The 71,313-nt window shown below is 44.9% G+C and overlaps 1 protein-coding gene and 2 long non-coding RNA genes across 3 annotated transcripts in view; all 3 read left to right on the top strand.

Moving 5' to 3' along the window:
* LOC116535290 overlaps positions 1 to 2,184 on the top strand; it is a 3,316-nt gene extending 1,132 nt beyond the window's left edge. Inside the window, exon 3 of the long non-coding RNA XR_004262141.1 lies at positions 1 to 2,184. This exon is cut by the window's left edge and continues 145 nt beyond it. This is a non-coding gene — a long non-coding RNA (uncharacterized LOC116535290).
* Positions 2,185 to 23,724: 21,540 nt separating this feature from the next.
* Positions 23,725 to 28,379, top strand: LOC116535291. Its single transcript, XR_004262142.1, has 2 exons — positions 23,725 to 26,005; positions 27,162 to 28,379. It is a non-coding gene; the product is annotated as an uncharacterized LOC116535291 (long non-coding RNA).
* Positions 28,380 to 31,688: 3,309 nt separating this feature from the next.
* IDS (iduronate 2-sulfatase) lies at positions 31,689 to 52,527 on the top strand. Its single transcript, XM_032256132.1, has 9 exons — positions 31,689 to 32,241; positions 32,896 to 33,032; positions 33,777 to 33,954; positions 36,256 to 36,344; positions 38,374 to 38,574; positions 40,168 to 40,338; positions 44,743 to 44,869; positions 48,072 to 48,245; positions 50,674 to 52,527. The coding sequence occupies exons 1-9, from the start codon at positions 32,139 to 32,141 to the stop codon at positions 51,144 to 51,146; spliced, it is 1,653 nt and encodes a 550-aa protein (XP_032112023.1). The 5' UTR covers positions 31,689 to 32,138; the 3' UTR covers positions 51,147 to 52,527.
* The last annotated feature ends 18,786 nt before the right edge of the window (positions 52,528 to 71,313 follow it).

Raw genomic sequence — 71,313 nt, 5'->3', positions numbered from 1 at the left:
AGGACGACTCCAGTGCTTCTGCTTAATTTTTAGACGTTTGTTGATTGCCCTTGGCCTCTCATTAACCCCGTGTGCGTCATCCGGGCAACGTAGTCACCACCATCCACTCCCTGAGTTTCCATTTCCAGACGTCCGTCCTGCCTGGGTCTCCTCACCTGCCAGGAACTTCCTCTTCACAAGCTACCCGTCCCATCAAAAGCTCTAACACCAAAGATCTAGCAACTAGGCTGCCATTTTGTGCCTGGAGCCACCTGCATGCCACCTATGCCCAAAGATGGGAACCTCGTTGCCTCCTGGGCAGTTGCAGGGTGATCCTGTACCAAGACTCCATCTTACAACTTGCTGTCTTGGACCACTCTGGAACCCACTGTCTCAGATTGGGTCCTTTAGGAAGCAGACCGTGAGAGGGAGTTGGCAGGGCCAGAGGTTTACCAGGGCTAACTTGCACTCAGGAAAGGGACAGGAAGGAAGCAGGGCTGGAGAGCAGGTTGGGCCAGACCTGACAGTCTCGAGCAGCCCAAGAGGGAGGTGTGGAGCAAGGGTTGCCCATTAGAGGGACCTGCATTGGGCATGGGTGGTGGGGTCCACATGGTACCTGGCACACAGCAGGCCGTGCAATCCATCTTAACTGACTGGATGAATTAATGCCAAGGAAAGGTGCTCTGGATAGCGGGTATATGCTGAGCAGCACAGGGAAGGGCCCAGCATCTGTCTTTGCACAGCCAGAACTGTGCTGTGCCCTGCAACAGGCCACCCGAGAGCTGCTTTGAGCTTGCGTGTGCATTAGACAACTCTCAGGGGCACGAAGCTTTGCTGGCAGGGCGCCTCGTGACCTGTTGGTATTGGTGTGAGCACAGCCTGGCAGGAGAGGGCAGATCTCGGCACAAAGTATCATGTCAAAAAGCAGATCAGAGCCCGGCCCCCTCCTGGAAGAGGCTCCTTGAGGGTAGGTGCACGCTCATGCCTTTGTTACTTATAAGGGGGCATCTGACAGGCAGAAGGAATTAGGTGAATGGGAAGAGGGAGGGACTGCTCACTCTGGGCAAGGGACTGGGGGAGGCTTCTCAGAGGAGGGGGTGTTCGAGTGGCGTCTTGAAGGCCGAAAGGGTTTTGTTAGGTGGAAAATGGGGGAGTGACAGCCTGTAAGAGTTAGGTACATTCAGGGAGCCCAGAGAAGGTTTGTGGCTGGACCAGATCCATTTGTAGAGTGAAGTCGTGGGAGAAGAGGCTGGGAAACTAGGTTGGGTCCAACTCCTAAAGGCCCACTGAAGGAATGTGGGCTGCATGCTGGGTGCAGCAGCTGAGTGTCCTCACTTGTGTTGCACTGTCAGCATTTTAAAAAGGCAAACCGTGGTTCTCTTACAGAGAAGAATTCATTGATTCACTCATGAGGCCAGCAAGTCATCTGACAAACCTTCCTGTACTTCTGATGGGGCAGGAGTGTTTCTAGACAACAGGCACACAAATATAAGATCCAGCCCAGTGCAGCTCAGGAGCAGCCTTCCACGGATCAGTGGCTGGTACCTCCGGCATGCTCCTGTCCTTGCCTATCTGAACATATGGGTAGTAACCTTAAGCAGTCTCCTGACTTGTCTCAGTCTCCTGACTTGTGATAATGTTTCCAATTCTTGTTCTTGACTGTAGAATGAAGTTTGGAGAGATGTCGTTAGGTCTCTAGGTTCTGAGGATTACTATGGGGTAGGCAGAGGGAGAGAAGCGTGTTGGGGCCAGATGTTCCCGTGCTTCTACCAGAAACTTGATTTGCCCAGTGTACCACCCTCACTTGGTGGGTGTAAGCAGAATGGCCTGCCACTGACAACCCAGAGAAAGAAGGTACAGCGCGGGCTTGCCCTGGTGGGCTCTTGAATGCCCTGAGCTGCAGCAGCATCCAGGGCCAGGTGGTACTTGGTAGGGCCAGCCCCCCACCCACTGTGTCTGATCATACTGCCTTTGAAAGAGGAGGGTAGGTGATGAAGACAAGATGATGAGATAGGGTGGCCTCACACCCAACTGGAACATTTGCAAATGATACTTGGCGAAAGCTTTAGGAAAGAGGCCGCTTCATTTATGAAATGATACTAGCTAATGTTTGACCTTAGTCATATGTTGCTTGATTCCTCGGTTTGCCATCTGCTGGCTGACCCATACAACTTCACTTTTAATTAAAGGTGGGTTGTGATCAGAGTCATGATCTCTGAGTGGCTTCCACAGCAGAAAGTTCTGTGCACTTCTTGGGGGATGTAAGTAGGAGGCGCTAAAACTAATATGTCCATATATTATAAACTATTTCCTCTCTTCTTTCCCTTCTCTAACCATTCCTGCCTTCTTCGTCTTTCTAACTTTCCTGAGGCATTTTACATCAGATTCCAGATACAGAACAACGGATGTTAAAACAAACCCAAATTCCTAATGCTTGTTATCATGAAAACATGGCAACACAGTTCACATGTTCTTTTGAAATGGCCTATATGGTTCAGTCCAGGCATTAACATAGGAGCTCATTGTTTGCATCCTCTGGGTCCTTGTAGTTCATATGATGGGCCAATGTATAGAGGCACACAGAAGGGCTGAGAATGTGGCCATGAGGTAGGTAACAACAAGGCCCAAAGCCTGGGCTTTGGTGTCTAGCAGACCTGGGTTTGAATGGCAACTCTTTGTCTTCCTGTGTGACCTTGTCAGTTACTCGTCTCTCTGTGTCTCCCTCTCCTCTCCTATAAACCAGGAGGCACAAATGCCACTCATTTCACAGGGCTGTTGCTGGCACACACCCTTGCACCTTGTGTTCTCTCTCTGGGATTCAGGCTCTCAAGTTTGCTTCTACATTTACAGGTTGGAGATTATTCCAGAAACACAGATGAAAGATTTTTTTAATTTTGGGTTTCTCAGCTTTGCAAATTTCAGAGATTTCCAACAGTGTTCAAGGGACTGCGATATGATCTTGGCAAAATCTCGTATACTCTTTGAAGGATCTCAGTTATGCTATCTCGGAAATGAATTGGTTACCCTGGAACATGGTTTGCGAACCTATGTGGGCAGACAATGTCATTTTGGAGGGATACTTTTACAGGATATAAGAGTATGAGTTGAAAGTTGGCTTTTTTATTTGTTTGTTTGTTTGTTTGAGACAGAGTCTCACTCTGTGGCCCAGGCTTGAGTTCAGTAGGGCAATCTCGGCTTACTGCAACCTTCACCTCCTGTTTTCAAGCATTTCTTCTGCCTCAGCCTCCCAAGTAGCTAGGTTTACAGATGCGTGCCACCATGCATGGCTAATTTTTGTGTTTTTAGTAGAGATGGGGTTTCACCATGTTGGTCAGGCTGCTCTTGAACTCCTGACATCAGGTGATCTGCCTCCCAAAGTGCTGGGATTATAGGTATGAGCCACCACACCCGGCTGAAAGCTATTTTCTTTAAGCCCTTGAAAAAAAATTGTGCCGCTTCCTTTTGGTATCCATGGTTTCTGATGAGTAATCCCCTTTTTGGAATCATTTTGTCCATATAGGTAAGGTGTCACTTCTCTCTCATTGCTTCCAAAATTTTATTATTATTATTATTATTATTATTATTGTCATTATCTTTTAAAGACAAGATCTCACTTCATTGCTCAGGCTACAGAGCAGTGTTGCAATTATAGCTCACCATAACCTTGAACTTCTGGGCTCAAGCAATCCCCCTGCCTCAGTTTCCCAGGTAGCTAGGACTACAGGTATGAGCTGCCATGCCTAGCTATTTTTGTTTGTTTGTTTTTATTTAATAGTTCTCAAAACTTTAACTCAAATGTTTTAATGTAGATTTCTTTGGATTTATTCTGTTTGGGGTTTGTTCAAGTTCTGAAGTCTGTAGGCTATGTCTTTTGTTAAATTTGGGAAATTTTCAGCCATTATTTCTTTGAATGATTTTTCAGTCTCATGCTTTTTTTCATCTCCTCTGGAACCCTCATGACACAGATGTGAGATCTTTGTTCATAGTCACACAGGTCCCCAAATCTCGGTCCATTTTGTTTTCCCGTGTATTTTCTATTCATTTTTCAGACTGGGAAATATCTGTTCTGTCTTCAAGTTGACTGGTTCTTTGTTCTGTCTATTCTGGCAGTGATTCCTTTATAGCATTTTAAAAATTTTAGTTATGGTATTTTTCAGTTCCAAAATTTCCATTTGGTTCTTCATTATGTCTTCTATTTTTTTTCTTTTTTGGCTGAGACTTTCTATTTTTAATTTGTTTCAAAGTGTTCTTCATTGCTCAATGAAGTATTTATATAATGGTTGTTTTCAATTTGTTTTGCAGAGAATTCTGACATGTTTATCATCAGTGTTGATATCTATTGATTGTATGGTGTTATACCATTTGAGATCTTCCTGGTTCTGGGTATGATGTGTGACTTTAGATTAAAATCTAGACATTTTCATTTTATGTTACTAGGCTTGAGGTATGATTTAAACTTTGTTTTAGCTGGCATTGTCTGACATCACTCCAGCAGAAGAAAGGGGAGGATTGCGCTACATTACTGCATGGTGAGTGTAGCAGTCTACCTTTCCCACATGGCCTCCATTGATCCCTGAAATGGGTGGTGGGGGGACCTTGTTTCTTCTGGGCAGGAGTGGACTTTTTAGATCTGGTCTTGGGCCATACTAATACCTCTGTGGCTGGGATGGTTCGATATTTTTCAGCACTGTATCCACCATTACCTACACAGACACCTTGGGGGATGGGGACTTGCTATTGCCTGGCAGGGATGAAAGTGCCAGCTCCCTAATTGGCCACCTCCAACAGCACCAAGGTAGACAGGAGGGATGTTACAGGTTAGCAAGGATGTTACACTGAGCCCCCTAGTTGGCCTTTACTGGCATGTATAGAAGTGGGGATCAAACTATATTTCTGTGGTGTAGAGTAAAGCAGCTTACTGTCTAAACGTTTCTTATCTTGCTAAATTACAACGTTCCTGGTCCTCTGGCTTTGGTCCTTCTTTCTTCCCTGCCTTCCTGCCTCCATTTCCTCCCTATTTTCCTTCATTCCTTCTTTCTTCTTTTTTCTGTGACTGCTGACATTTCTGGATCCCAACATCTTCAGTTCCATGCCTGGTATATATGGGCAAAGAAAGAAAAAAGAAAGAGAGGGAGACAGAAAGAGAGAAAGGGAAGAAGAGAAAAGGAGAGGAGAGAAGGGGGAAAGAGACAGAAAGAGAGAAGAAAAGAGAGGGAGGGAGGAAGGGAAAAGGAGAGGATAGGGAAAGAGACAAAGAAGGGAAGGGAGGAAGGGGAAAAGAGGAGAGGGAAAGAGACAGGGAGAGAGGGAAAGGGAAGAACAGAGGAAGGGCAGAAGGAGAGCAGCCCAGAGGGAAAGAGTGAGAGAGGGGGGAAGGGAGGAAGGGGAAAGGAGAGGAGAGGAAAGGGAAACAGAGAGTGTGTGTGTATGTCCCCCAATCTGATACAATGGCAGAATACAACAGCCCATGTAGTACACGTGTGAAAAACGTTTACCATGAATGCAGTCATGTGGAAACAATCAGACAAATCCAGGCTGTGGGACGCTGTATAAGACACCTGGCTTGGATACTTATAAAAAGATGAGGTCAGGGAGATAATGGAGCCAGAACATATAAGGCCACTGTGACGACTTCTACTCAGACCAAGAAGGAAACATAAGAGACTCCTGTGCCGGGCTGTGACATGACTTGACTTGGGTTTTAATGGGATCACTGTGGCCGCTCTGAGGAGGAAAGCCTAAAGGGGATCGAGGGCACAAGCAAGGAGACCATTTAGCAAGCTGTTACAGTACTTCAGCACAAGATAGTGGCAGTCTGGACCAGGGTGGTGGCAGAGGAAGTGGTGGGAAGTGGTACACACAGAGTCTGAATGGAGTGACAGGCTTGCTCACAGACTGACTATTGCGTACGGAGTAAGAGAAAAACGGGTTGAGATGATTCCAGGATATTTTTGGCATGAGTCACGAGTCCCATTTCTTGAGGACAAGAAGAGTGTTGAAGGAAAGGCTGAAGATGCAAGATGTGAAGTGTAGCTCTGGACATGTTAGACCGGCCAAGCGGGAAAGGGTGTTGGAAACAAAAGTCTGAAGTTCAGGGAAAAGATAACAGGCTAGAGATAAAATCTGGAAATAAACTGAAAGGCAGTACAGTTACACGAATTTCTAAATTGCTGAACACTTCCCAACAAAAGTTGTGGGAAAGATCCTCAACCAGTCAGAAGAACTTTCCCAGCAAACAAAGGGCTAACATCACACCTTGCAACTGTTAACCTTTCTATCAGTGACATGAAAGAAGACAGCGGCACGCAGTGCACACAAATCAACTGTGCAGAAAGTAAAATTGGGTAGTATAAAGCAAGTTCAGAAAGATCCAGAAGGCCAGAATGATGGTCCAGAACCAAGACAAATTTAAATAGGAATCAATACACAGTACAGGATTTAGATGTTAAGGATGGACTAAATGCATAAGTCCAGAAAGGGGGCAACCTGGTTTAGTGTGGTTCATAGAAGAGGCACTCCAAAAAGAGCAAACGTCATACATCACTTCAGAGATAGTACACAGCTTGTCTCTGAAATGCACTGGGAAGATCGAGTCAGGATAGAACTCACAAGAACCCACACAGGTTGCCCACACATCCAGGAAGGGTGTCTGGTCCAAGTGATATTCTGGAAGTGCTTTCTCAAACTGAAACTTTTTGGGAGACAGAGACCAGGACAACCATGGGTCTAAATACTACCTTGTGACGAATAGGTGAAGCACTGGGGATTTCAGCCTGGAGAAGAGAAGGTATTGGTGGAGGGATGGGGTAGGGGTTATCACTGCTGTTTTCAAAGCTTTGAAGGACTGGCACATGGAAGTCAAAGTAAACTTGTCCTTCACTGCTGGGGAGGGCAGAGTAGAATCACCTAGTAGATTTCACAGATCTAGTGGTTCACCGTATTGATGAGCTGTCGAAATGGAAAATGTACCCCCCCCCCCCACAAAGAAGGCTGAGTCCCTACCAAAAGGATGTAGCCAGGAAAAGGATTCTATTCATCTGTTATGGGGGCAGCCCCTTCCTCTAAGCTCTGGAGCAGACTCCTGTAGACTGTACCACAGCTCTCCCCATCTTGGGGATGCACCTGATCCTTTGTCCATCATCACCCCACAAGGCTCCTTGTGGACAGGGGCCATACTTGTCAGTTCTAGTTCTGTCAGTCTTTCCTCACCCAGAGCATGAGAGATGCTCAGGAAGCATGTGCTGACCACAAAATATTGAGAAGAAATTCCAACACAAGGCAGGAAGGAGGGGTCTGTGTAACCCCTCAGCCTGTGAGTCGATAAAGTGGTTCACATAGAAAGCAAAGGCACTCTTGCTGTCAAGCGCAATCATTTCAGCATATTTGATACCTGGCTCCATCAAGTCTGAGGCGGAATGAAAAGGGTCGACATAAGGGAAAAGCTTCTCGCCTGCCTCCGGAAGTGAAGCCGTCCTTCCAGGAACGTAGAACATCAGCGGAACACGGGTAGCAACATCAAAATTGCTGTATTTGGCCCATTCTCCGTGTTCACCTAGAGCCCACCCTAGTTCATAAAAAGCACAGAATCATAGAAAAGGAATAGTCATCATACCACAGCTTGTTTATTTTAGAAACCATTTCACTTCCTGTTGTAAAAACCAGATGAAGTAGACACTCATCACCTAGATGAAAAAAAATTCACTTGGAATTACCACAGAAAGGGTGATTTCAACTGAATGCTGCTTTACTCAAAATCAGCTATTTGTCCTCAATGAGGAAACTTTTAAAAAAGAAAACATAATTAAATTCCCAAACCCAAATATCTGAACACACTACTAGCAACAAATGCATAACGCTGGTCTCCGAGGTGGTCCCCACACAGATATGCCCCCGCTGCTGAGACATACTCATTCTTTACCGGGTGGGAACCCTGAAACCTGTAGTGTCACCACTGCCCTGTCCTGTACCTACCGATCTTTTGGCTCCTGCCCTATGAGGTCAGGTTTTCAGTTTTGGGTATGTGCCACCTAAAACTGAGCTGCGGAACTGCAACACAATCATCAAATTCAAAACAGCCAAGGACATCTTGGTTGATTTTTGAGACATACCATAGATAAAGTAAACCAAAACCTCTGATTCCAGATCCTTAACCCCGATTGAAAACAGCCCTTCCGGCCTATTTAAAACATCCCTTGCAAAAGATGGTTTGAATACTCCAAGTTGGAAATGCCCAGTCTTTTCAAGTTACAGCACCCTTTTTGATACAAAAAATGTGCATGACAGAAATTGGACACTGGGTAGCGTTATAAAAATAACCAAACACACCAATGGCTGCCACGGGTAAATTAGAGAAAGTGTTGAAATCTACCGTACAGCAGGAGACCTTGCTGGTTCTGAGTAACAAGATGACGCTGGGGCTGCAAATGGTGTCCCAGCCTCCCAGGGTCTGTGGTCTCCAGAACAGCATTAAAACCTGTTCTGAGTTGACAGTGCTCTCCTAAGAAGACCCCAAGTCGAGAGGAAGCTCCTACCTACCAATCAATAATCAAAGCAGACTTGATACCCGTCAGAGATGCCCAGTGATTGTGGTGAACGCTTCCTCTCTCTGGCTGTCAGTACTGGGGAGTGCAGTGGGAACTTTCAGATAGCTCAGTGGAGCTCAGGGAGAGAGGGGGATCCCCCCACCCCAGTCAGTCAGCCCTGTGGGCCTAGGAGTAGCCCCACTGCTTGACCTCTCCACTCTCTCCGGGAGGATGACGCAGCCTTGACCCACGAGGGCTGATGAATGGGTAGGTTTTCGGCAGGCTCCTAGGGCACCAGCTTGGAGGTCACGTTGTCCCTTTTAGATTCAGTGTGGCGGGAATCTAAAAGGTCAAGGATTGAGGAGCCTGCAGGGTGGCAAAGTGAGGGACCCCAGCTGTGGGACCTCAGGAATCCATCCCCAGAAATCTGACTGGGGTACCCGTGGAGGCTCTAAAGTTACAGCAGTCAGGCACTCTTTGGCACTCTGAATACCGGCACGCAGACCTCGGCCTCTGCCAGCTATTGTGAGCTGTCCTGCGCCAGGCAGAGGTGGCCCCCAGGCCCGGCACAGAGCCTAGCACATGGCACGTGCTACAGAAATAGTTGTGAACTGCCTGACTACAAGATCGCATTGACCTATCTCGTGCCGGGCCTCAGCCTGTGCTGCTGCAGCCAGGAGCAAATACAGGGAAAAGTCTGGCTAAGGAGAACATGTGCCTGTGTGGGCCCCAAAGATCCATCTTGAGATCAGGAGGAACAAGAGCCCAATGACCTTGACAGGCAGCTCAGGAGGTTTCTGGCTCCTGCCACAGAAGCCCGAGATGAGGATGTGGCAACACAGGGAGGCCCAGGGAATGGTGAGCTTGAGGAGAGGTGGCCAGACCACCTGAGACACTTGTTAAAATTCATTTTCCCATGCCCAGACCTGTGAACTTCTGGAAGCAGGTGCAGAAAGCAGATTACACTCACCATTCTGACCTAATTCACAGAGTGGGCAGCAGCCCCCACCTGAGCAACAAGTCAGCAACAGCAATGCTGGCCATATGGGAGGCCCTCAGGTATCCTCACCTTACCCCTAGGTTTGCTGACAGGTACCCTGCAGAAAGGAGGGTGAGGCCCCGAGCTGGACTCCACCCAACACTGCCGCCTCCCAACTCTGTGTCCTCCCTACCACCCCAGGAGCTGTAGGACAGAACAGCACACCCTCAGTGGTTTATGAAAGGAAGTAAAGCTCTTTTTTTTTCTTTTTTTTGAGATGGAGTCTTGCTCTGTTACCAGGCTGGAGTGCAGTGGTGTGATCTCAGCTCACTGCAACCTCTGCCTCCTGGGTTCAAGCAATTCTCCTGCCTCAGCCTCCCGAGTATCTGGGATTACAGGCATCTGCCACCACACTCAGCTAATTTTTTTATTTTTAGTAGAGACAGAATTTCACCGTGTTGGCCAGGATGGTCTCGATCTCGTGATCTGTCCACTTCTGCCTCCCAAAGTGCTGGGATTACAGGTGTGAGCCAGCACACCCAGCCAGAGGAAAAGCTGTTTGTACTATTTTTCACTTTGGGTGAGAACATGTGGCTGAATTGACAAGTCTGTTTTTCAGAAAGGAAGCACTGAATAACAAGGAGCTTCCAAAGCCAGAACAGGGTTCTGCAAAGACAACTCGCATCCCCAGGAAGATTCAGGCACCACGAAACAAGAGAAACCAGACTCTGGACGTGGAGCAGTGCCAGGATGAAATACTTTTCCCACCGACATGGTCACATACCCATTGTTTTTGAAGTACTGGGGCATGGTAGAGAAGTTTCCAGTGTGTACCCTCCAGTAGGAGTTGAAGTCGTACAGGCAGGCAGTGTCTGGTCTCCTGCTGGTGAGAAAGGACACGTGGCTCGGGAGCACACTGCTTGCTGTTAGGGAGCAGAAGCAGAGGTAAACGTCGTCACAACAAAATAAGTCTGCCACCTCTTAGGTAACCAAGCAACCGCCCTCCTGAGGCCCCTGGCAAACAGCTTGGTAGCTGAGTCATGCAGCTCTCAAACCAGCCACTGGGATTTGGGTGTTACCTGGCAACAGAGTCTTCCCAGAGAGAGAAAGGGAAGCAATCAGCCCCTCAGCCCAGCAGATGCTTGTATCCTCCTACGCAATGACCTCCCCAGGCTTTTATCGTCCTACACAATGACCTCCCCAGGCTTTCATCCTCCTACGCGATGGCCTCCGCAGGAACACAGAGTGGCCAGTGTTGCTGGGGGCAGACTCATGAGGAGGTTTAGGGAGCAGAGCCACCGTGTCTGGCTCTCACCTGAGGCTGGGTCAGTAGACCTGTGGTGGCCTTCAGCAGAACTCCTTCCATCTGAGCACCAGGCAAGCCCCTGTTCTGGAAGAAAGCTGGCCAGGGCTGCTGTGAACACATTAGGGCCAGGGCACCCTTGTAGGTCAAGCTTTCCCATGAGTGGACAATCAGATGTTCTCGACCACCATTTTCCAGACTATGCTTCCCTCTAACAAGATGTCCCACACAATCCTCGCCATCTAACAATAGCTGAACCTCCCCAACTGTCAGCACATGAAGAGGCACACTCCCACACCTAGAGGTTCTCAGACATACCTGCACAAAGGCATTCTGGAAGAGGAGGTTGTGGGATTCCTTCACTAGTTTTTCCCTGCAACTTGAAAGGATAGGACATGTGCTCTTGAAAATAACACTTGTAAGAGAGTGAGGTAAGTAGAGTTGGGAATAAAGCGGAGTTGTGGAAGTTCTATGACGGTTGAATCAGAAGTCTCAGTCAATTCCTCAGGGAGCTCTGTGGTTGGGAAGATGCTATAGAGATATTGTGAGTAGAGGCTGGAGTCCAGGTGATGGTACTCCACACCTTTCATTGACCCGTTGACTGATATTTGGAGAGAGACTTAGCTGTGTACCATCATCAAGCAACACCTTTGGCATCCAGGAGAATGATTACCTCAGCCATCAGGCAGGGCTGTGGGATGATCGCAGCATCTACTGCAGCCCATGCCTTGCAGGCCTCAGATGGACTTTCTTCACACAGGATGCTCCCCTCATTTGGGAATAACTTCTCCAGGATTTGGCTTGGCCCCTCTCTAGGGAAGTGGTTATGAGGCAGGGTAGTGGGAGGGTGTATGGCCTGCATAACTGCAACTGGCTTTGAAGCCACAACTGATGCTCATGGCATTCCTCATCTATGCATCCTAGAGTACCCTCAGTCTCAGCCACCATGTCTGCTGTTCTCAGTGACTTGGCTGGTTGAGTAACACAGATCTTTATCCCTGAGGGTTGATTCTGAGCCTGTGGTCCCCATTCCCTTCTGAGACTGTGGAAACTGCATGTGTTCATTTACCATAAAAATTGGGCAAGGAATTATTAAGAAACATTCAAATGAATCACCTGGGTGCCAAATATATCCTACTCTGTTCACAGTGTATAAGAACCACCCTGCCTCCTCCTGACGATCAGAGCCAATACCCCTGACAGGATGGCTACTCTTCTTTATGCCTGCTAGTCCCATAGCATGAGGAACCCAAGGTTCCCATGACTTGTAATTCAGTTATCAGCCATGGCTCATAGTTCAATGGGACTCTTACTGTGTCTACTGGTGGAAGCATTCCCATTTGAATAGCTAGGATGCACTGTTGAATAAGGTAGCCACTAGCTACATGTGGCTACTGAGTACTTGAAATGTACCTGATGTGTCTGAGGAATTGAATTTTCATTATCTAAACTTCAGATAATATATAAACTAGTTTTATCTGAATTTAAACCTAAATAGATGAATTTGGCTAGTGGTGACTGTATTGCAGGGATAGGAATTACAAATTCCCATGTGGATCACTAGGAGAGATAATAAGTGGGGTCATTCACCCCTTGGTCCCCGGCTTCCAGACCCAAAGAGGTATACATGGCATTGTGCTTCCTTAAGTGTGACATACAATCATTTGCCTCTGACTTTGGAGGGGTAGTCCTACCATGCTCCTGACCAGTAGCCCCTTAAATACGTCATTGATGGCAGTCCTCTGAATCTTTGCAGGCTTAATCTACCACCCTCTGAAGTGCTCATGTCTTTCAAAGGCCTCTAACATCCCTACTGTGTCTTGCTTATCCAGTCGTTAACATGATGTCATTGATACAGTGGACTTTGGAACCTAAGTACGGAAACACTTGTAAGTGACCAATTGCTTCACCTGTAGTATGCAGGCCAGATCAGGAAGGCTCTACCATTGCTTCTGTGTACTGGGAAAGCTATTTTCAGTGCAGACTTCATGACAGATTTGCCCAGATCAGGGGTGGGATGCCCAGGCTCCTGGTTGTTGGAAGGGCTCTACCTTGAGTACAGAAATCCACACCAAGTCACTCCCTTCTCCAAGGGGACCTTCACCCTGAGGAATTTAACTGGGCCTTGTTAACATGCTGGGAGATTGTCCCTGAGAAAAAGAGCAGTGAAGGCACACATGAATTTCGTGTTGCATACCTACAGTGTGCTGCAAACAAGACCATTGGATTTTTACCTCGTACTTTTGATGTTTGGCTGCCGTTGATTCTAGTTTGGGGGTGAAAGAGGTGACACATGTATTGCAACATTTCTTGGGGACTGCTAGTGTCAGGGACAAACTGCCAAAATCAAGCTAGGCAATGATGGCCAGAGCTATGGGATGGAGAGCGAGGGACAGGACATAGAAGCTGACAGCAGGAGGCCCAGGCAGTACCCATATTAGAGTGGTTGGGGACAAAATAAGGAACCAGAGTACATGTAACAGGAGCAGGTCAGAGAGTCTGCAGAAAGAACCTATGGCTCCTAGGAAAGCTTACAGGGGGAGTGTTCCTTGAGTACTCAGATGCCAAAGAGATTGGCAGAGGCAGGAAGAACATCTTCCCAAGCAAAAGATAATAGCAGCTAATTTTGATTTCATGGAAGGTGCAAGTCCAGCTGTGAGTCAGAATAGGGACACAGGCAGTGAACAGAGTACAGAATGATGATGTGCAGTGCTGGGAAACAGGCCTACCCGTGACTTGGTCCTCAGTCCCTGCAGGGAGGGTCAAAAGAGCTGAGTACCCAATTTCTGCAAAAGGGCCCCTGCCCCAGGCCAGGCCTGGGAGAAGGAATATAGACAATCCCTACCCCTAGTTCTGTAACAAACGCATCTGCCTCAAAACTGACATATTCTCACCTGGTGGAAGCATCCAGGAAAGATAACACATGGCCCCATGTGCAGCTGCAGAGCACTGGGGGTGCCACTCTGGAGACACAGAACTTGGACAATGTTCCCCAGCTTCTATTCTTTTTAAAACTGTGGTAAAATATATATCATATAAAAGTCACCATCTTAACTATTTTTAAGTGTCCAGTTCGGTGGCATTCAGTATCTGCACATCGATGTACAATCATTGCCCGACTAGCCCCTATTATTTTTAAAAAACATTAAACTTTTATTCGTATTTTAGATTTAGAGGGTACATTTGTGGGTTTGTTATAGGGTATATTGCATGATACTGAGGTTTGGGGTTTGATTGAACCTATCACCGAGGTAGTGGGCATAGTACCTAACAGGTAGCTTTTTAACCCACATCCTCCTTCCCTCTCCTCTCTTGCAGTTCCCAGTGTCTGTTTTTCCCTTCTTCATGTCCATGTGTACCCAGTGATTAGCTCCCACTTATAAGCAAGCATATGTGGTATCTGATCTTGTGTTAGTTTGTTTAGGATAATGGCTTCCAGCTCCATCAATGTTGCTGCAAAGGACATGGTATCATCCTTTTTATGGCTGTGTAGTACTGATGTTATAGATGCACCACATTTCTTTATCCAGTCCATCGCAGATGGAACCTTAGTTTGATTCCATGTCTTTGCTATTGTGAATAGTGCTACAGTGAACATACCAGTGCATGTGTCTTTTTGGTAGAACAATTTATTTTCTTTTGGATATATACCCAGTAATGGGATTGCTGAGTTAAATGGTAGTTCTCTTTTGCATTCTTTGAGAAATCTCCAAAGTGCTTTCCACAGTGGCTGAACTAATTTACACTCCCACCAACTGTGTGTAAGTGTTTTCTTTTCTCCATAGCCTCACCAGCATCTGTTGTTCTTTTGACTTTTTAATAATAGCCATTCTAACTGGTGTGAGATAGCATCTCATTGTGGTTTTGATTTGCATTTTTCTCATGTGATATTGAGCATTTTATCATGGTTGCTGGCTGCTTGTATGTTTTCTTTTGAGAAGTTTCTGTTCGTGTCCTTTGCTCGATTTTTAATGGGGTTATTTGTTTTTAGCTTGTTGATTTAAGTTCCTTGTAGATTCTGGATATTAGATCTTTGTTGGATGCACAGTTTGCAAATATTTTCTCTTGTTCTGTAGATTGTCTATTTACTCTGTTGATAGTTTATTTTGCTGTGCAGAAGCTCGTTAGTTTAACTAGCTTCCTACTCATCAGTTTTTGTGTTGCAATTGTTTTTGAGGACTTAGTCATGAATTCTTTGCAAAAGCTAATGTCCAGAAGAGTATTTACTAGGTTTTCTTCTAGGATTTTTGTAGTTTTAGGTCTTACATTTAAATCTTTAGCCCATCTTGAGTTAATTTTTGTATATGGTGTTAGGTAAGGATCCAATTTCATTCTTCTGTGTATGGTTAGCCACTTTTCCCAGAACCATTTATTGAATAGTAATTCCTTTCACTATTATTTATTTTTCTTGACATTGTCAAAGACTTTGTTGTAGGTGTGCTTCATTATTCCTGGGCTCTTTCTTGTGTTCCATTGATGTGTGTGTCTGTTTTTGTTCTAGTACTATGCTGTTTTGGTTACTATAGCCTTGCAGTATAGCATAAAGTTGGATAATGTGTTGCTTCTGGCTTTATTCTTTTTGTTTAGGATTCTTTTGGCATTCTGTCTTTTCTTCTTCTTCCACCACTACTACTACTACTACTACTACTTCTTCTTCTTCTTCTTTTATTATTTTGTTCCATACAAATTTTAGGATAGTTTTATCTAATTCTGTGAAAAATGATATTGGTAGTTGGATAGGAATAATTTTGAATCTATAAATTGTACATATATGCACATTTTAATGATACGGATTCTTTTGATCTGTGACCATGGAATGATTTTTCATTTGTTTAAGTTATCTGATCTACAGTTTCTTTCATCACTGTCTGCAGTTTTCCTTGGAGATATCTTTCACTTCCTTGGTTAGATATGTTCCTAGGTATTTTAAATTTTTGTGGCTATGATAAATGGGATTGTGTTCTTGATTTGGCTCCCAGCTTGAACATTTTTGGTGTATAAAAATGCTACTGATCTTTGTACATTGATTTTGTGTGCTGAAACTTTACTGAATTCATTTATCAAGTCTAGGTGCCTTTTGGCTGAGTCTTTAAGATTTTCTAGGCATAGAATTATCTCATCAACAAAGAGAGATAATTTGACTTCTTCTTTTCCTTTTTTTTTTTTTTTGAGATAGAGTCTTGCTCTGTCACCCAGGCTGGAGTGCAGTGGCACGATCTCGGCTCTTTGCAACCTCTGCCTCCCAGGTTCAAGCAATTCTCCTGCCTCAGCCTCCTGAGTAGCTGGAATTACAGTTGCCCACCACCATGCCCAGCTAATTTTTTGTATTTTTAGTAGAGACAGAGTTTCACCATGTTGGCCAGGCTGGTCATGAACTCCTGACCTCAGGTGATCCACCTGCCTCGGCCTCCCAAACTGCTGGGATTACAGACATGAGCCACCTCGCTCAGCCCTTCTGTTCCTAATTAGACACCTTTTATTTCTTTATCTTGCCTGATTGCTGGCTAGGACTACCAGTACTATGTTGAATAGGACTGGTGAGAGTGGGCGTCCTTGTCTTGTTCCAGTTCTTAAGAGGAGTGCTTCCAGCTTTTGCTCATCATGAAGAGATGTTAGATTTTTATCGAAAGCTTTTTCTGCATCTGATGAGATGACATGGTTTTTGCTTTTACTTCTGTTTATGTGGCGAATCGCATTTATTGATTAGTGTATGTTGAACCAATCTCGCATCCCAGGAATAAAGCCTACTTGATTATGGGCAATTAACTTTTTGATGTACTGCTGGATTCAGTTTGCTAATATTTTTTCCAGGATATTTGTGTCTATGTTCATCAGGGATATGATGAACATATATCTTTCTTTCTTTCTTTTTTTTTTGAGACAGAGTCTCACTCTGTCACTCAGGCTGGAATGCAGTGGCACAAGGCACAATTTTGGCCCACTGCAACGTCTGCATCCCGGGTTCAAGCGATTCTCATGCCTCAGCCTCCCAAGTAGCTGGGATTACAAGAGTGAGCCACAGTGCTTGGCCTTCTTTTTTTTTTTTTTTTCTTCTTGTCATGACTTTGCCAGATGTTCGTATCAGGATGATGCTGGTTTTGTCAAATGAGTTAAAGAGGAGTCTCTCTCAATTTTTTGGAGTAGTTTTAGTAGGATGAATACCAGCTCTTTTTTATATATGTCTGGTAGAATTTGGCTGTGAATCCATTTGGTGCAGGGCTTTTTTTGTTGGAAGATTGTTGTTTTTTCTTTTAAGACAGGATCTCGCTTTGTCATGCAGGCTGGAGTGCAGTGGCATGAACTCAGCTTACTGCAACCTCTGCCCCACAGGCTCAAGTGATCCTCCCACTCAGCCTCCCAAGTAGCTGGAACCACAGGTGCACACCACCATGCCTGGCTAATTTTTTGGGGGGTCTTTTTAGTAGAGAGAGGGTCTCACTATGTTGCCCAGGCTGGTCTTGAACTCCTGAGCTCAAGTGATCCGCCTGTCTCGGCCTCCCAAAGTGCTGGGATTACATGCATAATCCCCTGTCTCTGTTGAAAAAAAAAAAAAAAAAAAAAAAAGAATAGTTTCTGAGGATCTTTTGTATTTCTGTGGGATCAGTTATAGTGTCATCTTTGTTATGTCTGATTTTATTTATTTGAATCTTTTCTTTTTTTTTGTTTGTTAATCTAGCTGGCAGACTATTGATCTTGTTTATCTTTTCAAATAATAAACTTTTTGTTTCATTAGTTCTTTGTCTGGATTTTGAGCCTCAATTTCACTTAGTTCTGCTATGATTTTATTTCTTTTCTTCTAGTTGTGGGGTTAGTTTGTTCTTGTTTTTCTAGTTCCTCTAGCTGCAAGGTTAGATTGTTAATTTGAGATCTTTCTGTTTTCTCAATGCAAGCATTTAGTGCTATAAATGTTCCTCTTAACACTGCTTTTGTTGCAGCCCAGAGATTTGGGTATGTTGTGTCTCTGTTTTCACACTTCGACATATCTGCCTGCCCCTAGCTCTGTCATGCCCTGTGGGCACCTGCTGTTTGGACATTTACAAGGCCACCTAAGAAAGTGGTGGAGGACTGGAATATCACCCCCTGCTTGAGGAATACATGGAAAAAACAGAATTAGCAGGGTAGTTTACCTATGAGTGGGGAAGAAGTGTCCTAGTGTCATTGTTACAGTTCTCTGTTTCTCCATTCTTGGCTTCCTACCACTACTTCTCACCTCAGAACCCATAAGCCCAATTCTCGTAGTCAAATGATTATTTGCTTCTACAACTTTTTGCAAAGGGTAAGGCCAGAACCTGGTGAAAGGATGTATTTGCTTCATGCTGTGTCTTGCCAAATATCTCTTTTATCACCACAGCCTTTATGTGGCTACAAGAAGAATTCGGCTCCTATGACTGAGCCTGTCCTGGAGTTGAGAGACATGGGCTCTCTGCACAGCTCTTCCAGAAACTGCCTGGGAGATGTAGGCTCCCAATCTGTTGGAGGTGTGTGTGAGTAGAGGTGTGTGTTTGTGAGTCTATGTGGAGGTAAAGGAGGGATCATCCCTGAGACTGAGTTTCTAGGCTTCTCTAAGTCTTTGTCAGGTTCTTTAGCAATTCGCCTCCTGCTATTTTGATGAAAGGCAGTGGTCACTCTGACAGATGAGATAAAAATCACCTCATGATGGAAAGGAAGAAGGTGAAAGAGGGGCTCTGCTTTGATGGAGGTGCCTGCTTTTCTGCTACCCTGTGCCACAAACCTGGCACCATCAGTTCAAGTTCACTATGGGATTACTGGCAAGGAAGCTTTAGAGATTTTGGTAAACTATGAGATTTCATCCATTATCTATAAAGGAGTGTGTGTGTGTGTGTGTGAGAGAGAGAGAGAGAGAGAGAAAGAAAGAAAGAAAGAAGAAAGAAAGAAAGAAAGAAAAAGAAAGAAAGAAAGAAAGAAAGAAAGAAGGAAGGAAGGAAGGAAGGAAAGAAAGAAAGAAAAGAAAAGAAAGAAACCCACTGAGATAAAGGTAGTCAGGCTCCTGTCCTCTACAAGGGAAGCAGGACAGGAAGCACAAGCTTTGTCTATAGTTATAAACCTGGAATTGACCCCTGGCTCCATCACTTAATGGTTGTGTGACTCTGAGAAAGTCACTATACCTCTCTGAACTACAATTGCCTCATCTGGAAGATGGGTACGATATTAACCACCCACCTGCAGGAGTAATGAAACTTCTCAGGTTATCTCCTAGGGGTGATGAGATTCCTGTGGGAGTGATCTGTAAACTATAAAGCACAGTATTACTAATAGTGGTGAAGATACATTTCTATTTTCCCAGGAACGACCTCTTGAGTAAGTGTATGGGGGTGCTGGCCTGAACCTTGAAGTCTGTAGATGGGAGATGGGCAGATAGTGAAAAGCCTCCAGCTTGGGACGAAGGAAGAAGAGCCGTGAGACCATAGGTTTGTAGTCCTGAAGGTCCTATAGGATATGGCCTGATTGGGGACTTAGATTCCATCCATAGATTTTGACCAAACATGTGTAGTGGCTCCTGGGGCCAATAGGAAGGCAGTGAGAACCGACTTGGGTAAACTGATAGGTTTGAAAATTGAGGGCTGTTTCAGTATCAGGAATCTGTAAGGCTGGAAGCCTCTTTTTTGATCTGTGTGGAAGTTGATGCCTAGGGTAATACAGACCCATGGCCTGTTATCCACAAAACCCTAATCCGTAAAGCTCTGGCAAGCAAAAGGTTTTCCATAAGCCTGTCCTAAATTCTCTTGGTAGTAAAACCTAAAATGGATGATACCAAACTGTTTATAGAATACTGAATTTTCCTCATTTATCATATTTTTAATGAATATTCATACATCTCACTGCTTAAATGTCAATGTGTTTGCTAGACTGTGAGGGTGTTACTGATCTGCACACCTCATCCTCTTTCTGAATTCTGAAAATTATCTGTGCATTTGTGATACTAACATCAGTAAGAGCCAACATTTGTTGAGGGCTGGAGTTCCTGGGTATGTGTTTTTTTTCTCCAGCCTTTATCTCATGAGGATGCCCTTCCCAGGACAGGTAAGAATGAGGCCCTGCCCCAGATCAACCTGGATCGCTGGATACTCCACCCTCTGGCTAAATTGCACCAAGTGGGTAAAATTTCATTTAGTTCCATCCACAGCTTTTCTTAGAGGAAATAGACTGAACATAGGGCTAAAAAAAATAGAAAGAGCCCTTGGCGAGCATGTGTGTACATGTACAGCAGTCATTTCAGATAACTGAAATCTGCCCGCGAAGTCTTCTGTCAGGGAATCTTGTACTCTGTGTGATCTCCCAGTGCAACCACACAGAGCCTGGGTCCACCCACACAATTCTGGGGTGTTACTTGCTTTAAAAGTCTGATTTTGAAATGTGATCATGACACACAGTTGGTACTGTCATAAAATGTTATTCACAGGTGCCGAGTGGGAGACACAATTAATTGCAGGAGATGAAGTCACAGAGTACCGTGTGGCAGGCTTCTCAATATTATTCTGCTGGCAGCTCTTCCTGTCCTTAGGAAGCTTCTGGTTAATTTTTGGCAGGTTGGAAAGATGCCTGAAAGCAGCTTTTCAAGGGAAGTCTTGCTTACCTTATTTTTGTGATCTCCATTTTTTTCCCTGAGAGGAGTCCGAATGGAGACCTTACCATGACCAGCAACTGACTTGTGTGAACATTAAGGAGGCAAGGTGGCTAGGTGACACCAGTTGGCCTCAAAGCTGAAACAGTTAGCACAGGGCCTGGCTTGTAGCAAGTGCATGGCCCGGGGTCTCTTCATGGTGCTTAATGTGGTGACACATTCTATTCTTTCTTTCTTTACCAAATCTGTGTAGAGCACAGGGGATAAGTGAGGTGGCTTTTCACTAGCTGGGACTGCGTTTGAGTCCTGCTTTTGTCACTTACTAGCTGTGTGACCTTATACAACTACGTTCACTTTCTCATCATGTAACATGAGGATGGTAGAACCCACATCCCAGCATCGTGGGGCCATAAAGTCCTTTAGACAGTGGTGCTCGGGGCTTACTCACTCAGACTTGGTAGCTAACAGTGATAACTTAGAACTAATCTGGACCCTGAATTACAAAATGCACTTTTCTCCTGTGTAAAATTGGGGTTTTCTGACAGAGTATGATCTGGAAATTCTCTTGCCTGTCCACCCCTGCTCTCGGCCTTGTGACCTTCCACGTCCCCTGGTTGCCTACGAGAACATATCATGGTTACCCTTACAGCACAGGGAGTAGTAGCCCAGACCGGTGCCCTGGCTTGTGGTAGTGTTGCATAGTGGTTAAGTGAGATGTTGATTATTACTTGTGGAGGTCTGTCTTGCAGACTTAACTTAGCGGTGGATGAATAAATACACTCAAACACACAGAGTACGATGATTGAGTGGGTTAGGGAGGTCATCAGCTGCTCTGAGAGGGCGATTGCAGCTAACTGACTTTTTTTTTTTTTTTTTTTTTTTTTTTTTTTTTTTTAGAATTTATTAAATTAAGCAGTAATCTCAATGTTTATCTTTACAATGTTCTGCCCCACAGCAGATTCTACATACGTCTGAATTTTCAGTTGATTTCAACTTGCAATAGGAAAACGTTCCATTTAAAAATTGTAACTAACTAGGGAGGCTGAGGTAGATGGCTTGAGCCCGGGAAACTGAGGCTGCAGTGAGCTTAGATTATGCCACTGCACTCCATCCTGGGCAACGGAAGACCCTGACTCTAAATAAATAAAGTATAGGTATGTATATATTTATAACAAAAATGAACTTAAATGATTCAAGCTCCATATTAGTCACAATTCAGGAAAGTTATCTGAAAATTAACTGACTTTTTTTAGTTGTTTCTCCTCACTTTTATTCTGTATAGATTTAGTAACAGAGGTTCTAAGTCAGCATGCTTGTGGATAATTAACATGGTTAAAAGAGTGGTTTTACGAATGATAAAAGCTTTTGGTTTGGGGCTTAGAACAAACACTGCTGAGCGCCTGCTGTGATTATGATCATGTCAGGTCTCCTCACACCGAGGCACTAGCTGTGGCGTTGGTCATGTGGGGATCACCACCTGAGATGTTGATTATTACTTGGAGAGGTCTGTCCTGCAGACTTTGACTCAGCAGTGGATGAATAAATACACTCAAACACACAGAGTACAGTGATCGAATGAGCTAGGGAGGTCGTCAGCTGCTCTTAGAGGGTGATTGCAGCTAACTGACTTTTTATTAGCTGTTTCTTCTCACATTTATTCTGTATAAATTTAATAGCAGGTTCTAAGTCAACACACTGTGGATAATTAACATGGTTAAAAGAGTGGTTTTACGAATGATAAAAGCTTTGGGAGTTTAGAACAACACTATTAACAGGTCATCTTCTTTGGAATTCCCCTTAGAAGGCTATCTAGCACAAAGTTTGCATGAGTAAACAGAGTAGAGACAAAAGAATGTGAGGTAAACAGACTTAACTGGGGAAGCTTCTATTATCTTTAATCTTCACTTTATGACTTAATGCTTTAAGGTGAAGAATAGCTACCTTCAGCCTGTCCTATTAAAACTTTTCAGCCTTCTACACAGCTTGAAACTATAATCTTAGAACTTTCCTTAATATTTCCTTTAATATTTTGCTAACTACCTCGAGTGAATCTCAACAGTTAAGAAGCCAGGGGCTAAGTTCCAGCTCTGCTGGCTATGAGACCTTGGGCCAGTGATGACCCTCTCCCAGCTTCAGTTTGTACATTGGTACTCTGGAGAGAAAAATAGTGCACGGTCCCTTGGGCAGCAGTAAGGATTCAATGAGTTGAAAAGTCTGGGGATGAATTTGATCCACAAAGATGTTGTAGGAAAAAAAGAGACAAAACATTCTTGGTATTGGGGTGTTTTGTGTGACTTTGGACCCCACTATGGACTGACAGTGGTATGAAGAGTGCTAATGTCACCCTGCTTCCAGCCTGCTATTGTAGCCCAATGAGAACTTAATTTTTTTTTTTTTTTTTTTTTGAGACAGTGCCTCACTTGGTCACTCAGGCTGGAGAGCAGTGGTGCAATCTTGGCTCACTGTAATCTCTGCCTCTCAGGTTCAAGCGATTCTTCCTTCTCAGCCTACCAAGTAGCTGGGATTACCAATGTGCACCACCACACCTCAATAATTTTTGTATTTTTAGTAGAGACAGGGTTTCACCATGTTGGTCAGGCTGGTCTCAAAAGAGAACTTATTCTTTAAGCGGCTCATTGTCGATGTTGAAAACAAGGTTACATTGCATGATGGTAGCCATTGGTGGGGTCCTCATGAAAATGCTCACGGAGCCCTGGAGCCTAGCCAGATGCATCACCTGAGTGCAGGCTGAAAACCCCACATGCCATAGGCTGTGGTGTCAGAACTGAAAATATTTCACTGGCCTTTTGCATCTCTCTGAAGTTCACAAACCATGACATGAGCCATGTGGGGCTCAGGAGAGCCAGCAAATGCTGCAGCTTTGCCCCAGCTGGGCTGGGGGTGAATGAGACTGAGAAGGCTGGGACTGGAACTCCACAAGCTAGCCTCTGGCCAGGCAGGCAGAATCTGCTTCCCAAAGCCCCAGTTGATTGCGTATCTACTGGAGACTGGGAATGGGTCCCTCCACTGGCTGATTGTGGGATTCACATTTCCTGATGGGGTCCAGGGAAGTTTAGCAGTGGCTCATGGTTTAAATCAGGTTTGTCTGATTCTAGAGTTGATACTCTTTTTTTTTTTTTTTTTTTTTTTTTTTTTTGATACAGAGTTTTGCTCTTGTTGCCCAGGCTGGAGTACAATGGGGAGATCTTGGCTCACTGCAACCTCTACCTCCTGGGTTCAAGCAATTCTCCTCAGCCTCCTAAGTAGCTGGAATTACAGGTGCCCACCACCATGCCCGGCTAATTATTTTGTATTTAGTAGAGACGGGGATTCACCTTGTTGGTGAGGCTGGTCTAGAACTCCTGATTTCAGGTGATCTGCCCACCTCAGCTTCCCAAAGTGCTGGGATTACAGCTGTAAGCCACCGTGCCCACAGAGTTCATACTTTTTAGACTGCTCTATCATGTGACTGCTTAACCACTGTCAGAAAGTTGGGACCAGGTAGCCAGCCGGGGGCAAGCTGACGGTTTCTGCATTGGGATACAAAGTAGGGGTTAAGACTGGGGACCTCAAGGCTTTGCTTCTGCCCAGGATTTAATGGCAACACTTAGGCTCCAAGATTCAGTGGAAGGAAATTCCAGCTGTGGACTCTGAGGACTTTGGAAAATTGTGTTTCATATGTGAATACACTTGCCCTTTAGCAAGAATCTCTGCTGATAAGCCTTCCTCCTGTGTTTTTGTTGGTCCCTTAGAGAATGGTAGAGAAGTTTCCCATTTTGATAGACTTTTTAATGATGTTACAAAAATATCAATTCACGCTGATTCCACAAGGGGTGAGTGACAGCTGCTGCTTCCCAAATGCCACATTTCTTCAAATAAAAAGCAGAAGATAGCATGCAGTACCTAGGAACTCATGTCTCAGTAAAGACAAAATTGAAATAATAGTCTCATGTCATAAAAAGAGGACTTATTTTCCTCACCCAGCCAGCAAGTTTGCTCTTCTCGCTATACTTGTTTGACGTAAACTACTGACTTCCTGTGAGCACTGATCTGAAGAGGGCCATGAAGAGCCTCCTACACTTCTGTTTGTTCCCTTGAAGGTGTCATATTTCAGGCTGTGTTTAGCTGTTCCTATTGTTGATGTGTCCATTCATGGCTGAGGTATGTCTCATAACACATCTGTGAGAGAGGGCCTTGGAGGAACATCACCAAAGGCTGAGGAGCAATGTCTTTGCAGTGATTCCTAGTCCATCTTGTCCTCTGGCTTTTACTTCAGAAGGGACACTCCTGTCTTGCTGGCAAGAGGGAATGGGCTCTGCCTTAAATTCCAGCCATGGACTCTGCTTTGCAAGATATCTGCTTGTCAGAACCTGAGACTGCAGGTGTTCAGGGTCTGGTCTGTATGACCATGGGACAGGTCCCAGGTATATGACTGACAGGCCATATACCTGAAGCTCTTCCCCTTACCCAAGCCCAGATCAGGAAACCGTCAACTGTGAGAGCACTCCTTTATTCCCAAACAGCCATTATTGTTTCCCTTCCCGAGACTCTTTGTAAAGACATCTGGGGGAGTAAGCATAAATCCTTTCTAGATCAAACAGAAACACCAAAAACCAGGAGAAAAGGGGATAACCAATGTACCCACTCCATTCAGATGAATGCAATCCAAACTGAAAAAGAGCCAGTCATGCCTCACTCACTCAGTGACAGTGCAATGTAATACTTCCAAAGATCTGATTAGGCACTTCTGTTTTTCTTATTTTGTTTCAAGCTTATACTTTACAAAGTAAGGGATTTTTGTTGTTGTTGTTTGTGTGTGTGTGTGTTTTGTTTTGTTTTGAGGAAATGAATCACCTTTAAAGTAGAGGGGGTAAAACACCAGAGCTTAGTGACCCCTGATGGAGGCTTTTATAATTCCTTTACTTTCTGGCTCTGACAGCACTAACTACTAGGGTTACCTGCTCTAAGTCTGGTCTGTCAGCCCACCCAGAGCTGAAGTGGCTGAATCACTGCCTGACATGACGGGAAAGTCTGAACTTGGGGGAAAAATGAGAGAGGAGAAGAGAAGGAAGAGGGAACAGGGAAGAGGGTGGGGCAAGAACTGGAAAGAAGAGGAAGGGAGGGAAAGATGGTTCAGAGGATGATGCAAGATGTCCGCTGGCATATGGGACTGGGACTAACCTCTTCCATAATGAGAGAATATCTCCGCTTATAAAGTTCCTGACATAGTGTGTGACCCAGGGTAGGAGCCCAGCAAATGTGAAGGCTTCTGTGATGACCAGCCCCTTGGCTGCCCCCTCATACTCCATGGGGCTTCATTTATACTTCCTGGGAAGTAAAACAGAATCAGATTCTGGTTGTGTTGAAATTACCTTTCACTCCTCTGGAACCCCAGGGAGCCTAGGGCTGCTACTGCTGCACCTTAGTCCTCAGGGCAGCCCAAACCTGGCTATAGAGCTAGATGCCTATGGATGATCATCTGTACTCTCCAGACAGCTTGAGAGCAGAGTTATAGCATGCTTCCTCATGCATCTTGAGATAGTCTCTTCTGGGAACAGTGCCCTGCGTGCCCAGCACATTTGGTGACATTCACAGCCCACATTAGGCTCCTGCTTAGAATACCATTTCATGTGCCCACTGTAGGGCTGAAGGCCCCACAGGGTCGTGGGGTGAGCCTTATGCTGTGCTGAGGTGCAGGATCTGAGAAATAAAGAGACAGGACACAGAAGTACAAGAAAAACGCCACTAGGCTTGGGGGGCCACGCCACCTATAAGCGGAGTCAGGCGAGGCCCCGAATGTCCAGAAGCATGAGTATTTATTATGTATAGGCTAGGGGGGCAGGGCAGTGAGTGAAATCATCTTTAAGGATAGTGATAGGGTCGTGAGCAATAAAACATAGGGTCCACCCCCATTAGGTCACCTAGGCCAGGAGGTGGACAGTGCGCAGCAAGGGGCCAGTTCCCATGAAGGTAAGGGTCGTGTGCAGTAAGGGGTCCACCCCCATTAGGTCACCGAGGCTTGAAGGTGGGCCATGCGCAGTGAAGAGGGTGCAGTGTGCGATACTTCTATCTATGGGACAACACTTCTAAGAAGATTTATAGGAGGATGCTTTAAGTCACATAGTAGTGACAGAGCTGTCAAGGTTACCGCCACCTTCTGGCAGCTTCCAATGGGTTCTGTGGGAAGATGCTTTTCAAGCAGCGCGGTAGCAAGAGCTGATAAAGTTCACAGTCACCAAGGTGGATTGCCGTTCTGAGGGCAGCCTTCCACAAGAACTGGAGCAAGGTCCTACAACTCCTTTATCAGGAGGAGTGGCTCTTGCCCCCAAACCTGCCATACAGCGGGTATCTTTACTGAACGCTGCCGCCTGGGCCATGGATTCTTGTCCTGGTATAACTGTTTTGCCCTTCATTCATGCTCTGCACTGTGTCTGCTCCAGGTATTCCTCCGATTATAAGCCGCTTATTCCTAAATTTATGCTCTGTACTGTGTCCACTCTAGGCATTCCTCTGATTGTGAACTAAGATATAATTATAGGTATATATGTAGGGAAATATTCTTTAGGCACTCATACTATCAACTATTATATGATTATATATAGAGGATTATATAAAGGGATCCTTCAAGACCTATTTCTATAAACTAATATATGATTATGTAAAGGATTATGTAAAAGGAAATAGCTGAGTAGTAACACTATAAAGTGAGATATTCCTCAAGCCCTAACTGTGCCAGGGTTCTGCTTAGCTCTCATTCCTCGGTGCCTATATGGGGGGTTACCCACATCCACAGAGTCCAGGGCCCTGCTTGTGACTCTGTAGGGGAGAGAGCCCTCAGTGGCATTGGGCTAAGGACAGCCTAGGACACTCTCCTTTCTCATCCAGGTAATTCTCATCATGGTTCTCATCCCAAGTCCTTGAAACCCCACGAAGGTACTAGCCCTGGAGATACAGTAGTAAATGGACAGGACAGAGCCTGCCCTTGAGGAGTGCCCATCCAAGGATCCCTGGACCTGGAAATGAGAAACAAATCTTGATTTCTCCGCTGAATCCTCAGCCTACCAATGTGTGGGAATATATACCAATTTGCCAATGTGCTTTGTCTCCTTCTCCTGGAGTTGGGCTCAAAGGTGGAGGTAGAGTAGAAGCCCAGGAGCAAGGGGACTCTCTTTGTTGCATGGTACCCTAAAAGGCCTAGAGTCCTAGAACTCCCCTCATACCAAATCCACATATCTTAGCTGCAGAAGTGTCTGGGGCAGTCCCCTGAGCTTGTTGTGACACTAAAGTGGCATGGGAAAGCAGCTGAATTTTCCTGTGCCTCCAAGGAGATAAGAGAGGGAGGGAGAGAGAGAGAGAGAGGGAAAGAGAAAGTGGGAGGGAAGGAGTGAGAAGGAGAGGGAAAGGGGGAGAGAACGAGTGAGAGAGAGAGCATGCCTCCAAAAAATGTCACAATAGAAAGTGACATGGACTGTGCAGCTAGGAACCAGGTTAGAATGACAACACCACATTGGAAGACAGCATGAAGATACGCCATCTCTGAGGGCTGGATGGGATTTTACATTGGAGTGGATGCTCGCATGGACAAGTTGCCAATGACAATGGCCAGATTCTCTTTTCTTTCACTCTCTCTCTCTCTCTCTCTCTCTCCCTCTCTCCCCCCGCCCCCGAATTTAAGAGCCTCACAGAATTTAGGCTATAGTCTGTGGCAAAGGAGACAATCCTGAATTGCTTGGTAACAATAATTGATAATTAGTAAGACAATCCTGAAGTAACTGGGAAAATGTGGAATTGACTAGATTAAATTTTGTTATCTGTTCGAATTGAGACTCAAGATAGGGCTCTTTTGTGGTAGATGCAATTCTAGGTGGCCCCCCAAGTTTCCTGTCCCCTATTGTATGTGACCCCTTGTGTATGGGTAGAATGTAGTATGATCAGCCCTCCTTATCCACGTGTTCCACATCTGTGGATTCAGCCAACTGGTGAATTTGAAAAAGATGGATGGTTGCCTCTGCAGTGAAGATGTACAGACTTTTTTTCCTTGTCATTATTTCATAAGTAATGCAGGATAACAACTGTTTACATGGCACTTACATTGCATTAGGAATTATAAGTAATCTAGAGATAATGTAAAGTATATGGAAGGATGAATATATATTATATGTAAATACTACACCATCTGATATACAGGACTTGAGTACCTGTGGATTGTGCTATCCATAATCTCGAGCTGTAAGTGAGAATGCAGTCCTTCACTGCAGCCTTTTGAGACCCTGAAGATAAGACCCAACTTAGCTGTGCCTGGACTTCTGACCCACAGAAACTGGGAGGTGATAAATGAGTGGTAATAAGTCACGAGTGATAAGCTTGTAGTCGTTTGTTACATAACATTGATTATGTAACTTATCCGTCATTCACTGAAGACTCAGGCACCAGGTGCACAGGCTGCCTTGGTACCCTGTGTCCTGTCATCATTCTGGGGGACTGCAGTGTATTCATCAACAGCCTGTGCCACTCACAGACTCTTGACTTCTTCCTCATCTCTAACTTCTAGCAATCTCTTCCTCCCCACCTCAGCCTCCCACCTTCAAGGCCACATCCTTGACCTTTAAATCACCAGGATCTGTTTTATCTCAGAAATCTCAAATTTTAGGATCCCATTCTGGGACTAAAACCAGTTCTCTCACACCTATACTGCCTCTCTACCTACTTACCCATCCCCTAGAGCTTTGTCCTCAGTCCACCAGTCTTCTTAACCACTGTCAGCCACCTGAACTGCTTTCTCACTGGCTCTCTCCACTTGCTCCCACGCTAGTCCTTCTGCTGCTATGAGCCCCAGCAAAACATCGAGCTTACACCAGAGCAAACAAACAACAAACACACACACAATTGTGCCAAATGGCATATGTAATTTTCTATTCCAGATGGGCTTCTCTGTAGCCCATCAATCTTGTTAAATTTTGAATTGTTTATAGGTAGTGTTCGTTTTATAGGGCTGCTGTAACAAAGTACTACAAACTACGTGGCTTAGAACAACAGTACAGTTCTGGAGGCCAGAAATCTTAAATCAAGGTGCCAGCAGGGCCATGCATCTGCTGAAACCTACAGAAGAAGAATGCTTCCTTGCCTCTTCCTAGCTTCTTGTGGTTTGCTGGCAATCATTGGCATCCACTGGCTTGTAGATGCATCACTTCAATCCTCTGTCTTCACATGGTTGTCTTCCCTCTGTGTGTTTGTATCTGTGTCCATATTTTTTCTTTTGATAAGGACACCAGTCATATTGGATTAGGGCCCAACTCAATTAGCTGATTTTAATTTGATTACCCTGGGAAAGACCCTGTTTCCAAATAAGATCACATTCTGAGGTATGGGGTGTTAGGACTCCAACATATAATTTTTGGGGGAGGACATTATCTAATACATAACAAGTCAAAAAAGACCAAAAAACATGTAATACAAAGCAAAGGCCCTCTTCCCTATACTTTCCCTCTTCTGTTCTAATTTTAAATGTTTCTACTTTCATTTCTTCTGGTAGATTTTCCCTGTCTCTCTAAATACTGTGGTATTTCTATACTAACTTTCTAATGTCATTTTCAACTTTAGACATTGCTGACTTCTTCTTATGATAGATGAGATCATTTATCCCTTCCTCTTTTTATGTACATACACATTTTTAACCTTGGATTTTGGAAATAAACCCCAGGTGCTCATTAATGAATTTCATTGGTAATCAACTCATGGAAAATTTTGTTTCATCTCTCCCTACCATTTTCCCTTCTCCTTTTTTTTTGAGACAGATTCTCACTCTATCGCCCAGGCTGGTGTGCAGTGACATGATCTCGACTCACAGCAACCTCCACCTCCCGGTTTCAAGCGAGCAATTCTTTTGTCTCAGCAGATTAGCTGGGACTACAGGTGCACACCACCACGGCCGGCTAATTTTGGTATTTTTTTAGTAGAGACAGGTTTCACTATATTGACCAGGCTGGTCTCGAACTCCTGACTTCATGATCCTCCCGCCTTGGCCTCCCAAAGTACTGGGATTACAGGCATGAGCCACCTCACCTGGCACCCCCCTTCTCCTTTTAATATATAGATTTATTTATTATTGCTATTTTTAAGTTTTCTATTGGTTACTTTCGTATCTTTAATATCCGTAAATCTGTATTTCTCTTCCTATGAACTGGAGAAGACAACTATTGATACAATTTTTTTACTTTGTGATCAGGATATTAATGTGCCTACACTTCCTGCCATCTCCCTTCCTCCTTCCAGCTTTCTGTCAAGTGTTGTTCCAGGTCAGGTTCCCAAGGAAGCCGACTAAGATGGAGAGTAATGTACAGGAAGTTTCTTAGGGAGAACTCCTAGGATTAACACCTGTGGAAGGGGAGGATCGGGGAGGGGAGGGAAGAAATCAGAATTCAGCAAATGGAGAAAGTGGGCAGTCTCAAAAAAGGCTTCAGCTAACCCCACAGGGAGCTCTGAGGCTGGTATGGCCTTTCAGAGATGTCCCAAGTTGGGGTAAGAAGCTGGACCTCTATACCTTCAAGTTGAATCATTGATGTGGGCTTCCTGAGATCAGGGGTGACCATGGTTGAGGGGCCTATCTTTTCCTAAGACAATTTCTGAGGAGGGTTAACAACAGCTAAGGATAGCTAACAGCTTTCAAGCCAGCTAGGGAAACAGAATTTTTGGTCTTGAAGGGAGATCTGAGGAGTGCATTACAGCACCATCACGGCTGTATTTGTACCTTCCCATTGTCCGTTGTTGTTTAGTCATAATTAAGTCATCTGGGCTTTGTTATAGATTGATTCTCAAAGCTGAAAATCAAACTGTGTTTGCAGTATTAGGACAGTATAATAGTATTCAATACAGGACAGTGTAGGGCTAGGATTCCATCTCCGCAATTGCTGCTCTCTCTGTTTGGCGCACCCTTTTTGCAGATCTCAAAGCGGCTTGCTCCCTCACTTCCTTCAAAATTTTGTGTAAATGTCACTTCACTAATGAGGCCCCGCCTGGCCACCCCATAGAAAATAACAAGCATGCCCCCGTACCCACGCTTTATTTTTCTCCAGACCGGCTATGCCCACCGACATTCTATGTTATTTTTTTATTTATTGTTTTAAGCTCCACCAAGGCAGGGACATAGAGACCCAGTGCCACCAACAGCGCCTGTTATACATATTTGTGATGCTTAATAAGAATTAGTTGAAGAAATGAATAGGAAAGGGAGTCCTTTTAGATGGAGGAAGAGACTTTCTCAAACCGCCTCATCGAAGGAGTATGGCATTGGGGCTGGAATGCAAGAAGTGTGTCTTTTATAAGGATAAGAGGGAAGAGCAGGGCTTCCAGGTGAAAGGCATAGCACAAGCGAAGGCAAAAGGACGGGTAACTGCTAGTTATTAAGGGCAGTGACTGAATCGAAATACCCTCAGCAGTTCTCCACCTAGGGGGCCTAAGGGCTGCTGAGTCTGAGAAACTCTCCAAGTAGCTGGCCCACCCCGCTCTGCGCCCGTCCCTCCGCCACGCCCATTGCCGCAGGATGACGCACACCCCTCAAGGCCCCGCCCCCGAGGGGAGGGACGCAGGGAAGAGACGCACAGACTCACTCCTGCTGCGGCCAGCGCCCGGGCCTTTGGGCCCGGGCGGCGGCTGGTTGCGCAGTCTTCGTGGGTTCCCGACGTGGAGGCCTCTGTGGCTGCGGCGGCGGCTGCTGATCGCGCCGCCTGCTGCAGTCTGTCACCACCGCTCCGGAGCGGTCAAGTCAAAGCCGAAATGCCACCGCCCCGGACCGGCCGATGCCTTCTCTTGCTCGGTCTGGTCCTGGGCTCCGTCTGCGTCACCCTGGGATCCCAGGCACAGGCCAACTCGACCACAGGTGACACTCACGCCCCCTCTGCCATTTCGTCTCCATCCATCCTTCCTTGTTTATATCCATTCTTTTTACCCTCTCTCCCTCCTACCATTCTTTCTTTCATCCATCCATCATTCCTTCCCTCCCTCCATTTTTCACTCCTTCCTCCCCTCCATCCCTCCCTTCCCTCCATCTGTTCATTCATCCTCCTTCTGTCCCACCATACTTCTCTTCCTCTTTCCCTTCATCTTTTCCCCCTCTCCTTTCCTCCCTCCATTAGTTTATCCTTCCTTTTTACCTTCTATCCATTCATATTTCTCTCTCCTCCCCTCCTCTCTATCTTTTCTTCCCTTCAGCTATTCATCTTTTCCTCCTTTTCTTCCTCTATCCAACCATCTGTCCTTCCCTCCATACACCATTCTCTTTCTTCCTAAATTCTTTCCTTTCTGTCATCTTTCATTCACTATCTCACTCCCTCACCCAGGTTTGAGGCCATGGCCAAAGCCTAACCCTGCCACCCAGGACTCAGGCTTCTTCCTGGAGCCCCACTCCCACCCTTGCTGAGGCACAGCTCCCTCCCTGGCTGGGTTGTTCAGGGGCAGGGTCCAGCCTTGGGCCTCTTAGTACCCTGACGGTGTCAGTGCAGTTGCCTCACCAAAGACCCTCCCTCCTGTGTAGATGCAGTGAATGTTCTTCTCATCATTGTGGATGACCTGCGCCCCTCCCTGGGATGTTATGGGGATAAGCTGGTGAGGTCCCCAAATATTGACCAACTGGCATCCCACAGCCTTCTCTTCCAGAATGCCTTTGCGCAGGTATGTCTGAGAACCTCTAGGTGTGGGTGTGTGCCTCTTCATGCGCTGCCGGTAGGGGAGGTTCAGCTATTGTTAGATGGCGAGGATTGTGTGGGACATCTCCTTGTTAGAGGGAAGCATAGTCTGGAAAATGGTGGTCGAGAACATCTGGCTGTCCACTAGTGGGAAAGCTTGACCTCCAACGGTGGCCTTCCCCTTGGGTGTAAGGTGTGCCCTGGCCATAATGTGCTCACGGTAGCCCTGGCCAGCTTTCTCCCAGAACAGGGGCTTGCCTGGTGCTCAGATGGAAGGGGTGCTGCTGAAGGCCACCCACAGATCTGCCAACCCGGCCTCAGGTGAGAGCCAGCCATGGTGGCTCTGCTCCCTAAACCTCCTCATGAGTCTGCCCCCAGCAACACTGGCCACTCTGTGTTCCTGCGGAGGCCATCGCATAGGAGGATGAAAGCCTGGGGAGGTCATTGTGTAGGACGATAAAAGCCTGGGGAGGTCATTGCGTAGGAGGATACAAGCATCTGCTGGGCTGAGGGGCTGATTGCTTCCCTTTCTCTCTCTGGGAAGACTCTGTTGCCAGGTAACACCCAAATCCCAGTGGCTGGTTTGAGAGCTGCATGACTCAGCTACCAAGCTGTTTGCCAGGGGCCTCAGGAGGGCGGTTGCTTGGTTACCTAAGAGGTGGCAGACTTATTTTGTTGTGACGACGTTTACCTCTGCTTCACATTTACCTCTGCTTCTGCTCCCTAACAGCAAGCAGTGTGTGCCCCGAGCCGTGTGTCCTTCCTCACTGGCAGGAGACCTGACACCACCCGCCTGTATGACTTCAACTCCTACTGGAGGGTACACGCTGGAAACTTCTCCACCATCCCCCAGTACTTCAAGGACAATGGCTATGTAACCATGTCGGTGGGAAAAGTCTTTCATCCTGGTACTGATCCACGTCCATAGCCTGGCTTCTCTTGTTTCATGGTGCCTGAATCTGGGAATCCTCTCCTGGGCATGGGGCTGTCTTTGCAGAGCCTCTTCTGGCCGGGCAAGTGCCCCGCTATTCAGTGCTTTCTTTCTAAAAAACCGACTTCTCAATTTGGCTTCATGTTCTCACCCGAAGTGAAAAAGGGTAGAAAGAACTTTGCCTGCTTTCATAAACCACTGAGGGTGTGCTGTTAGGTCCTTCAGCTTCTGGGGTGGTAGGAAAGACTCTGGCTGGGGAGGTGGCAGTGTTGACTGCAGCCCAGCTCGGAGCCCCACCCTCTTCCCTGCAGGGTACCTGTCAGTAAACCTAGGGGTGGGGTGAAGACACCTGAGGGCCTCCCATGTGGCCAGCAATGCTGACTTGATGCCCAGTGAGGGGGCTGTGCTTAGGCGGGGGCTGCTGCCCACTCTGGAAATTAGGTCAGAAAAATGAGTGTAATCTGTTACCCAGGATGTATAGGGTGCCAGAGACTTACATTCCTGACCTCGAATGCTGCCTGATAAACTGACTCTCTTTAATGCCAATATTGGGATAGTGAGAAGCAAACAAACTTTAAAACTTTTTATTTATAGAAGTAACACATGAGAATTTGAGGAAAAAAAATGGAGAAAAAAGTATTGGAAGACAAGAGCCCCATAAAGACGATAATGCTTATCATTTAGGATGATGATTTGAATGTTTTCAGTAGCTTTTGCTGAGCTCAGTGGTTCACTGGCAGGCGTGTTAGCCTTCTACAGGAACTTAGCTGGCCAGCCCAGGTTGAGACTCACATTTAGCTCTACTAAGTCAGGCCAGTTTTGGAGGTGAACCTGTCAGGAGTCCTATTGCACAGCCAAAAGCCCAGTGTCAGGAGAACTTTCTGCAGTTTGGTGTTCTCATTACCATACCATTTGCTTGAGTGCGGCTGGAGGGCAGTGATGATTTTGGAGAGGAGGAAGCACAGCAGAGGGAGGGGACTGTGCTTTGGGAGAGGAGGCCAGGCAAGGACTGAGTGATGTTGCTTGACCTCCTCCCTCTTGATGATTCGATTTTGGCATCAGGCTCTAAGCGCCATGTCCTTCCCAGAGAACAAACCTTTCCCTGCAGCCCTTGTGGGAACACATTTTTTGGCTGAGTTTTTGTTCTCAGGACCTTTTTCTGTTAGCATTGGGCCTGCTCCAAGATGGCAGTAGCCAGCACTGAGTGCCAGGTATGTGCCAATTACTGTGCTGGCCACTCCTTTCATCCTCCCAACAGCAAGCAAGGTGAGTTTTTGTTATCATCATCATTTCCCAAGGAAGATGTGGAGGCTCATGGAAGTCACGTAGCTTCCAGAGGTTGCAGGGATGCTAAGAGGCAACATCAGGATTTGGAGCTGTGGTTATTGGCCTCCTGTGTGCTCTTTCCACTGTGCTTGCTCTTCTCATAGGCCCTCCGCACACTGCCCTCTTTCTGTCTATTCCTGCCTCTTCTGGTGCTCCCTATTGGAGTCCCACTGTGTGACTGCTGCTGATGCCCTTTCTCCCGAGGTTCTGCCTGCGATCCCTTCTACTCCTGGCTAACTGCTAGAGGCAGCAATTCCCTTCAGATGCCTCACAGGCCTCACTGGCTCCTAGAAGTCCTCCCTGCCAGTCCTCATGTGACTCATAATAACCTCTGTGATTGGAGGATCCCCCACTTGGCACTTTGATGCTTTTGAAAGCTGGCAGTCCTTCTTTGGTTTCAAGTGCTGTTATACTGTCTTCCCAAATAAACTGTAAGCTACTAAGCTTAAGGGTGGGTTTCTGCTTCATGAGTGAACACTTGAACTTAGAGCTCTAAGACATGGTTTTGAGTCCTGGCTCCCTCATCTAATATCTGGTTAGCATTGGGTAAGGCACAGACCTTGCCTAAGCTTCCCTCCCCTACACCATCAGCTACCTGGTGGTGCCGATGCCTCTGCTGCCTCCTTCATAGGGTGGGAGATAGGTTTCAGCATGGGCTCCAAGGAGCTATGTGATCTTGTCCTTGTGGGTCCCTTCCACAGAGCCTAGCACAAATTGTCAGGGCTTAGGGACCAGGAAGTCAGATGTTAAGTTCTCAAATAGAAGCGAGAGAGTTTGGCTTTAGAGGGGACTTTTTATCATCTGGCCTAAGGTCCTGATTTTGTAGATGAGGAAACTGAGCCCCAAAGAAGGGGAGGTTCCACTTGCCTATTTGTTTAGAGTTTTAATTATGGGGAGTGGGGTGTTGAAAGACTTGTCATGTTTTATTTAACAATTTTTTTTTTCTTTCAAGGTATATCTTCTAACCATAGTGATGATTCTCCATATAGCTGGTCTTTTCCACCTTATCATCCCTCCTCTGAGAAGTATGAAAACTCTAAGGTAAGGCTGTGAAAGTGACATTTCTGAAGAGGAACTACTTTTTTCTTTGTCTGTCAAATAAACTACTGGGTGTGCTGCATGTTCTGTGCAGCTGGTTATATACCAGGAAGTTGTGGGTTTCATTTGTGATAATGTCTTGACAGAGGTAAGTGTTGGGATCTTTAGCATTAGGCCCAACAGGTGTGGTGGCTTCATTTTAGAAGCTGGTGGGTACTACTTGCTCTAAAACCTTGGGCGCTAATGTGTCAGATTCATTTAATGGCTCCCTGGTGCTCACTCTGGATGAGGCTGAGAGTTGTAGGAAATGCTGAGACACAGAAGGGAGAAAAGAGGCCTGAGCTCCAGGAGCCTCCGCCCAGAATGGGAGAAAGGCATGCCGTGTGTCTGTCTGATCTAATGTGTATGTTCAGCAGGTGAGACTCTGACAGGGGTTTAAAATTTTTAGAGCATTATGAAAAAAAGGAAGCTACAAAGAAAATCTCAGTTTGGAGGAATCCCAAATGTATAAATGAAACTAAAACCTAGGTTTAAGAAACTCAGAAAAGCTGCTGGAGAACTGAGAAGTGACTCATAGTGCTGAGGTTTTAGTAAACATTGTGATGGGAAGGGTGAGGGTTTGGAGGTGAGGTGGAAGGTATTGTTCTAAATTCGTGACAGCTTTGCATTTTAGAACACAGTGAAAACTGTAGGCTCTGGCCTTTGGCTTGTGGCTTGAGTAGGGAAGATCCCATCTTAATTCCCTGAAGCCATCTTGCTCCTTTTTAGTGGCCTCACCTACAAATGCCCGCTCCCTGCCGTAACTGCCCCTTACCCATTTTTTCTCAAAGTGGCTGGTCTGACAATACTAAATCCCCGTTGAGTGCTGCAAATCATGTATATAGATGAACAAGTGGTCTGAGGTGGGTGCTGGGCTGTCCTGCCCAAGGCTTGGGTCAGCAAGGCAGGGCTGTGAAAGGGCAATGTTCTTTTTTTTTTTTTTTTCTGAGACTGAGTTTCGTGCTTGTTGCCCAGGCTAGAGTGTAATGGCACAATCTTAGCTCACCACAACCTCGGCCTCCTGGGTTCAAGCAATTCTCCCGCCTCAGCCTCCCAGGTAGCTGGGATTACAGGCATGTGCCACCACACCCAGCTAATTTTTTGTATTTTTAGTAGAGATGGGGCTTCTCCATGTTGGCCAGGCTGGTCTTGAAGTCTTGACCTCAGACAGTCCACCTGCCTCGGCCTCCCAAAGTGCTGGGATTAGAGGCATGAGCCACTGTGCCTGGCTTTTCATTCCTTTTTATGGCTGCATAATTGTCTATTGTACCACATTCTGTTTATCAGTTCATCACTTGATGGATATTTGGGTTGTTTCTATTTTTTGACTATTAGGAATAATACTGCCATCAACAGTTTTGTACCGGTGTTCTCATGGGCATATATTTTTAATTTTGGGGGCATAATAACTATGTTTAACTGTTTGAGGAATTACCAAAGTGGCTCCACTATTTTACATTCCCGCCAGCAATGTAAGAGAGTTCTAATTTTTCTGCATCCTCGTCAATACTTGTTATTTTCCATCTTAAAAAATTATAACCATCCTGTTGAGTGTGAAGTAGTTTTGCTTTGCATTTCCCTAATGACTAATGATGTTAACCACATTTCCATGTGCAATTGGCCATTTTTATGTCTTCTTTGGAGAAATGTCTATCCAAATCCTTTGCTCATTTTTAACTGGCTTGTTTATCTTTTCAATGTTGAATTAGAGATGGATTTTTTTGATAATTAGTCTACCGGGGTTTCTTTTAATTAGTTATGATCTAGAGAAAGAGTATTAATAGCAAGAAACTAAGTGCTAGTGGATTTCTGGCCCCTGCCTGGAAAACAAGCTGCATTTTTCTGTTATAGTTCTAATTCTGATGTCTCTGTTCAATCTGAATGACTAACATGGGAGGGGCTGGTTATGTGAACATTAAATCTGTGTGTGTAGCCTTCATGACTTCCATTTCTTGCATTTAAAAAGCTGATGTTATGTATTTTGTTTTGAAAGACATGTCGGGGGCCAGATGGAGAACTCCATGCCAACCTGCTTTGCCCTGTGGATGTGGTGGATGTGCCCGAGGGCACCTTACCTGACAAACAGAGCACTGAGGAAGCCATACGGTTGTTGGAAAAGATGAAAACATCAGCCAGTCCTTTCTTCCTGGCTGTTGGGTATCATAAGCCACACATTCCCTTCAGATACCCCAAGGTGAAGAGCTGGCTGGGGGCTGATCCAGCATAGCCACCACAGCTATGTTGTTTGTTGAAGGAGGGATTTGCACAGGGAAGATGGCGACATCCTGCCATCCCCAGGCACCATGGATGCCTGATGGGCACTAGTGTACTCAGTGGGGTGAAGATGGGATTTAGAGGTCAAAGCCAAGAACATGTAAGAATCTTGTAAGAAGCGCTTGGCTTTCCATTCCCTCTGCTGGAGGATTTGCTTTCCTTTCCTTGAATTTATTGAGCACATATTGGGTTGGATAGTGAGATCATCACAGCGAAGTGAATCAGAGCTGGCTGCCAAAGCCTGTAATAAGGGATAGCCCTTGCAAAACAGGCCCAGGGAAGGTGAAGCCCTCTTTAAAAACTGCCTGTCCCCCTGAGCCTGTCAGGTTAGATCCTCTAAACACAATGCACTGCATTGCTTCTTGGAACCTCGAATCCTATACTTGCTTGTATGTCATTTAGAGTATATAGTCTTTTCTATTTTAGAATTCTTTTTCCATTTTACCCTATCATGTTTTATGTGGGCCTGAGCATCCCATCCTTTTGACTTTGCAGAGAATGCCCGTCACTTGTAATGAGAATAGAGACCAGCAGTATGCTCTTTGATGCTGCAAGTATCTTGCTTTGATTGGCCCAGGGGATCTTGCCTTCCTAGCAGGGGGTGTCAGCCCCCTTGATAGAAGAAGGCTGTGAGGTTCACCTCTCCTGCCTCTTTGCAGAAAACAGTTAACAAAGCTGGCTTGACTGTGATTCTTTGAAAGGCCTGCTTATAAGTCTAGCCCTCGGCTGGCATCTGGAAACTTTCACTTCCGAAGTGTTTCCACTATTCCCAGAATTGGCTTACTATGCTTAAACATTTAGACAAACATTGTGGTTGATGCTGAACCCCTGGGTTTTTTTGTTGTTGTTCTGGGAGCCTGGAATTGTGGTATGTTTCAGACATGCAGTGCCTACCTGATCAGCCCCAAATAAAAACTGGATGATGAGGCTTTAATGAGCTTCCCTAGTTAGCAGCATTTTACATGTATTGTCACACATCTCATTGCTGGGAGAAGTAAGTGTATCCTGTGTGACTTCCCTGGAAGAAGACTTGAAGCTTGTGCCTAGTTTCATTTAGACTTTGCCTCATGTGCCTTCTTTCTTTGCTGAGTGTGTTTCACTGTGATAAATCATAGCTGTGAGTGAGGCTAAATGCAGAATCCTGTGAGTTCTTCTAGTGAATTACTGAACCTGAGGGTGGTTTGGGGATCCCAACACCTCATCATACTTTTTCTAGTCGGGCATGAGGTGGGGACGGGAACAGAAGGGAATCTGTTTGTATGAAGGAAGAGAGTGGTTGCTGCTCAGTTTGTAGGAAACAGAAGTTTTTTATTTCATTGCCATTGGCATCTCATGAGAGTAACTTAACAGCTGCACTTTCCATGTCAGGGACAAATACATGGGGAATGTGAGTGAGCCGCCATGTAAATGCATCACAGGCTTAGAGAAAAGGCAGTAGAGACACTACTAGAGCCACAATCTTGTGCTTTTGCCAGAAGAGTGGCAACCTTGTGGCTTTGTGTTTTTCCCCAAGGAATTTCAGAAGTTGTATCCCTTGGAGAACATCACCCTGGCCCCAGATCCTGAGGTCCCTGATGGCCTACCCCCTGTGGCCTACAACCCCTGGATGGACATCAGGCAACGGGAAGACGTCAAAGCCTTAAACATCAGTGTGCCCTATGGCCCAATTCCTGTGGACTTTCAGGTATCAAGGACATAGTTTGGGGATGTATTGAACAGTGATGACATAGTGTCATAGGTGAAACCACTCTTCTTAGTAGACATAACTCCATCTATAATGTCTTATTAAGAGCGTTCTTTGTGTCAGTTATCGTGCAAAGTGCTGGCGTGGGGGTGTCCTGTAGGTATTTAGGACACAGGCAGTGCTGGGTGTATCAGGACTCTCTCAGTGAGTGTCTTACCTTCCAAAGAAGGGAATGTCCAGAGATTTGGTGACTTGTTGCGTGTAGAGCCACTGCTATAGTGTATTGTTTAAAACGAACACAGAACAAAACCACCACATACAGATATCCCTTGCTTTATTCATGACAGTCACTTAAAAATGACCCTTCAGAATGGACTATGTGCCAGTAAGGGTACCGATTCATTTGTGCTGTTGCCATTAGTCCTCATGGGGACTTAGTGGAGTACCTGCTCTGTCATCTAGGTGAGGAAACTCAAGGCATGAGAGGTGTGCTGACTTGTCTGACAGCACAAAATTAGTGCTGGGTGGAGCTGATTCATCCCCAGGGACTGTAACTCCAAAGCCCCGTGGTTAGATTTGTTGGTTCCCAGCAGTGTGGGTTTTAATTCATGTGCTACCTCACACCAGCTGCCTAACCTCTGCCAAGTCATGTTACCTTCCTGAACCTCCCTGAGTTTTCTGCTCTATAAAACCAAAACAAGGTGGGTAAAGTTTTTCCATGGTAACATCTACTTTAGAGATTTTCAGCACGAACAAAAGAGCGCACACACAAGTGTGTAGAGCCATGTCAGCTGCACGGAGCGGTCTCTTTCAAGTTCTCTTAGTCCCCTCCTTACTTGGTGGATAGCATGACCCAGGGGGCCTTGCTGATGCATGCATGCGCTGGTCCCAGCCCTGTATTCCCCTTGAACTCAGGACTGCTCACTGTTCTCCTGCAGCTTTGGATGTCTGCATCTAAGACCATCTCACTGCACTCTTGAGCATCTCAGTTCTGGGCCCTCTCCGGCTTCAGCCTTCTAACTCAGCTCCACAGGAGCCAGTGACCTCAGGGGCCACAGTCAGGAGTTTGTTGCCTGCTCCTTCTGAGTCACCATACTGCCCACAACCTCTTCTAGTACCTTTCTTGCTCCACCTCATGGGGATCGCCAGAGTGTGGATTTCTGTGTCCACCTTGTGTCCAGGGCCTGTTGGCTTTGTTGCTTCCCTAAATTGCTAAGGCCTGGTATCAGGTGACTTAGTGTTCTTCCCAGGCGCTCAGCTCAGCATAGTTGTCCATTTATCCTTGCCCCTGTAATACCCTTATCATTAGACAGTCCAGCGACACTCTCCACTCTCCAGTCCAAGTCCTGAAAGCTGCTGGAGGAAATCCATGCCCCCAGGAAGCAGGGAGGCCCTCAGATGCCCCGCCTCCAATCCCAGCAGCCCAGGCAAGCTCTGCTCAGCTCGTCTCACTGGTCCTCTGCAGCTTCTCTGTTTGCTTGACTTCTTCTCTACTCCCTTTGTCCTCCCCTCCATGCCTTTGCCACCCCGTGTTCATTTCTCGGTGGACAGCACCTTTCCTCTTGTAGAAATGGAGGCGGCGGACAGCTACAGGGATGGGATCAGATGGATGTGGGTATGCATCCTGGTTGTTCCCCTTATCAGCTCTGTGACTTTGGGCAAGTTAATTAACCTTTCTGAGTCTTGGAGTCCTTAATGTGCCATTCAGAGGATCAGATGCCACCTGGCATGTACCTGGTGAATGGGCTCTAGTCATAATCTCTGTCACCGAGATCTGCAATTTTGTGTGTGCATGTTCTGGGCTTGAGGCCTCTTCTTCCGTAGATTCCCCACACTGTTCCTGCTTCCCACGTCTGCAAGTAGAATGAGCAAAGTCTTCTCACCCACCTTCCCTGCAGCCTCTCCATCTGCTCTCATACCTCCCAGCTGCAAAAGTGCCACCCCTATTGCCTGTGCCTGTTTCTTCTTCCCACTCCATCACCTGACCTCCAAGGCAGAACGAGGGCATACTGGGCTGTTCTGGCTGTGTCTGTGGCCTCACTGTCCGTTTGTTCTTCACCCTTCTCTACGCACGCTTCCGCCTCCCCAACCCATTAAACTCTCTGATCTCAGCACTGACCTTAGTGGCCAATAAAATCCATCTGTGTGAGTCCTGACCTTCCTTGAGCTCCATGTCACTTTCTCACTATTGGCCAGCTCCACCCCTTCTGGAACTGTTGGCCTCCCAGGCTTCCTTTTTAGACTTCTGCCCCCCCTCTGCTCCAGGCTCCCTGACAGTCCCCTCTTTCTGTGTCTGCCACTTAGGTGCCACTTCCCAGGCCACTCATTGTGTCCTTTCCACCCCTTCTTCCCCAGCTGGGCTCAGTTGAGCCTTGGCAGATGACTCCAGAACTATTTCTTCAGCCCAGGCCCCACTCCGGATTTTCAGATGTGTGTGTTCACCTGCCTGCAAGAGCCATTCCCAGGCAGATGACCCTGGAGACCTCAGATCTATAGGCTTCTGCATGGCCAGGCCACCACCCCTGCCCTGTCTTTTCTCCTTCCTTCCTCCTCCTCTTGTGCCCCCTGCCCCCACATGCCAGTGAATTGTGTCACCAGCTGAATGTGAAACCTGGAGCCACCCTTGGGTTCCTCAGCACCTCCTCCTGCTCTGCTCCCTGCTCCCATGTCTACTTGATCCCCCTAAATTCCTCTCACATCCACACAGTCCTCTAGATCCTTCAGCACATGCTTCTGGACCACTTCAGTGGGTCTTGCTTTCTTTTGTTCATTTAGCAAGTGTGGTGGTCACTTCTTATGTACCCAGCAGTGGTCTAGTACCATTTTGTCTAAAGTGTCTGGAATCTGTGTCTGTGTCCTGTTGCTGCAGGACTCTTAATAACTTGTAGCCCAGATCACATCAACTTTTTGCCTTGAGAGACCTCAGTGACTCCACTGACCTAGAACTTGGAGTCTCCACTCCCTGGTTAGACCCACCAGGTCCATATTATCTGGCCTGGACCTAACTTGCCAGTCTGCCCTCCCATTTGATTCTCCAGTCACAGGGGCCTACTCATTGGCCCCAAACATGACCTGCTGTGTCAAAAGTCCACACCGTTCTGTGCACCACAGCCCCTGCTTGGAGCATCTGAGCCCTGATTATCTGACTGCAGTGCCTCTTAACAAATGCTAACTCCTATGTGAAGGCTTCCCTAAAACTCACAGTCAGATTTGAGGGCTTATTCTCCTGTATCAACTGTGGGCCTCACCGATTATTATGTACTTTTCTGTCTCCATGATCGTGTCCTCACTGGATGGGTGGCTCATTAAGGGTGAGGACCTTGTCTGCTTACTGCCTTACATCCAGGGGCTAGCATAGGAAGGAGGGAATACCTTTGTATAGGACACAGCCATCCTGACAGGTGTCTTTTGTCCCCAGGAGGACCAAAGTTCCACAGGTTTCACACTGAAGACTTCGTCTCCCAGAAAGTATAAGTAGGCCAGGATTCAGCATAACTCTGCTAGGAGTCTAGATGTAGATCTTTTCTCTTGACTGCAGTGAGAAGGGGTGGTGAGAAGCTGGTGGATCCAGCTGATAAGGCAGGGGTTGGTCTGAGAAGTCATGGCTCTCTCTTCTCACCCCTTGTTGGGGTAGAGGATTAATCTTTGTCCTTAGCATTTATGAACCAGGCTGGGGATGAGAGCCCAGGAGGGACCAGTGACTCATTTATTTCAGGACATGACCTAGCTGTTCCCAAAGTCCCTCTTGGGTTCAGGGACTATGAAAGATGTGCTGCTCTCTGGTCTTTCCCTTACTCTTCTCCTGCCTGCTGAGAGTTTGTTAGAAATGACGTCCACGTAACAGCCATGGTCTGTGAAGATAAGCAGAATGGCCCTCCCAACACCTTGATGTCAGACTTCTAGCCTCCAGTGCTGGGAGACAATGCATTTCTCTTGTTTTCAGCCACCCAGTTTGTGATACTTTGTTACGGCAGCCACAGGAGATTAACAGAGCTGAGCTGTATCTTTGTGACCTTTACCAGAGCATGTGTGGGCCTGTGTTTCGAGGACTGAAGGGATTAGTTTCTGTGTACATGTTTATCTCTTGGAGTCCATCAGAATATGTGAAGGAGACAGAAGGGAACAGTAAGTGACACGTTAATCCACTGTGATTTGTGCCCTAAAATGAAATCTGATTTGCTTAGATATTGATCTTATTTTTAGACCTAGAGATGTTGCTGTGACTCTGTGGTCGAAGCGATACAGATGGCAGGAAAAGGAGTGTTATGTCTTGACTGAGAAAATCATTAAGGACATCAACTAAGTGGTTGGGATTGAGAGAGATGCTCAGGCAAGCATTATATCTGTATGCCACAGCAATTTAAATTGCAGTCACTCTCATTATTTTATTGTCTTAATTTGCAGCGAAAAATCCGCCAGAGCTACTTTGCCTCTGTGTCATATTTGGATACACAGGTTGGTCACCTCTTGAGTGCTTTGGACGATCTTCAGCTGGCCAACAGCACCATTGTTGCATTTACCTCGGATCATGGTAAGTATTTTGAAATTCCCTGGTGACTCAAAGTATCTGAACTTTCCTGTGAAACATCCTTTTCAAAATTGCTATTGCCATAAACATGGGTGTGTTCTCTTTTGTGAACCAGTGGTGCCTTGAGTCTGGGATCCTGGGGCATTTTTATGATCAAATTGTTAGTCCTGCCTGAGACCTCTACCTTAGATGCTTGAGGGACAGATGTGGGTGGGCCAGGGAGGGGCGTGTAGAAAATTTTTTTTTCTCGGTGAATGCAGCAAGAACCCTCCATTTGTGTGGCAGAGCTCTTATAACCCCCATTTTTAACCTGGAGGGTTTGAAGGTTTGAGTGGAGAGGATCCAGAACAATCCTGGCAGAGCCCAGCAAGCTCTTCAGGCCTGGCTCCAGCCCTCCCACCCCTATTCCCACTGTCTTCTCTGCCAAGAGCCTAGGCTTTTCAAGTCTTTATCTCCTCTAAGGCTGTTTCCTTCTTTTCCAAAATGGAACTATCTTTTTAAAAGCATTTTTTAATTCTTCCACACTCCAAGAGCAGAGATAAAACAGCAGCTTCCCGGTTTCCCACTCGCATAGTCTTGTTCCTCTTATCTTCACCCACTCCCCCATCTCCCAATTGTTCTAAAGCAAATCCCAGATGGTTCCATTGTCTGATCGCTATCTCTGAAAAACATTGCCTCTTTTGAAGTATAACCAAAATACTGTTATCATACTTAGAAAAAGGAAAATAATTCTTTCATTTCATCAAATCCGAAATAGGATACCAGTAAATCATAACGTGCTTGTCGTAAAAAGAAAAAAGGAGACAGAACATATAATCCAGGTCAGAACACCCTGCCCTTTTCTCCCACCTGCTCAACGCTAACAGGTGCCAACGGATTAGGGCTCCATCTGCCAGCCATCAGTCGTGCACTTATGCACACAGGGATATGCGTTATACATGTGTATGTTTGTAACGTGTATCACAAGATGTGATTGCTTGTACTGCATGTACTGTTAACGTTCCCTGATTTTGTACACTTAATGTCATAGACAATCTCTTATCATTTCTCAGAAACCTACTTTTTCCTTGTAAAGGTCTACAGTATTTTATTATATATGGAGGTGGTATAATTTTTCACATATTCCTGATGATCTACCATCTGTTTCTGACCCCTCAGTGCCCAGTTTCCTTTTCTCCATGAACAGGCTCTAGTTGTGAGGCAGCTGCCATAGATTGCAAATAGCCCACCTCAAAGCCCCCTCCTGGGAAATAGTCCATTAGAACTGCCTGGGAGCTAGTATAACATGCTGGTTTCTGCACCTGGTCTCAGAAGCTCACACTGCTGAGTATGGGAAAATGAATTTTAACAAGTGTCTCAGGTGGTCTGGCCACCTCTCCTCAAGCTCACCATTCCCTGGGCCTCCCTGTGTTGCCACATCCTCATCTCGGGCTTCTGTGGCAGGAGCCAGAAACCTCCTGAGCTGCCTGTCAAGGTCATTGGGCTCTTGTTCCTCCTGATCTCAAGATGGATCTTTGGGGCCCACACAGGCACATGTTCTCCTTAGCCAGACTTTTCCCTGTATTTGCTCCTGGCTGCAGCAGCACAGGCTGAGGCCCGGCACGAGATAGGTCAATGCGATCTTGTAGTCAGGCAGTTCACAACTATTTCTGTAGCACGTGCCATGTGCTAGGCTCTGTGCCGGGCCTGGGGGCCACCTCTGCCTGGCGCAGGACAGCTCACAATAGCTGGCAGAGGCCGAGGTCTGCGTGCCGGTATTCAGAGTGCCAAAGAGTGCCTGACTGCTGTAACTTTAGAGCCTCCACGGGTACCCCAGTCAGATTTCTGGGGATGGATTCCTGAGGTCCCACAGCTGGGGTCCCTCACTTTGCCACCCTGCAGGCTCCTCAATCCTTGACCTTTTAGATTCCCGCCACACTGAATCTAAAAGGGACAACGTGACCTCCAAGCTGGTGCCCTAGGAGCCTGCCGAAAACCTACCCATTCATCAGCCCTCGTGGGTCAAGGCTGCGTCATCCTCCCGGAGAGAGTGGAGAGGTCAAGCAGTGGGGCTACTCCTAGGCCCACAGGGCTGACTGACTGGGGTGGGGGGATCCCCCTCTCTCCCTGAGCTCCACTGAGCTATCTGAAAGTTCCCACTGCACTCCCCAGTACTGACAGCCAGAGAGAGGAAGCGTTCACCACAATCACTGGGCATCTCTGACGGGTATCAAGTCTGCTTTGATTATTGATTGGTAGGTAGGAGCTTCCTCTCGACTTGGGGTCTTCTTAGGAGAGCACTGTCAACTCAGAACAGGTTTTAATGCTGTTCTGGAGACCACAGACCCTGGGAGGCTGGGACACCATTTGCAGCCCCAGCGTCATCTTGTTACTCAGAACCAGCAAGGTCTCCTGCTGTACGGTAGATTTCAACACTTTCTCTAATTTACCCGTGGCAGCCATTGGTGTGTTTGGTTATTTTTATAACGCTACCCAGTGTCCAATTTCTGTCATGCACATTTTTTGTATCAAAAAGGGTGCTGTAACTTGAAAAGACTGGGCATTTCCAACTTGGAGTATTCAAACCATCTTTTGCAAGGGATGTTTTAAATAGGCCGGAAGGGCTGTTTTCAATCGGGGTTAAGGATCTGGAATCAGAGGTTTTGGTTTACTTTATCTATGGTATGTCTCAAAAATCAACCAAGATGTCCTTGGCTGTTTTGAATTTGATGATTGTGTTGCAGTTCCGCAGCTCAGTTTTAGGTGGCACATACCCAAAACTGAAAACCTGACCTCATAGGGCAGGAGCCAAAAGATCGGTAGGTACAGGACAGGGCAGTGGTGACACTACAGGTTTCAGGGTTCCCACCCGGTAAAGAATGAGTATGTCTCAGCAGCGGGGGCATATCTGTGTGGGGACCACCTCGGAGACCAGCGTTATGCATTTGTTGCTAGTAGTGTGTTCAGATATTTGGGTTTGGGAATTTAATTATGTTTTCTTTTTTAAAAGTTTCCTCATTGAGGACAAATAGCTGATTTTGAGTAAAGCAGCATTCAGTTGAAATCACCCTTTCTGTGGTAATTCCAAGTGAATTTTTTTTCATCTAGGTGATGAGCGTCTACTTCATCTGGTTTTTACAACAGGAAGTGAAATGGTTTCTAAAATAAACAAGCTGTGGTATGATGACTATTCCTTTTCTATGATTCTGTGCTTTTTATGAACTAGGGTGGGCTCTAGGTGAACACGGAGAATGGGCCAAATACAGCAATTTTGATGTTGCTACCCGTGTTCCGCTGATGTTCTACGTTCCTGGAAGGACGGCTTCACTTCCGGAGGCAGGCGAGAAGCTTTTCCCTTATGTCGACCCTTTTCATTCCGCCTCAGACTTGATGGAGCCAGGTATCAAATATGCTGAAATGATTGCGCTTGACAGCAAGAGTGCCTTTGCTTTCTATGTGAACCACTTTATCGACTCACAGGCTGAGGGGTTACACAGACCCCTCCTTCCTGCCTTGTGTTGGAATTTCTTCTCAATATTTTGTGGTCAGCACATGCTTCCTGAGCATCTCTCATGCTCTGGGTGAGGAAAGACTGACAGAACTAGAACTGACAAGTATGGCCCCTGTCCACAAGGAGCCTTGTGGGGTGATGATGGACAAAGGATCAGGTGCATCCCCAAGATGGGGAGAGCTGTGGTACAGTCTACAGGAGTCTGCTCCAGAGCTTAGAGGAAGGGGCTGCCCCCATAACAGATGAATAGAATCCTTTTCCTGGCTACATCCTTTTGGTAGGGACTCAGCCTTCTTTGTGGGGGGGGGGGTACATTTTCCATTTCGACAGCTCATCAATACGGTGAACCACTAGATCTGTGAAATCTACTAGGTGATTCTACTCTGCCCTCCCCAGCAGTGAAGGACAAGTTTACTTTGACTTCCATGTGCCAGTCCTTCAAAGCTTTGAAAACAGCAGTGATAACCCCTACCCCATCCCTCCACCAATACCTTCTCTTCTCCAGGCTGAAATCCCCAGTGCTTCACCTATTCGTCACAAGGTAGTATTTAGACCCATGGTTGTCCTGGTCTCTGTCTCCCAAAAAGTTTCAGTTTGAGAAAGCACTTCCAGAATATCACTTGGACCAGACACCCTTCCTGGATGTGTGGGCAACCTGTGTGGGTTCTTGTGAGTTCTATCCTGACTCGATCTTCCCAGTGCATTTCAGAGACAAGCTGTGTACTATCTCTGAAGTGATGTATGACGTTTGCTCTTTTTGGAGTGCCTCTTCTATGAACCACACTAAACCAGGTTGCCCCCTTTCTGGACTTATGCATTTAGTCCATCCTTAACATCTAAATCCTGTACTGTGTATTGATTCCTATTTAAATTTGTCTTGGTTCTGGACCATCATTCTGGCCTTCTGGATCTTTCTGAACTTGCTTTATACTACCCAATTTTACTTTCTGCACAGTTGATTTGTGTGCACTGCATGCCGCTGTCTTCTTTCATGTCACTGATAGAAAGGTTAACAGTTGCAAGGTGTGATGTTAGCCCTTTGTTTGCTGGGAAAGTTCTTCTGACTGGTTGAGGATCTTTCCCACAACTTTTGTTGGGAAGTGTTCAGCAATTTAGAAATTCGTGTAACTGTACTGCCTTTCAGTTTATTTCCAGATTTTATCTCTAGCCTGTTATCTTTTCCCTGAACTTCAGACTTTTGTTTCCAACACCCTTTCCCGCTTGGCCGGTCTAACATGTCCAGAGCTACACTTCACATCTTGCATCTTCAGCCTTTCCTTCAACACTCTTCTTGTCCTCAAGAAATGGGACTCGTGACTCATGCCAAAAATATCCTGGAATCATCTCAACCCGTTTTTCTCTTACTCCGTACGCAATAGTCAGTCTGTGAGCAAGCCTGTCACTCCATTCAGACTCTGTGTGTACCACTTCCCACCACTTCCTCTGCCACCACCCTGGTCCAGACTGCCACTATCTTGTGCTGAAGTACTGTAACAGCTTGCTAAATGGTCTCCTTGCTTGTGCCCTCGATCCCCTTTAGGCTTTCCTCCTCAGAGCGGCCACAGTGATCCCATTAAAACCCAAGTCAAGTCATGTCACAGCCCGGCACAGGAGTCTCTTATGTTTCCTTCTTGGTCTGAGTAGAAGTCGTCACAGTGGCCTTATATGTTCTGGCTCCATTATCTCCCTGACCTCATCTTTTTATAAGTATCCAAGCCAGGTGTCTTATACAGCGTCCCACAGCCTGGATTCTTCCCACATGACTTCATTCAGGGTAAACATTTTTGACACGTGTACTACATGGGCTGTTGTTTTCTCCCATTGTATCAGATTGGGGGACACTTCATGGCTAAGATGGTAAATTTTTTGGTGTGTGTATTTGACCGTAATAAAAAGAAAAGATGAATCTAATGCAGACATCTAGAAGGGAGTAATGTGTGGGGTGATCCTGTGGATTCAGAATATCCTGTTTCTCAACATAGTTTTGTACCCAGTGGTTTTAGCCTTAATTGATGATCCTTGCCTGAATCAGTTACGACATTGGTGGTTCCAAAATTCAGGTTGTTTTTAAAAATGCCAGCATGCTGTTGGGACCTTAATTTTGTATCCTGCTATTTGACTGGATGAGTAGTCAATGCGGTGTGAGGTGCTGAGGTGGTGTTGTTTCTAAACATCTTAAACATCTGTTGGTAAAGGTAAATGTTGTAAATTAAAAAAAGAAAACATGTGGCGCCCAGACAGTTCCTTTACTGATCCTGGCTGGCCTGGGCATGCTTTTATAATATGACCCATTCTGCCGTGTCACTTCTTGTTTCAGGCAGGCAATCCATGGACCTTGTGGAACTCGTGTCTCTTTTTCCCACGCTGACTGGACTTGCAGGACTGCAGGTTCCACCTCGCTGCCCGGTTCCTTCATTTCATATTGAGCTGTGCAGAGAAGGCAGGAACCTTCTGAAGCATTTTCAATTCCATGGTTTGGAAGAGGATCCATATGTCCCTGGTAATCCCCGTGAACTGATTGCCTATAGCCAGTATCCCCGGCCTGCAGACTTCCCTCAGCAGAATTCTGACAAGCCGAGTTTAAAATATATAAAGATCATGGGTTATTCTATACGCACCGTAGACTATAGGTATACTGTGTGGGTTGGCTTCAATCCTGATGAATTTCTGGCTAACTTTTCTGACATCCATGCAGGAGAACTGTATTTTGTGGATTCTGACCCACTGCAGGATCACAATATGTATAATGATTCCCAAGGTGGAGGAGTTTTCCAGTTGTTGATGCCTTGAGTTTTGCCAACCATGGATGGCAAATGTAATGTGCTCCCTTCCAGCTGGTGAGAGGAGTTAGAGCTGGTTGTTTTGTGATTACCCATAATATTGGAAGCAGCCTGAGAGCTAGTTAATCCAAACATGCACGAACAATTTGGCCTGAGAATATGTAACAGCCAATCCCTTTCATTTAGTCTTTATTAATTTATGCTTGGTAATTGCACCAGTTTTTAAAAATTTCCCTCTTTTTAAAACAATTACAGCTTATTTATTGAATAAATACAAAGTAAACAAACTCAAATTACGTCATTTATACCTTTGAATACCAAGACCATATGTAATAACCAAACATAGCATTATACACAAAGAATACTTTGATTATTTGTGGAATTGAGTGCATTTCAAAAAGTAACAATATATCGAACTAGGCACCAAAATAAGTTCCCGATTATTTTATTTATAATTTAATAATATATCTTATGTAGCCCAATATATTCAAAATATTATGTTAACATGTAATCCATGTTTCTTTTTCAAATCTAAAGTTAAAACAATACCAGAAGCCAATGTCTTAAAGTCTTATCTTTTATTTTTGTTTTTAATACCATGGGGCTTCAAAATGTCGAGATAAAATATGTATGAAGTAATTAATGTAGAATTTGTACATCAAATAATAAATAATGCTCAATAAACTAGAGATATGAGATGTGTAGGAAATTTCGTTAAACTTTTTTTCAGATACTTTCTGGCCCAGTAATAATTTGTTAGCAAATAATATGACCCTTGAAGTCAATGGCCATCTATTAAAAGACTGTTGTTCACAGTGGAAAACATTTGAAGATGTAACTATATCCATGGATGGTTTGAGTCACTCAAAACAGTATTCTTCTTTAGGGATGGTTTGTTGCAGACATGTTTATTCTGGAGGCAGAAAATATCCTACTTTTAGTTGCTTGTTTAAGAAAACATTAAATTCTAAATTATTTTGAGGACTGTTAGACTTTTCATTAGTGTAATATTAGGTCATTTTCTACCTGTCAGAATGTAGTTCTATATTCTCTAAATATGAAAGCATCCAGAAAGGCCAGTGGTAGTAAAAAGCCTAGTGTATATAATCTTAAAAGGAATGGAATATTTACAATTCATTAACATGTTTAAGCTTATCAGTTATCAGTAGTCATTGGAAGTGTCAACAGCTTTCTAAATAAATATAAATATCTAATGTCCTGTAGTGAAGGAGTAATTTTTAGTAATTTTCTCTTTACAGAGTCTTTAGTGTTTCAAGGTAAATGTTGGTGAAACAAAATACAGCAAAAAAACCCTATATTAGGTTACTGCAGTGTATTAATGGTTACCAAAAATGACAAGATATTATATTAAATCAATAAATTTTAGATTTTTAAAATTAATTAGCCTATAATAGAGGTATACATGGTAACACAGTGATCTTCTAAGCCGTTAAGTGACTGACTATTCTGGCAACAATTTCTCCATGACTGAAGGGCCCTGTTCATCTCCTGATCCTGAAGCTTGTGTCTCTTTTGGAAGCCTCAACTTTGTTTGGTTGATAGTTTCCCTCAGCTTTTTCTTTGTTGTTCCTCATCCTTGTGATTGCTGTCATCATGTTCAGTGTGACTTTTACAATACAGTTTGTAAGTTTCTTATGACGTATTTCAGTGCATTTGGCTTTATCGCCTACTCCATAGTTCCTTACCTTGGCTTGGCTTAGAGAAACCATATCTTTGTGGCTTCATATAACCTTTCCCCAACCCCACTGAGCTGTACATAACTTTTTATTGGTCTTCCAGTTACTTCATTTGTACAAATCTCTGTTTCATTTGAGCAGGGGTTCTTTTGTGTGGTTTAGCTGACAGCAGAACTAGAGACATTTTGAATGGCCCTCGTTCAATGGCTTACAAACATGAGGGAGCATCAGAACTACTTTTTTGAGGGGCTTGTTAAAACCCAGTATGTATGAGGCCGGGCATGGTGGCTCATGTCTGTAATCTCAGCACTTTGGGAGGCTGAGGCAGGCAGATCATTTGAGGTCAGGAGTTTGAGACCAGCCTGGCCAACATGGTGAAACCCTGTCCCTACTAAAAATACAAAAATTAGCCGGGCATGGTGGCGCACGCCTGTAATCCCAGCTACTTGGGAGGCCAAGGCAGGAGAATCGCTTGAACCAGGAGGTGGAGGTTGCAGTGAACCAAGATCCTGCCACTGCATTCCAGCCTTGGTGACACAGTGGGACTCTGTGATTTTCTTTGGAGACTCCTAGATTTTCTTTGAATTTGAACTGAATTTGTTGACTCCTGGCAAGTTCCTCCTATGAGCTGTTTCTTTACCCTTCATTTGCCCCACAAAGACTTACCTGGAGGTGAGCAAAGTATGTTTCGTATGGAAGTCACTAAGGCATTCAGCCCCTTCCTCCCCCCTTCCATTGCCATCTTCTCAGTCCTTTTCCCTTTCTTTCCAAGTAGTTGACCTACCCCTCCTTTTTCCTCCCCTGTCCCTAAAAGAATCCATGTGTCTTCCTAAAATCTCTCTTTGATCCTGTCCTTTAATAACACCGTCAGTGCCTACTACTGGGTCTAGACAGACCTCTGCTGAGCAGTCAGAGTCTTCCCTGACTCCACAATGCCCCTTTCCTTGGCCGACCAGTGTGACAACTGGTCCCCACCTTTCCCTTGCCTATCCCTGCCTCCCTCCTACTAGGTTGTCCCTTCCCTCTCTTTATCCATTCATTCATGACCATTCTTCACTACCGGGCTTCCCACCACCCCCTCCAAAGGAGGCTGAGGTTTTTGTGACTCTCTAGACTGTATTATGGGATGGAACGAATGTTGCTAGAGAATCTTGTGTTCACTTTACTTTAAATAAGTATTTTTTTCCTAATTATAAAATTGATGTGTCAGTTATGGAAAAATTAAAAAATAGAAATGCAGGACAAATACATGAATATCGTCAGTAAATATCTTGTCTTTTTTGGGGGTGTGAATTTTTTGCCTTGTGATCATATTGTGTTCTTTATCATGCAATTAATGTTCTTTTTTCACTATTACATGTGGTTATTACAGATTTTCACAAAGATACTTTATATTGCTGGTAATATATTTTATTGTGTAGTCTTACAATTTACTTAACTTTCTTTCAGTTATTAGAAATTTAGGTATTTCCAGATTTTCTGTATTATAAATAACGTTGTGTTGATCAATTTTGTGAATAAAATGTTTTTGTGTATTTCAGTTTATTCTCTTAGGACAGTCTCTCAGTGCCAAGTTGTCAAAACATCTCTCTTTTGCTTTTCTTTCTGCTCTCTTGCTGCCTTAGTGGGTAGTAAACTGAAATATAAAGTAAGCAAGCATACAAATAAAGAAAGAAACAGAAGTAAGTACCCTGATGTTAATAGGTGAAAGTGGTAACCTGTTTTAACTTCTCATTATTTGAGTATTAGTGACCTTGATCATAGTTCTTTTTGTATGATGATTGGGCATTTGTATTTCCACTTGTGTGAATTTGCCTTTACATTTTGGTTATGGGTTTCACCTTTTAATGTAATCAAACAAATTGATCTTTTCCTATGTGATAGTTTTTTCTGTATTTTTTCCTGTTATACACACAGACCCCTTCCCATCTGGAGATTGAATAAATATTCATTTTTCTTTGCATTGTTTGTGGTTTGGTCTTATAGTTACTGTGTCTCTCCACCCCATTATCAGAGTAACATATGCTTATTGCATAAAATCTGGAACATGTGAAAAATGAAGATGAAAAGCCCACCATTTGAGACATAGCCACTGTTGACATTGGTGTATTTCCTTTCACTCTTTCACCTGCCTACGCAGATGTGGACATATTTAGCTTTACATAGCTGCAGTCTACTCATATAATCTGTATCTTGCTTTTTTGATCAAACATAAAAGCAAGATATGGTTAGCTTGGTTTTTTATGACATTGACAGTTCTTGGTTAACAGCTGTAACGGCTGCACAGCCCTGTTTCATTCATCTTTTTTTTTTTTTTGGGCCACCTTCTCCTTATCCATTCATCCACCAATGGCCACTTGGGTAATTTCTACCTTTTGGCTCTTGCAATAATGCTACTGTCAACAAGGATGTATAAATATCTGTTCGAGTCCCTGCTCTTAATTGTTTTGGGTATACACCCAGCCTACCATACTCTTGAATTACTTAGTTGGGGTTTGTGCTGGGAGGTAAACCAGGTGACTCTGGAGCAGCCTGACCTTGGCTACAGAGGGAAACTGGCTGTTCTCTCTCTGCCTAGTCTTACCGCCATCTGTCAGGTTCCCAAGCTGTTCATCCCTCACTGTGTGAAGGGCTTTGGGTATAAACTACCAAATAGAGGCTCAGCTCCTTTACCTTTCCCAAGTCCATCCTGCATGTTAGAGCTCTTCAAAGGAATCTCTTGAATTCTGGCCTGGGATCTGGGTTAAACTAGAACCCAGGTTCTCCCTTTGGCATCTGCTGTTGTCCCTTTGGGCCTTAGGGATAGCCCATTGTGGTGGAACCTGCCATCAGCCTCACTGCACTCAGTGGCCCCTTGGTTCTCCAGAACAGTTTCTCTCTTCTGCACATGAGAACTTGAACCAGAGAGACTGTCATTAATTGGTGCCTTCATATTACCTATCATTTGGCCATAATGAGCGAGAGTTCTCACTACTCTTGGGTCTTGCCTTTCCACCTGTTACTGAAAGCTCCTGTTGGTGTCCATGTGTGCCAACTCACCTGATGGGGCAGATGGTGCTTTCCTCTGAGTGATAAAACACAGTCTGATGTGGGGAGCCCATACTCAAGGGTTTTCTTTGGGGTCAGAGTTTCCACGCTGTTTCTCCAGGCCCTGCCTGAGATCACTGTCATGTGTGGTGCTAATCACCAAAGAATGCCATTGTTTGACTCTGGATTCTAGGTGGTAGTCCTTTTCCTCTGATGGCGGAAGAGTTTGGGTGGGAGAGAACAAATGTGACAAGTTGGCTTCAGATGATGTGGTGGATAGGAGCCAACCCTCAGGTACCTGGCTCTGAGTAATGTGACGGCCCAGGAAGGAGGGGTCCCACTGCCAATGAGGAACAAAAGCTTGAGGTCTAGTAGTGTACTCCACACAGGCTAGGAAGCAAGAGTTGGGTTGAGGACAAGAAGAGGAACAAAGGCCAGGGGTTAACTGCTTTTTGTTTTTCCTCTATAAAAGTCAGGGACCACGATTTATGTGGGTAAGAAGGTTTGGAGCAGGACTGAAGCTGCCATTTACAAAATCCTTGCCCTAATTTATTGTAGTTTTGGGAGTGTTTCCGAAAGAACCTTTTGCAGGTGATTTTTATTCAGTGCTCATTAGCTTAACAGATTTTATGAATTCATTATCTTCTACATTATTGAAAAACATACCTTTGTATTTGTGTTAAGTACAACATGAATTATTATTTGAACAAATCGCATTAAATTAGCCATTATCATTGTGTGTGCAATTCTTGCTGCTGTTTGGGACCACTTGATGCTGCCCTGAAACAAATGAAGCCATTTAACAGATGTTGATACCACAGTACACGTTTGCCCCCCTTAAAGTATCAACCTATTCCTCCCCATGTGAGGCCAAGGCAGCTGTGGTGTGGGTTTTTGGAAAGGAGTTGAATCCTTGAGGGTAGATGGTAAGTTGCGCTTGACCGTAGACACACTTTTCTAGGCAGTGATATGTCTCTCAGCTTGCCCTGCAGTTATAGTACAGAGACTCCCCAGAAAGAGGAAGTGGGCTGACCAATTAGGTAGGCTTAGAGAAACCATATGTGCAATAGCAACAAGGTAAAGAAATTAAATTAGTGGGTTCTTGGGGTCCCAACTGGAAATTTGGGACCCCAAGCAAACCACTGGCCTGCTTAGTGGTCTTGGCCTTGTGAGCCTTAGTTTATCTTTTTCTACCTATCCTATTGGTTTTGACTAAAGATTTGGAAGGCAGTCCCTCTTATATTGGTGAGGACATTGGAAGACATATATTTCCAAATAGATCAGGGCAGGCTGGAGTAATTGAGTAGATCTCAGCAGGTGAAGTAACTTCAATGTATTCATTTACTGGCTTGTTTATTGTGTAAGGTACGAAGTTTAAAAGGCACAAACATATGGGAGGATTGCTTGAGGCCAGAAGCTCTTAGACTAGCCAGGCCAGCATACCAAGATCCCCATCTTACAAAAAAATAATTTTTAAAAAATTAGCTGGGTGTGGTGGCATGGTACCTCTAGTCCCAGCTACTCGTGAGTCAGAGGCAGGTGGATCACTTAAGCTTGGGAGTTCAAGGCTGCAGTGAGCTCTGGTCATGCCACTGCACTCTGGCCTGGGTGACAGAATGGGACCCTGTCTCAAACAACAAAAGGCACAAACATGTATACAATGAAGAGTCATTTTCTCTTCCATCCTTTTCCCCAGCTACCCTATTATCTTCAGAGGCAAGCATGCTTACCAATTCTTGGGAACTGCTGAAGTTTGAAAGGATAAATGGAGGCCTAACAGGCAGGCCCCTGGACCAAGGTGCTAGGGAGGGGTGACCCAAGGGAGCAGTATTGCACATGCAACCCTTTCACGTTGTGGCCAACAGCTCAGGATGGGGGTGTTGTGTGATGTGGCTGCCAGGAAGTGAAATTCATCTCAGACTACATAAATGGGTATTCAGGAGGAAGGATGGGATAAGCTGCTCTGCCTATGTGCCACCGTCAGCCAGCATCTGGAGAATTGTGTTCAGAGGTGAACACGGAGCTGTCATGGAAATGTGGACAAACAGGAGCATGTTCAGAGGACAGCCCTAAGATGGGTGAGACACAGCATGTCATGTGAGGAACAGTTGAAGGAGTGTTCAAATGGGGAGAGAAAAGACTCTGGGGTGGGTAAAGGTAGTGGGTTGTGAGGGAGAGCATGGCACTATCCTGAAATTTCTGAAGAACCATCAGAGGCAAGAGAGATTAAACACACTATCTAGATCCCCAAGGGAAGACTCAGTGCTGGACCCTACAAGGAGACAGATGGTCATTCAGAGGTTGAACTTTCTAACATAGCAGCTTACCATTAGAGGAGCCTGCTCCTAAGTGTGGTGAGCTGTCATCTGAGGTATATAAGCATCACTTAGGCAAGAGGTTCTCAATAGGGAGCAATTATTCTCTCTGGACATTTGTCAGTGTCTAGGATCATATTTGGTTATCACAACTGGGGAAAGGCTGCTACTAGCATCTAGTGTGTAGAGGCCAGGGATGATAGGAATCACACACAGAGAGCACCCCGCCTTCAACAATACAGAACTATCTGGCCCAAATGGCAGTAGTTCCAAGGCTGAGAAACCCTAACATAGGCAAACATTTGCTAGAGAAACAAAACCTACTAAAATCCCCCCTTTCTCCAAGACTTTTATGATTGGGAAATGCACGTTCAATTTTTGAAATAACTGGCCGACTATATAAGGTAAGCGGCCTTTTGCATGTATCCTTGAAAACATTTTTAATGATTGCAAGGAGCTTTCAAATAAAGATGAATATTTAAAAACAAACCATTTTATGTAGTGGTAGTAGATTGCATTTCTCTTTCTTCCTGTTTGGTGGAGAGACTCTCCCATCTCAGTTTCCTCTCCTATAAAAGAGAAGTTAATTAGGTGATTTCTTTTAAAAACTAATATTGCATTTTTCCTTTGTTGAAAAAGTATTACATATTCATCACAAAAAATTAGAAAAATATACAAAAGCAAAGAAAATTATCTGACACCAGTGTTTACTTGGCTTAGGGATCCTTCCTCTGAATAATATATATATATATATATATATATATATATATATATATAAATGGATAATACACTACATCCTATTGGTTTTTCTACATCCTGTTTTACAACCTGGCTGTGTGGTGGCATGACACCTCTAGTCTGCTTTTCACACTGCATGATTTCCCCAATTCCAAATTTCTATGACACACAAATAGGAAGAATTTCTATGTGAACATGTGAGGCCGTTTCCTGGAGGACAAAACTAGAAACCTGAGTTTCCTTCCTCTCCCATGACGTCTAATGAATGTGAATGTTTCCACAAAAGTTAATACTGAGGCTGCTGCTCCTACTAGCCTTGAGTTTCCTGACTCTTTTTGCTCACAGCGGGGCTTGGATAGCTCAGAAACTCTATGGGATAGAGATATCCACCACCAGGCCTGTGGATTTTACCTCTTTGTGTATCCATGTATCCGTGTGATACATGGATCCACTGATACTTTGTGTATCAGTGTATCCATCCAGGTTTCTCCCCGCTCAGGGTATCATTCTGAAGCCATCTCCTGTCACTTGGACATGCAACCACTTCCTAACTGGTCTCCTCCTCTTGCTACACTGCAAACAAGTTCACACAGTTCTGAATACGATCTTTGCCAAATGGAAACCTGATTGTGTCACTGCCTACCACTTGTACCACCCTCCGCTCCCTCCTCCCAAACATCACAATGGCTTCCCATTAACATGAGGACAAGCACAAAACTCCTGAACCTGCCCTTTGTGTAGACCCTTCGTGGTCTGGCCCCTGCTGACCTGCCACACCTCCTTGTTTTAATTCCTACTCCATCTCCAGGGCCAACTTAACCCTTTCTTCCCAAGGACATCCCTCCCTGATGCTTTTGACTAGATTGCATAGCAGCTTGCATCACACACATACCACTTCTTCAAAGACCTCAGTTTGGTTGTACTTTTACATTGGTTTGTGTAATTATTTCGTTTGTATCTGTTTCCCCAGTAAGCTCCATGGAGGAATAGAGTGTCTATTTTTGCGACATTGTCTCCTAGTGCCTAGTATACAGTAACACCCACGACAGATGTTTGTGGAATAAATGAGTACAGGTTTTATAATGGCCACTTTGTTTTCTGTCATTTTCCTAAGCTTCTATTGCTGACCCTTTAGGTTGTTTCCAGTGTCATTGCTATTACAAAGTACGATGCAGAGAACATCACCATGTAGCCATCTTTGTGTACTTGTGTATTAATGTACCTCTAAAGGATAAAACTGTAGAAATAGAATTCTCAAATCAAAGGCATGTGTAGAGGTCATTTGACATGATGTTGGACACCAGCATCTTAAGTGTCTTTCTCTACTTGGGAAATTCTGCACTCAAGTATTTTGAGTGGCAGGCAGAGCCCACTTGCCACTGCAGAGGGGAAAAATGCCAGCTCATTTTCCCATGACTTCCTTGTGGCTAGAGAGCAGGCATGTGACTTTGACTCAATTCAGCAAGATGCTTTCCTCCTTGAGTTGGAAAAGCAGGAACCAGGGTGAATTCATCTTCCCCCAGAGGAGGGCTCCACGGTGACGGTAAACAGCGTCCAGCACTGGCAGTGGCACTATAGTTATGGCAGCTTGCCTGGTCATTGTTGTCCTTATCTGTTTTTTTAGGTTTGAGACTTTGGCCTTCCCTGGGATTCTATGAGCTACTCAAGCCTTTCAAAAACAAACAGACAAAAAAACCCAAAAATCTTTTTCTGCTTACATTAACCAGTCAGTAAAACAACCAGGGCTCCCGACTGATGAAGTGTACATATTTGAAAATCAGGAAGCTAGTGCCAAATTGCTCCAAAGAGGTAACACAAATTCATACTCCCATCAGCAGGGCGCCCAGAACCTGAGCTCCTATCTTCCCTCTAGTACTTCTTATGTTGCTTTGCAATGACCTATTTCTAAGGTAGCGGGCATTTCTTATTCATTTTTTCTAGACTAAGCCTCTAACCTAGGGCCTGGCAATTTTAGGCACTTACATGCATGCTAAATGAATGAATGAAAATAACTGTCTTTAATGAGTTTGAGAAAGACCAAACAAAGGTACTGTAGCTTGAATCAGAGACTGGGAGTTGGAAGGACACCCATCCAGCTCCTTATTTGTTTTTTTTCCCTTTGTTTTTTTAGAGACAGGGTCTCCCTGTGTTGCCCAGACTAGCCTTGATTTCTTGGGCTTAAGTGATTCTCCTGCCTCAGCCTCCCAAGTAGCAGGGACTACAGGCATGCACAACTGCAGCTCCTTATTCTGAGGCGGGAGCTAAAAGCCCAGAGGAGGCAAGCAGCTCTACCAAGGAGACACAGCTAGCCAAGTGGAAGCAGCCTTAGATCCAAGTCCACCAAGTATATTTTCAGCCCACCTTCAAGTCCACTCGTCTGCAAGAACTGCTGCTTCCACAGCCTTTCTCTTCTTTGGGTCTCCTGATCCAGGGAGTAGATTTCAGCTGAAATGATGTGCAAAGGAGCCACCTCAAACCTATGAAACCGCCAGAAAATCACCTTGTGAAAGAAAGAAGGCTGGCGACCACCCGTTTGGAAAACTGCCTTTGTAGTAACTGGAGGGCACACGTATGTGTGGAAGGATCAAGCGTCCGCCTTCCTACGGCCACAGTTTTGATTTTCCTTTATTCTTTGTATTGCTTTCAAATCAAAGGGAAGCCGTAGCAGAGAACCTCTTGCCCTGAGCTACACATATGAAAATGAACAAGGTTATGGGAGTCGCGTGTTTTCAATAATGGATCGCTGGTGCCGCCCTTTCTAGGAAATGAAGCGATACTGTTGCTAGGTTGGCGGTAAGAGGCACAGGGCCGGGGTAGGGGGTCTTAATTCCGGTGGTTTTACCTTTCCCACATCCCCCCACTATTCATTCCAGTCCAACCAATTGGTAGAATAAGAATTCTGAGCAGAACAGTGTCTCATTCTATTTCAAGCCCCCCCACCCACTTTTTGACATTTCTATCACCACAGCTTGATAGAGAAAAATATTCACAAAGCCGAGTTCGTTTTGAAGAGAACATCTGTAAAATTGGGTCAGCAGATACATTACACGTTGGCGTGGAAGATGAAATAGAACCCCGTCTGGTCTGAGCTTCACAGCAACAGGGAAGTGCTTTGTTTCCACGGTGGCGCGCACTTGCACTTCTGCCCTACGGCTCTGATCCTGCCACACAGCCCAGGCCCCCTGGGCAGCCACAGGGCGCCGCCGCCTTTTGCCCTGGCTTTAGGAACAGGCTGGATCTTGGCTGTGGAGACAGCGTGTGGTTCCTCAGACAACCACTGGAGGCCGCTGTGGCACCAAGAACGCAAGAAGGGCGCCCGGCTGGCGGAGTGGGTGTCGCCACGGAGTAATGACTGTCGCACACACTGACTGTTCTCAAATTCTAGCCCAGGATTTTAAAGACACTGTTATGAATTAACGAGAATAAAATACTTGGCAGATGAAGCTCGCGTCTCGGATCCCCTGGGGTTGTTTTCTAACTGCTTTCTAACTCATTTCCACCCTCCTCTGGAACTGGGTCTCATTTGCAATCCACGAGGCACAGGCTTTATATATGGTGAAAAAGTCCTCCAAAAATGACACAAATGTTACCCTTGCAGCCTATAGTATTCATTCCCAAATACTACTGCAAAATAGGATATTATGCTATTTTCAGTCAAGCAGTATGGGCGGCAGGTGCCAACCACCATGTGGGCTGCAGGAATACGGCTGCAGGATAAAATGCAGGATGCGCTGTTAAACATGAATTTCAGATGAACAATAGATAATTGCTTAATATAAGTATGTCCTACATAGTGCATGGATTATACTTATACTACATAATTATTCATTGTTTATCTCAAATTGAAATGTAAGTGGGCGTCCGGTATTTTTATTGGTAAAACCTGGCCTTCCTTCACAGGAAGGTTCACTCAGATGAGGTAGCACGGAGGTGCCCTGGTGCCCTACGGGCACTTAGAGCTGGGAGGTGGTAAGAACTGAAGCTGAGCACAAAGAGTTCTATTCCAACGTGGGCGGTAATATGTGTCACATGTTCTCACAGAAAACAAATAGACTCAGACCTCCCTGGTGAGAAGGGGTCTTGGAGGAAGAGATTTGCAGAGTAACTGGAGGTAATGTTCCATTTTCCACTTTTTGGTTATTGCCTTCACCCTAATACCTATGTAGGCATACCAGCTTCGAGTAGCATTATTACAAGCCCCCCCTGAAAGGCAGCGTTCAGTTCCACTGAGTTCAACCAAGGGCCATCATACCCTGGCTCTGCAAGGTTGAGCACACACACACTGCGCTGATGTACGCCTTGCCCCTGATGTGATCGCTTCAGGTCCCAGAGTGAGCCTGGGTCTGCTGGTAGATTTCATAGACTACTGGGTCAGCAGTAGGCCTCATTCTGAGCAGCCAGAGAAGGAAGTGGAAGGCAGCAGATGAGAATTTGCACTATATTATAGGTAGCACATCAGGCATTTAGAACCTGGGGCTCCTTAACTCCCCAAGGTCCCAACATACTAATGTTCATCTCCTCCAACTCCTCACAAGGCTCTCCCCTCTGGGTGGAGATCTCCATGAGTCAGTGGTGACATGTATCCCTGGAATTTTTATTTTATGGCTTGGTGGATAAACAAGAGCAACTGAAAAACCTCCAATCTCTGGCCCCCTTTTGGGGGTCTGCTTAGCAATTCAGGCAGCCCAGAAAAAAAATGTTGGCAGATCTCAAGAGCAACAGAAAGAGAAGTGCCCTCGTGGCCCCAGATTGATCCTGTTCTGCCACTTGAGAGCCAGACAGCCTTGAGCAAGCCACTTCTCTTCTGTGGGCCTGTTTGCTCAGTGGACTGGGTAAAGTAAGCACGCCTCTTGAGTAGGTTTGTGAGCCCTCAGTGAGGGGGTATTGAAGACATACAATACCTGAGCAGTGTCTGGCATCCGTTCCATAAGTGTGCCTTCTCCTCTTTTTCCTTTCATGAGCCATGGAGAAGGGTGGGATCCACCTGAAAGTGACACTGATCCTGACCCTGACACATGAGTGACCGTGGATAAGTCTCAGTCTCCTTCCTGGGTTTGGGTCTCTCCATCTAGGGGACATCCTTCCCAGCTGTCATACTCTATGGTCCTGTGAGAAGCCAGCTGTTCTGTACATAGGAGCTGTGTTCATTGTGAGTGAAAATATACATCCTATGCATTTACTTTCTTTCTTTTCGTAGACACTAGGCTTTGAAGGACCTTCCACCTCCAATCTCACACACATATATATTGCCTAACTTCCTCGGGGGCACAGAATCCCAGACATATATTATACCAGGGCAGCCTGTAACTTGACAGCCACTTCCAGGGTGATGAGGACCAGGCCTGGGGAATGTTTCCTCGCATAAGGTATGGAGATGTGGGGTCATCCCACAGGTTATCACCTTCAGAGGCCAGATGTTGATCTGGACAGCTAGACCTGCCCTTACACACACTCATACACAGCCTAGGGGAACAGGATTTCCTCCAAAGATGCTGGGTCATAGAAAGCACCATCTGCCTCATTCCCTGGCCACCCAGTCTTGAGACCTGCCACATCTCCCTCTGATAACCTTACTTCATTTTCTTCATAGCATCCACCATTTTCTGAACTTGAGTTCTGTTCTTGTTAATGGGTCATTGTACATTTCCCTGCTAGAACGTCAAATGCAGAGAGCAAGGACCCTGTGGCATATTATTTACCACTGTATTCTCAACACAGACTAGGTCCTGACAAATGTTTGAAAAATATGTATTGCATCACTTTTTAGTGTTTATTTGAAAGCTTGTAAGACAAACGGTAGCATATAAGAATGTCCCCTGAATTTGGAGTGTGAATTCTGACTCCATCCCTGACTGGCTATGTGGCTTTAGGTAAGTGCATGAATCTCTCTGAGCCTTAATTAGTTTCCTCATGTGTAAAACGGCATGATAGTACTACCTATCTTAGTGAGTTGTTAGGATATGATCAGACTATGTGAACTGTTCAGACTGTCTAAACCCAGAGCATTAGAACGGCTTTGCAATTGCAATATTGTCATGCATTTGGATAGCCCTTGACCTTGAATTAGGCACTTAGGGGTCAGTGGTAATGCTGACACTGGGAATCTGGTCCCCTCATTCCTCACCCAGATGACTTTTGATTCACAGTTCATGGCCCCATCTGCATGACCTTGGAAAACTGTCTGTACTCATGTGGAAGAAAAGCTGGATTCAGATTTCCTAGTTCCCAGCATCCTTGCTTCCCCAGCTGGCCCTGGGCCGCTCTTCTCACAGGATGATGGGTCAAAGGTGGGGGTGAGGGAGCAGAGGCCAGCACTTGTTTGCTAAAACATTTCCTCTGTTGAAGGCTTCACTGTCTCTGTCATCGTTCCCCACCCAACATGCAGCCCAGTCCCCTTTGGTTTTCATCCTTCTCTTGATGGGCTGCAGCTGTGTATGCTGCAGACCTGCAGCATTCATGGGGATGGGGGTCCACTTTTGCTAAGGCTAAATGCAGACCCTGTCCAAGGCTCCCTCTTCTAGGAGCTGCCGAGACTGATGTAGGCAGCTTTGTCCCAGGAGAGAGTCCAAAGAAACCTGGCTGGGCCAGAGGTCCCTGCACCAGCTAGTTTTGCTGCTACTAAGCTGCTAGGGTTTGCCATCTTTGCCAAGCTTATCTTGCCAATCCACGCGCCTAAATAAACTGCCTTTGTTAGATTCTGTAACAAGAGAAGTTGCAGCATCTGTAAGCACTTTGGCAAATATTTGAATGAGCTCTGAGCTCACATGTGGGGACTCAGGGATAAGCAGCATTGTGATTTTTTGTTTTTTTCTTGGCCAGTTCCCTTACAGGCACTGGAAAACAGACTCAAAATAATTCACTTTACCTAGAGGTGTACATTCATTCATTCATTTATTTTCTTATTCCATCAACACAGAGTACCACCTACTCTGTGCACACACTAGGCCATGCACACACTAGGCTGAAAGGCTTCAAAGGAGCCTGGGGAAGATCCCCAACTGTGAATGGATCATCAGATTTCGACTCTAGGAGTGATACTTAATTTCAAGCTCTAGTCCCTTGGGTGTGTGTATGTTTTTTTTTTTTTTTTTTTTTTTTTTTTTTTTTTTTTTTTTTTTTTGGTGGGGTAGGGGAATGGGACCTCTATCAGGAAGTGGAATAGGCTTTAATCAGCATGTAAGTGTGTGTGGGGTGGAGTAAGGTAGAGCAGGCTTGGAAAGCACAATTGAATTCAGTCTGAATTGGAATACAGTCCAGAAGAGGGATAGCAAATAGATTTCTTCTTGCATGCCAAGCCCTGTTGACGGCAAAAGGTTACTGAATGTGTATTTGGAGGATGCAACTGGGCCCAGAGGAAAAGGCCAATCCACAAAGGCTGTCATGGACCCCGGTGGGGGATCAGTAGGCAAGTGTTGGCCTAATCTTTATAGGTGGAAGCAGTGCAGGTCAAGAGATAGCGTTTCTAGTCTGAGATTTTCATCTAAGTAGTCTTGTGACCTCAGCAAGTCACCTTCCTGTTCTGTGCTGTGGATCTGAATCTTTATCTGTAAGATGGTGTCTTAGTTCAGCTCCCCTAGCAGCAGACCCTGAAACAAGGATTCAGATATAAGTAGTTTATCTGGGAGGTTTTATTAGTCAGGATTTTCCAGAGAAACAGAGCCAATAGGAAAAAAAATACATATATACATATATGTATATATAGTTGACCTTTGAACAATGCTGCAGTTAGGGGCACTGACCCCGCATACAGTCAGAAATCTATGTATAACTTTTGACTCCCCAACAACTTAACTACCAATAGCCTACTGTTGACTGGAAGCTTTCTGGATAACATAGTCAATTAACACATATTGCATATATTATATGCGTTATATACTGTATTCTTCAAACGGAGTAAGCTAGAGAAAAGAAAATGTTATTTAAGGAAAACATAAAGAAGAGAAAATTCATTTACTATTTATTAAGTCAAAGTGGATCGTCATAAAGATTTTCATCCTAATTGTCTTCATGCTGAGTAGGCTGAGAAGGAGGGGAAAAAAGAGGAGTTGACTTTGCTGTCTTAGGAGTAAAAGAGGTGGAAAAGGTGGAGGAGATGGAAGGGGAGGCAGACATTCTTGGTGTAAATTTTATTGAAGAACATCCTTGTATAAGTGGACTTGTGCACTCCAAACCCATGTTATTCAAGGGTAAACTGTGTGTGTGCATCTAGATATGCACACATAAACATTCACATCACACTATATATATATGCAATTATATACACACATACACACATATATGTGTGTAGATATATGCGTGTGTGTGTATATATATGTATATGTACATATATTTGTGTATATGTGACAGAGAGAGAGTGCGCACGAGAGAGATTTATTTTAAGGAATTGGCTTATACAAGGCCTTGGGGGCTAGCAAATCCAAAATCTGAAGTGCAGATCAGCTGGAAACCCAGAGAAGAAATGATGTTGCAGCTCAAGTCCAAAGGCAGCTAGGAGGCAGAATTCCTACTTTCTTGGGACCTCAGTCTTTTTCTCTTAAAGCCTTCGACTGATTGGATGAGGCTCACCTACATTATGGAGAGGAATCTGCTTTACTTAAAGCCTACTGGTTTAAATGTTAATTGCATTCAAAATAAACTTTCATGGCAACATCTAGACTGGTGTTTGCCTAGCCAAGTTGGAACATAAAAACAACCCTTAAAGAGGTGACCTCAGGAAACACTGGCAGAAGAATGAAGAAGTGATACAGGGAAGGGAAAGTAGCCCATAAAGGGTGTGGTGTTAAGTGAGTTACCACTGTGGACAACTAGAGTTGAATCCTTGTGGAGACCTCTGGGTACTTGATATGATTTGGCTGTTTCCCCACCCAAATTTCATCTTGAATTGTAACTCTCACAATTCCCACATGTCATGGGAGGAAACCTGTAATTGAATTAGAGGAAAGGGTCTTTCCTGTGTTGTTAGTGAATGAGTCTCACAAGATCTGATGGTTTTAAAAAGGGGAGTCTCCCTGCACAAGCTCTTTTTTCTTCTCTTGTCTGCCACCATGTGAGACATGCCTTTCACCTTCTACCATAATTGTGAGACCTTCCCAGCCACGTGGAACTGTAAGTCCAATAAATATTTCTTTTGTAAGTTGCCCAGTCTCAGGTGTGTCTTTATCAGCAGCATGAAAATGGAGGAATCCAGTACTAGAGTAGAATACATGCCTCAGAGTCATCCTGCCCACAGGGTGAAGGAGTTAGGCCATTAATACACTAACTTCCATCAGTCAATGTTCCAGAGCTGATTACAGTGTGGGGGTCAATGCCTCATCCTTCAGGGATGCTATGTGAGCAGATGAAGCTAACACTAGTGGTCAGAGACAGTATCTAAGCAGAGACTGACAAACTGACAGTCAGTAATTAGGCCAGTGTGTATGGAAATGGCAAGGCCTAAGGGACATAGGTGGGACACAGAGAGTGTCTACAAAATAGAGAAAAAGCACGCATTCTCAAACTTCTTTACTATTTAATTTCCAACAGTAAGGTGAGAAAACAGATATGAAAATACTGGAATTTTAGTCTTTATAAATGAAGAATTAACCATTAAAAAAACTATTTCAAAAACTAGAATTTCAAATTAACATAACTACCCTATTTCAGGAAAATTCCATTTAATCAAAATTTTGCTGATGGATGCCATTTGAGGCTAATTTCTATTCATCTTTCCAATCTTAGTGAGGATGTCATATATTCCAGGAAGGTTTCTCTGTCACCTCTAGCCATATCAGGTTCTATGTTATACACTCTCAAAGACCCTTGTTGTTTTCTTTTCCTTTCCTTCAGAACATTTCCCAGTTCCCTGAAGGAAAGGACCATACTTCTTGTTTATTAATAATTCCCCAACACCTAGCAGAGCACCTAAAACATAGTAGGTGCTCAATAAATATTTGATTAAAAATTTAAAGAGATGTGGTCGAAAACTTTTCTTAAAATCCATAATGAATTGCTAAATACTTTAAATTCATACTATGACTCATACTACAATCAGAAAGTATCTTTAGGAACATAACTGCCTTAATGAAGAGAAAAGAATGACTTTTTTTTTTTTTGAGACGGAGTTTCACTCATGTTACCCAGGTTGGAGTGCAATGGCGCGATCTCGGCTCACCGCAACCTCCGCCTCCTGGGTTCAGGCAATTCTCCTGCCTCAGCCTCCTGAGTAGCTGGGATTACAGGCACGCACCACCATGCCCAGCTAATTTTTTGTATTTTTAGTAGAGACGGGGTTTCACCATGTTGAGCAGGATGGTCTCGATCTCTTGACCTCGTGATCCACCTGCCTCGGCATCCCAAAGTGCTGGGATTACAGGCTTGAGCCACCGCGCCCAGCCGGAAAAGAATGACTTTTTATCAATATGGCAATTGTTCATAAGTAAATAAGTGCTCTTAAAGTACTTGAGGAAAAGCACTTTCTTAAGTAGATTGACCCCTGAAATTAGGTTTACACTACTAATTTCAGTGGGAAACTTTTCCATCATAGTCTTTCAGTCAGTATGAGTTGTTATATTATGCTGTGGTAACACACAACCCCACATATCTTAGTGGTGTAAGTTAACAAAGTTCTACTTCTTATTCACATGATTTCTCCAAAGCAGATCAGCAGGGGTCTTCATTTCTCACAGTCACTCAGGAACTCAGGCTGGTAGAAGCCCTCTTGTCAAAATTTGCTTTCACAATCCCCATGGTGGAGACAAGAAACATGGAGAATTATGTGCTGCCACTTCAAGTTTCTGCCAGAAAGTGATATGATCATGCGGTTATCCATACTTAACTTCTGGAGGTCAGGTTCCCAGGAGTACCAGAAATATTTAGTAAATTATCTTAATGGCATAGACTCCAAAGGTAAATTTCAGGCTAGGTTGTATCTTATATCACAAGTTCCAAAATCATAGAATATACACAAATAAGATTTGGCTGATTTCATCAGTATATCAGAGTCTCCCAATCAGAGATAAGATCTCTTCCTGTAAGTAGAGCTCGTAAGAATCAACGCATATTGGAGGAACTGAGCCATCTGCGGAAGTGTCCCATTCTTTCACAGGACCTATAAATGTGCTGCTGATAAAGGCTTCAGAAAGCACTGGGTGTAATGATGGCAACAAGAGTTTTTCCTTATTGCCTCATTATATTAAAAAAATACTATTTTATAAATGGAATGAGTAAAGCAACTTCTGCATTTCATCCTCTTACAGGTAATTAACAAGAGAGAATAATACACTTTGCCAGAGGTGTGGTAGAGTGCATTATTGTCTCTTCTTAATTACCTGTAAGAGGATGAAACAACCTCTATGATTGGCATGTTAACTGCGGTAAACTCCTCACCACGTAGAAGGACCATATACTCCTGTTCCATGGAGGTTTAACCTGTCATGTGCATTCCTTTGGCTAAAGAATGTGAGTGGATATAACCCATTACATTCCAGCAGAAGGTTTAAAAGCCACTCTCTGCCAGCATTCTTTCTCTTTCCCTCTGCCAGAAATAAGAACATCATCTCCCAAAGGGAGACTGCATCATTCGGGTTGGGTCCTGGAATGAGAAGACACATGGAGCAGAATTGACCCAAACCAGTGACCTATACTGTATATGAGAAATAAATGTTTGCTTTGTAAACCACTGAGATTTTGGGGTTGTTTGTTACTGCAGAAAAGCTGACCAACACACTAAGGAATGATGGCATCTCAATGAAAAATAAAAGGATCTTTGGTCTAGGAAAGCGTTTTATACTCTCCTGTAGTATGCACAAGGAGGCCCCAGAAGCAAGACGTAATGGGAGGAGTTGAGACAAAGAAGAGTTCAATCACTACATGTAATAAAGGAACTGAAGAACTTGAGGAGAATTTTCTCCTGGAGCACAGGTTGGTAAACTATGGTCCAAGGGCCAAATGTAGCCCATTGCTTGCTTTTGTAAATAAAGCTTTATTGAAACACAGCCATGTCGATTTATTTATTCATTGTCTTTGGCTGCATTTGCTCCATAAAAGCAGAGTTCAGGAGTGATGACAAAGATCTTATGGTTTGCAAAACATAAAATATTTACTCTTTTGTCCTTTACAGAAAAAGTTTGCTGACAAACGTTGTCCTAGAGAGTGGGTGAGATGGGGCTCTGAAATTTGTACAAGCGGAGAGGTAGGAAAATAATTGCTATAGAGAGAACAGACACCAGCAACAAGAGAGGAGATTTGGGTCCAAGAAGAAAGACACCCAAAGACAAATATTGTGTCAGGGAAACCAAGGGATTTTGAGATGTCTAATCTTCAATTCTGCATTGTTCCCTTTTCTGTTCTGTGCAATAATTCCCCTCCACTATCCCCAAGCCGTAAGTAAGTCTGCTACATAGAGTATTCCAGTGCATGGAGT

This window comes from Sapajus apella, unplaced genomic scaffold (assembly GCF_009761245.1).
Source record: "Sapajus apella isolate SASKATOON/1434 unplaced genomic scaffold, GSC_monkey_1.0 scaffold93, whole genome shotgun sequence".
Classification (NCBI taxonomy): Eukaryota; Metazoa; Chordata; class Mammalia; order Primates; family Cebidae; genus Sapajus; species Sapajus apella.
The sequence above is the reverse complement of the archived record's forward strand: the minus strand, read 5'-3'. Positions and strand labels throughout refer to the sequence as shown.

Bases quoted from the DNA above. Each gene is read 5' to 3' on its own strand.
- IDS (XM_032256132.1), top strand. From the start codon at position 32,139: ATGCCACCGCCCCGGACCGGCCGATGCCTTCTCTTGCTCGGTCTGGTC. The intron at 33,955-36,255 runs GTACTGATCCAC...TTTTCTTTCAAG, and splicing joins GGGAAAAGTCTTTCATCCTG to GTATATCTTCTAACCATAGT. The intron at 44,870-48,071 runs GTAAGTATTTTG...TTTATGAACTAG, and splicing joins TGCATTTACCTCGGATCATG to GGTGGGCTCTAGGTGAACAC.